We start from the raw sequence: 71839 nt of genomic DNA on the forward strand, positions 1-71839 counted from the left end.
GAACGGGTTGCAGGAGACACTTTTTCTCTGCTTTCTCAGTCTGTTTCCTAGTGCCGGTTTGATGTTCCTGCAGTTTTCACTGTAAAACCGAGTTGGAGCTAGTACCTCCCCATATATATGTATGGAATGGAGTTTGCAACTGAATAGAAACTTTGTGTTCCCAACAAGCTAGCTGAAGGACGGCTTTCACACACAATTATCTCTCTAGAACTGAGCAAGTGGAGAGACGTTCGTTCATCTAGCACCAAGGGAACGGGTTGCAGGAGACACTTTTTCTCTGCTTTCTCAGTCTGTTTCCTAGTGCCGGTTTGAAGTTCCTGCAGTTTTCACTGTAAAACCGAGTTGGAGCTAGTACCTCCCCATATATATGTATGGAATGGAGTTTGCAACTGAAAAGAAACTTTGTGTTCCCAACAAGCTAGGTGAAGGACGGCTTTCACACACACTTATCTCTCAGAACTGAGCAAGTGGAGAGACGTTCGTTCATCTAGCACCTAGGGAATGGGTTGCAGGAGACACTTATTCTCTGCTTTCTCAGTCTGTTTCCTAGTGCCGGTATGAAGTTCCTGCAGTTTTCAGTGTAAAACCGAGTTGGAGCTAGTACCTCCCCATATATATGTATGGAATGGAGTTTGCAACTGAAAAGAAACTTTGTGTTCCCAACAAGCTAAGTGAAGGACGGCTTTCACACACACTTATCTCTCAGAACAGAGCAAGTGGAGAGACGTTCCTTCATCTAGCACCAAGGGAACGGGTTGCAGGAGACACTTTTTCTCTGGTTTCTCAGTCTGTTTCCTAGTGCCGGTTTGAAGTTCCTGCAGTTTTCTCTGTCAAACCGAGTTGGAGCTAGTACCTCCCCATATATATGTATGGAATGGAGTTTGCAACTGAAAAGAAACTTTGTGTTCCCAACAAGCTATTTGAAGGACGGCTTTCACACACACTAATCTCTCAGAAATGAGCAAGTGGAGAGACGTTCGTTCATCTAGCACCAAGGGAACGGGTTGCAGGAGACAGTTTTTCTCTGCTTTCTCAGTCTGTTTCCTAGTGCCGGTTTGAAGTTCCTGCAGTTTTCACTGTAAAACCGAGTTGGAGTTTGTACCTCCCCATATATATGCATGCAATGGAGTTTGCAAATGAAAAGAAACTTTGTGTTCCCAACAAGCTAGGTGAAGGACGGCTTTCACACACAATTATCTCTCAGAACTGAGCAAGTGGAGAGACGTTCGTTCATCTAGCACCGGGGGAACGGGTTGCAGGAGACAATTTTTCTCTGCTTTCTCAGTCTGTTTCCTAGTGCCGGTTTGAAGTTCCTGCAGTTTTCACTGTAAAACAGAGTTGGAGCTTGTACCTCCCCATATATATGTATGGAATGGAGTTTGCAACTGAAAAGAAACTTTGTGTTCCCAACAAGCTAGGTGAAGGACGGCTTTCACACACACTTATCTCTCAGATCTGAGCAAGTGGAGAGACGTTCGTTCACCTAGCACCAAGGGAACGGGTTGCAGGAGACACTTTTTCTCTGCTTTCTCAGTCTGTTTCCTAGTGCCGGTTTGAAGTTCCTGCAGTTTTCACTGTAAAACCGAGTTGGAGCTAGTACCTCCACATATATATGTATGGAATGGAGTTTGCAACTGAATAGAAACTTTGTGTTCCCAACAAGCTAGGTGAAGGACGGCTTTCACACACAATTATCTCTCTAGAACTGAGCAAGTGGAGAGACGTTCGTTCATCTAGCACCAAGGGAACGGGTTGCAGGAGACACTTTTTCTCTGCTTTCTCAGTCTGTTTCCTAGTGCCGGTTTGAAGTTCCTGCAGTTTTCACTGTAAAACCGGGTTGGAGCTTGTACCTCCCCATATATATTTATGGAATGGAGTTTGCAATTGAAAAGAAACTTTGTGTTCCCAACAAGCTAGGTGAAGGACGGCTTTCACTCACACTTATTTCTCAGAACTGAGCAAGTGGAGAGACGTTCGTTCATCTAGCACCAAGGGAACGGGTTGCAGGAGACACTTTTTCTCTGCTTTCTCAGTCTGTTTCCTAGTGCCGGTTTGAAGTTCCTGCAGTTTTCACTGTAAAACCGAGTTGGAGCTAGTACCTCCCCATATATATGTATGGAATGGAGTTTGCAACTGAATAGAAACTTTGTGTTCCCAACAAGCTAGCTGAAGGACGGCTTTCACACACAATTATCTCTCTAGAACTGAGCAAGTGGAGAGACGTTCGTTCATCTAGCACCAAGGGAACGGGTTGCAGGAGACACTTTTTCTCTGCTTTCTCAGTCTGTTTCCTAGTGCCGGTTTGAAGTTCCTGCAGTTTTCACTGTAAAACCGAGTTGGAGCTAGTACCTCCCCATATATATTTATGGAATGGAATTTGCAACTGAAAAGAAACTTTGTGTTCCCAACAAGCTAGGTGAAGGACGGCTTTCACACACACTTATCTCTCAGAACAGAGCAAGTGGAGAGACGTTCCTTCATCTAGCACCAAGGGAACGGGTTGCAGGAGACACTTTTTCTCGGCTTTCTCAGTCTGTTTCCTAGTGCCGGTTTGAAGTTCCTGCAGTTTTCTCTGTCAAACCGAGTTTGAGCTAGTACCTCCCCATATATATGTATGGAATGGAGTTTGCAACTGAAAAGAATCTTTGTGTTCCCAACAAGCTATTTGAAGGACGGCTTTCACACACACTAATCTCTCAGAAATGAGCAAGTGGAGAGACGTTCGTTCATCTAGCACCAAGGGAACGGGTTGCAGGAGACAGTTTTTCTCTGCTTTCTCAGTCTGTTTCCTAGTGCCGGTTTGAAGTTCCTGCAGTTTTCACTGTAAAACCGAGTTGGAGTTTGTACCTCCCCATATATATGCATGGAATGGAGTTTGCAACTGAAAAGAAACTTTGTGTTCCCAACAAGCTAGGTGAAGGACGGCTTTCACACACAAATATCTCTCAGAACTGAGCAAGTGGAGAGACGTTCGTTCATCTAGCACCGGGGGAACGGGTTGCAGGAGACACTTTTTCTCTGCTTTCTCAGTCTGTTTCCTAGTGCCGGTTTGAAGTTCCTGCAGTTTTCACTGTAAAACAGAGTTGGAGCTTGTACCTCCCCATATATATGTATGGAATGGAGTTTGCAACTGAAAAGAAACTTTGTGTTCCCAACAAGCTAGGTGAAGGACGGCTTTCACACACACTTATCTCTCAGAACTGAGCAAGTGGAGAGACGTTCGTTCACCTAGCACCAAGGGAACGGGTTGCAGGAGACACTTTTTCTCTGCTTTCTCAGTCTGTTTCCTAGTGCCGGTTTGAAGTTCCTGCAGTTTTCACTGTAAAACCGAGTTGGAGCTAGTACCTCCCCATATATATGTATGGAATGGAGTTTGCAACTGAATAGAAACTTTGTGTTCCCAACAAGCTAGGTGAAGGACGGCTTTCACACACAATTATCTCTCTAGAACTGAGCAAGTGGAGAGACGTTCGTTCACCTAGCACCAAGGGAACGGGTTGCAGGAGACACTTTTTCTCTGCTTTCTCAGTCTGTTTCCTAGTGCCGGTTTGAAGTTCCTGCAGTTTTCACTGTAAAACCGGGTTGGAGCTTGTACCTCCCCATATATATGTATGGAATGGAGTTTGCAACTGAAAAGAAACTTTGTGTTCCCAACAAGCTAGGTGAAGGACGGCTTTCACACACACTTATCTCTCAGAACTGAGCAAGTGGAGAGACGTTCGTTCATCTAGCACCTAGGGAATGGGTTGCAGGAGACACTTATTCTCTGCTTTCTCAGTCTGTTTCCTAGTGCCGGTATGAAGTTCCTGCAGTTTTCAGTGTAAAACCGAGTTGGAGCTAGTACCTCCCCATATATATGTATGGAATGGAGTTTGCAACTGAAAAGAAACTTTGTGTTCCCAACAAGCTAAGTGAAGGACGGCTTTCACACACACTTATCTCTCAGAACAGAGCAAGTGGAGAGACGTTCCTTCATCTAGCACCAAGGGAACGGGTTGCAGGAGACACTTTTTCTCTGCTTTCTCAGTCTGTTTCCTAGTGCCGGTTTGAAGTTCCTGCAGTTTTCTCTGTCAAACCGAGTTTGAGCTAGTACCTCCCCATATATATGTATGGAATGGAGTTTGCAACTGAAAAGAAACTTTGTGTTCCCAACAAGCTATTTGAAGGACGGCTTTCACACACACTAATCTCTCAGAAATGAGCAAGTGGAGAGACGTTCGTTCATCTAGCACCAAGGGAACGGGTTGCAGGAGACAGTTTTTCTCTGCTTTCTCAGTCTGTTTCCTAGTGCCGGTTTGAAGTTCCTGCAGTTTTCACTGTAAAACCGAGTTGGAGTTTGTACCTCCCCATATATATGCATGGAATGGAGTTTGCAACTGAAAAGAAACTTTGTGTTCCCAACAAGCTAGGTGAAGGACGGCTTTCACACACAATTATCTCTCAGAACTGAGCAAGTGGAGAGACGTTCGTTCATCTAGCACCGGGGGAACGGGTTGCAGGAGACACTTTTTCTCTGCTTTCTCAGTCTGTTTCCTAGTGCCGGTTTGAAGTTCCTGCAGTTTTCACTGTAAAACCGAGTTGGAGCTTGTACCTCCCCATATATATGTATGGAATGGAATTTGCAACTGAAAAGAAACTTTGTGTTCCCAACAAGCTAGGTGAAGGACGGCTTTCACACACACTTATCTCTCAGAACAGAGCAAGTGGAGAGACGTTCCTTCATCTAGCACCAAGGGAACGGGTTGCAGGAGACACTTTTTCTCGGCTTTCTCAGTCTGTTTCCTAGTGCCGGTTTGAAGTTCCTGCAGTTTTCTCTGTCAAACCGAGTTTGAGCTAGTACCTCCCCATATATATGTATGGAATGGAGTTTGCAACTGAAAAGAATCTTTGTGTTCCCAACAAGCTATTTGAAGGACGGCTTTCACACACACTAATCTCTCAGAAATGAGCAAGTGGAGAGACGTTCGTTCATCTAGCACCAAGGGAACGGGTTGCAGGAGACAGTTTTTCTCTGCTTTCTCAGTCTGTTTCCTAGTGCCGGTTTGAAGTTCCTGCAGTTTTCACTGTAAAACCGAGTTGGAGTTTGTACCTCCCCATATATATGCATGGAATGGAGTTTGCAACTGAAAAGAAACTTTGTGTTCCCAACAAGCTAGGTGAAGGACGGCTTTCACACACAATTATCTCTCAGAACTGAGCAAGTGGAGAGACGTTCGTTCATCTAGCACCGGGGGAACGGGTTGCAGGAGACACTTTTTCTCTGCTTTCTCAGTCTGTTTCCTAGTGCCGGTTTGAAGTTCCTGCAGTTTTCACTGTAAAACCGAGTTGGAGCTTGTACCTCCCCATATATATGTATGGAATGGAATTTGCAACTGAAAAGAAACTTTGTGTTCCCAACAAGCTAGGTGAAGGACGGCTTTCACACACACTTATCTCTCAGAACAGAGCAAGTGGAGAGACGTTCCTTCATCTAGCACCAAGGGAACGGGTTGCAGGAGACACTTTTTCTCGGCTTTCTCAGTCTGTTTCCTAGTGCCGGTTTGAAGTTCCTGCAGTTTTCTCTGTCAAACCGAGTTTGAGCTAGTACCTCCCCATATATATGTATGGAATGGAGTTTGCAACTGAAAAGAATCTTTGTGTTCCCAACAAGCTATTTGAAGGACGGCTTTCACACACACTAATCTCTCAGAAATGAGCAAGTGGAGAGACGTTCGTTCATCTAGCACCAAGGGAACGGGTTGCAGGAGACAGTTTTTCTCTGCTTTCTCAGTCTGTTTCCTAGTGCCGGTTTGAAGTTCCTGCAGTTTTCACTGTAAAACCGAGTTGGAGTTTGTACCTCCCCATATATATGCATGGAATGGAGTTTGCAACTGAAAAGAAACTTTGTGTTCCCAACAAGCTAAGTGAAGGACGGCTTTCACACACACTTATCTCTCAGAACAGAGCAAGTGGAGAGACGTTCCTTCATCTAGCACCAAGGGAACGGGTTGCAGGAGACACTTTTTCTCTGGTTTCTCAGTCTGTTTCCTAGTGCCGGTTTGAAGTTCCTGCAGTTTTCTCTGTCAAACCGAGTTGGAGCTAGTACCTCCCCATATATATATATGGAATGGAGTTTGCAACTGAAAAGAAACTTTGTGTTCCCAACAAGCTATTTGAAGGACGGCTTTCACACACACTAATCTCTCAGAAATGAGCAAGTGGAGAGACGTTCGTTCATCTAGCACCAAGGGAACGGGTTGCAGGAGACAGTTTTTCTCTGCTTTCTCAGTCTGTTTCCTAGTGCCGGTTTGAAGTTCCTGCAGTTTTCACTGTAAAACCGAGTTGGAGTTTGTACCTCCCCATATATATGCATGGAATGGAGTTTGCAAATGAAAAGAAACTTTGTGTTCCCAACAAGCTAGGTGAAGGACGGCTTTCACACACAATTATCTCTCAGAACTGAGCAAGTGGAGAGACGTTCGTTCATCTAGCACCGGGGGAACGGGTTGCAGGAGACAATTTTTCTCTGCTTTCTCAGTCTGTTTCCTAGTGCCGGTTTGAAGTTCCTGCAGTTTTCACTGTAAAACAGAGTTGGAGCTTGTACCTCCCCATATATATGTATGGAATGGAGTTTGCAACTGAAAAGAAACTTTGTGTTCCCAACAAGCTAGGTGAAGGACGGCTTTCACACACACTTATCTCTCAGATCTGAGCAAGTGGAGAGACGTTCGTTCACCTAGCACCAAGGGAACGGGTTGCAGGAGACACTTTTTCTCTGCTTTCTCAGTCTGTTTCCTAGTGCCGGTTTGAAGTTCCTGCAGTTTTCACTGTAAAACCGAGTTGGAGCTAGTACCTCCACATATATATGTATGGAATGGAGTTTGCAACTGAATAGAAACTTTGTGTTCCCAACAAGCTAGGTGAAGGACGGCTTTCACACACAATTATCTCTCTAGAACTGAGCAAGTGGAGAGACGTTCGTTCATCTAGCACCAAGGGAACGGGTTGCAGGAGACACTTTTTCTCTGCTTTCTCAGTCTGTTTCCTAGTGCCGGTTTGAAGTTCCTGCAGTTTTCACTGTAAAACCGGGTTGGAGCTTGTACCTCCCCATATATATTTATGGAATGGAGTTTGCAATTGAAAAGAAACTTTGTGTTCCCAACAAGCTAGGTGAAGGACGGCTTTCACTCACACTTATTTCTCAGAACTGAGCAAGTGGAGAGACGTTCGTTCATCTAGCACCAAGGGAACGGGTTGCAGGAGACACTTTTTCTCTGCTTTCTCAGTCTGTTTCCTAGTGCCGGTTTGAAGTTCCTGCAGTTTTCACTGTAAAACCGAGTTGGAGCTAGTACCTCCCCATATATATGTATGGAATGGAGTTTGCAACTGAATAGAAACTTTGTGTTCCCAACAAGCTAGCTGAAGGACGGCTTTCACACACAATTATCTCTCTAGAACTGAGCAAGTGGAGAGACGTTCGTTCATCTAGCACCAAGGGAACGGGTTGCAGGAGACACTTTTTCTCTGCTTTCTCAGTCTGTTTCCTAGTGCCGGTTTGAAGTTCCTGCAGTTTTCACTGTAAAACCGAGTTGGAGCTAGTACCTCCCCATATATATGTATGGAATGGAATTTGCAACTGAAAAGAAACTTTGTGTTCCCAACAAGCTAGGTGAAGGACGGCTTTCACACACACTTATCTCTCAGAACAGAGCAAGTGGAGAGACGTTCCTTCATCTAGCACCAAGGGAACGGGTTGCAGGAGACACTTTTTCTCGGCTTTCTCAGTCTGTTTCCTAGTGCCGGTTTGAAGTTCCTGCAGTTTTCTCTGTCAAACCGAGTTTGAGCTAGTACCTCCCCATATATATGTATGGAATGGAGTTTGCAACTGAAAAGAATCTTAGTGTTCCCAACAAGCAATTTGAAGGACGGCTTTCACACACACTAATCTCTCAGAAATGAGCAAGTGGAGAGACGTTCGTTCATCTAGCACCAAGGGAACGGGTTGCAGGAGACAGTTTTTCTCTGCTTTCTCAGTCTGTTTCCTAGTGCCGGTTTGAAGTTCCTGCAGTTTTCACTGTAAAACCGAGTTGGAGTTTGTACCTCCCCATATATATGCATGGAATGGAGTTTGCAACTGAAAAGAAACTTTGTGTTCCCAACAAGCTAGGTGAAGGACGGCTTTCACACACAAATATCTCTCAGAACTGAGCAAGTGGAGAGACGTTCGTTCATCTAGCACCGGGGGAACGGGTTGCAGGAGACACTTTTTCTCTGCTTTCTCAGTCTGTTTCCTAGTGCCGGTTTGAAGTTCCTGCAGTTTTCACTGTAAAACAGAGTTGGAGCTTGTACCTCCCCATATATATGTATGGAATGGAGTTTGCAACTGAAAAGAAACTTTGTGTTCCCAACAAGCTAGGTGAAGGACGGCTTTCACACACACTTATCTCTCAGAACTGAGCAAGTGGAGAGACGTTCGTTCACCTAGCACCAAGGGAACGGGTTGCAGGAGACACTTTTTCTCTGCTTTCTCAGTCTGTTTCCTAGTGCCGGTTTGAAGTTCCTGCAGTTTTCACTGTAAAACCGAGTTGGAGCTAGTACCTCCCCATATATATGTATGGAATGGAGTTTGCAACTGAAAAGAAACTTTGTGTTCCCAACAAGCTAGGTGAAGGACGGCTTTCACACACAATTATCTCTCTAGAACTGAGCAAGTGGAGAGACGTTCGTTCACCTAGCACCAAGGGAACGGGTTGCAGGAGACACTTTTTCTCTGCTTTCTCAGTCTGTTTCCTAGTGCCGGTTTGAAGTTCCTGCAGTTTTCACTGTAAAACCGGGTTGGAGCTTGTACCTCCCCATATATATGTATGGAATGGAGTTTGCAACTGAAAAGAAACTTTGTGTTCCCAACAAGCTAGGTGAAGGACGGCTTTCACACACACTTATCTCTCAGAACTGAGCAAGTGGAGAGACGTTCGTTCATCTAGCACCTAGGGAATGGGTTGCAGGAGACACTTATTCTCTGCTTTCTCAGTCTGTTTCCTAGTGCCGGTATGAAGTTCCTGCAGTTTTCAGTGTAAAACCGAGTTGGAGCTAGTACCTCCCCATATATATGTATGGAATGGAGTTTGCAACTGAAAAGAAACTTTGTGTTCCCAACAAGCTAAGTGAAGGACGGCTTTCACACACACTTATCTCTCAGAACAGAGCAAGTGGAGAGACGTTCCTTCATCTAGCACCAAGGGAACGGGTTGCAGGAGACACTTTTTCTCTGCTTTCTCAGTCTGTTTCCTAGTGCCGGTTTGAAGTTCCTGCAGTTTTCTCTGTCAAACCGAGTTTGAGCTAGTACCTCCCCATATATATGTATGGAATGGAGTTTGCAACTGAAAAGAAACTTTGTGTTCCCAACAAGCTATTTGAAGGACGGCTTTCACACACACTAATCTCTCAGAAATGAGCAAGTGGAGAGACGTTCGTTCATCTAGCACCAAGGGAACGGGTTGCAGGAGACAGTTTTTCTCTGCTTTCTCAGTCTGTTTCCTAGTGCCGGTTTGAAGTTCCTGCAGTTTTCACTGTAAAACCGAGTTGGAGTTTGTACCTCCCCATATATATGCATGGAATGGAGTTTGCAACTGAAAAGAAACTTTGTGTTCCCAACAAGCTAGGTGAAGGACGGCTTTCACACACAATTATCTCTCAGAACTGAGCAAGTGGAGAGACGTTCGTTCATCTAGCACCGGGGGAACGGGTTGCAGGAGACACTTTTTCTCTGCTTTCTCAGTCTGTTTCCTAGTGCCGGTTTGAAGTTCCTGCAGTTTTCACTGTAAAACCGAGTTGGAGCTTGTACCTCCCCATATATATGTATGGAATGGAATTTGCAACTGAAAAGAAACTTTGTGTTCCCAACAAGCTAGGTGAAGGACGGCTTTCACACACACTTATCTCTCAGAACAGAGCAAGTGGAGAGACGTTCCTTCATCTAGCACCAAGGGAACGGGTTGCAGGAGACACTTTTTCTCGGCTTTCTCAGTCTGTTTCCTAGTGCCGGTTTGAAGTTCCTGCAGTTTTCTCTGTCAAACCGAGTTTGAGCTAGTACCTCCCCATATATATGTATGGAATGGAGTTTGCAACTGAAAAGAATCTTTGTGTTCCCAACAAGCTATTTGAAGGACGGCTTTCACACACACTAATCTCTCAGAAATGAGCAAGTGGAGAGACGTTCGTTCATCTAGCACCAAGGGAACGGGTTGCAGGAGACAGTTTTTCTCTGCTTTCTCAGTCTGTTTCCTAGTGCCGGTTTGAAGTTCCTGCAGTTTTCACTGTAAAACCGAGTTGGAGTTTGTACCTCCCCATATATATGCATGGAATGGAGTTTGCAACTGAAAAGAAACTTTGTGTTCCCAACAAGCTAGGTGAAGGACGGCTTTCACACACAATTATCTCTCAGAACTGAGCAAGTGGAGAGACGTTCGTTCATCTAGCACCGGGGGAACGGGTTGCAGGAGACACTTTTTCTCTGCTTTCTCAGTCTGTTTCCTAGTGCCGGTTTGAAGTTCCTGCAGTTTTCACTGTAAAACCGAGTTGGAGCTTGTACCTCCCCATATATATGTATGGAATGGAATTTGCAACTGAAAAGAAACTTTGTGTTCCCAACAAGCTAGGTGAAGGACGGCTTTCACACACACTTATCTCTCAGAACAGAGCAAGTGGAGAGACGTTCCTTCATCTAGCACCAAGGGAACGGGTTGCAGGAGACACTTTTTCTCGGCTTTCTCAGTCTGTTTCCTAGTGCCGGTTTGAAGTTCCTGCAGTTTTCTCTGTCAAACCGAGTTTGAGCTAGTACCTCCCCATATATATGTATGGAATGGAGTTTGCAACTGAAAAGAATCTTTGTGTTCCCAACAAGCTATTTGAAGGACGGCTTTCACACACACTAATCTCTCAGAAATGAGCAAGTGGAGAGACGTTCGTTCATCTAGCACCAAGGGAACGGGTTGCAGGAGACAGTTTTTCTCTGCTTTCTCAGTCTGTTTCCTAGTGCCGGTTTGAAGTTCCTGCAGTTTTCACTGTAAAACCGAGTTGGAGTTTGTACCTCCCCATATATATGCATGGAATGGAGTTTGCAACTGAAAAGAAACTTTGTGTTCCCAACAAGCTAGGTGAAGGACGGCTTTCACACACAAATATCTCTCAGAACTGAGCAAGTGGAGAGACGTTCGTTCATCTAGCACCGGGGGAACGGGTTGCAGGAGACACTTTTTCTCTGCTTTCTCAGTCTGTTTCCTAGTGCCGGTTTGAAGTTCCTGCAGTTTTCACTGTAAAACAGAGTTGGAGCTTGTACCTCCCCATATATATGTATGGAATGGAGTTTGCAACTGAAAAGAAACTTTGTGTTCCCAACAAGCTAGGTGAAGGACGGCTTTCACACACACATATCTCTCAGAACTGAGCAAGTGGAGAGACGTTCGTTCACCTAGCACCAAGGGAACGGGTTGCAGGAGACACTTTTTCTCTGCTTTCTCAGTCTGTTTCCTAGTGCCGGTTTGAAGTTCCTGCAGTTTTCACTGTAAAACCGAGTTGGAGCTAGTACCTCCCCATATATATGTATGGAATGGAGTTTGCAACTGAATAGAAACTTTGTGTTCCCAACAAGCTAGGTGAAGGACGGCTTTCACACACAATTATCTCTCTAGAACTGAGCAAGTGGAGAGACGTTCGTTCACCTAGCACCAAGGGAACGGGTTGCAGGAGACACTTTTTCTCTGCTTTCTCAGTCTGTTTCCTAGTGCCGGTTTGAAGTTCCTGCAGTTTTCACTGTAAAACCGGGTTGGAGCTTGTACCTCCCCATATATATGTATGGAATGGAGTTTGCAACTGAAAAGAAACTTTGTGTTCCCAACAAGCTAGGTGAAGGACGGCTTTCACACACACTTATCTCTCAGAACTGAGCAAGTGGAGAGACGTTCGTTCATCTAGCACCTAGGGAATGGGTTGCAGGAGACACTTATTCTCTGCTTTCTCAGTCTGTTTCCTAGTGCCGGTATGAAGTTCCTGCAGTTTTCAGTGTAAAACCGAGTTGGAGCTAGTACCTCCCCATATATATGTATGGAATGGAGTTTGCAACTGAAAAGAAACTTTGTGTTCCCAACAAGCTAAGTGAAGGACGGCTTTCACACACACTTATCTCTCAGAACAGAGCGAGTGGAGAGACGTTCCTTCATCTAGCACCAAGGGAACGGGTTGCAGGAGACACTTTTTCTCTGCTTTCTCAGTCTGTTTCCTAGTGCCGGTTTGAAGTTCCTGCAGTTTTCTCTGTCAAACCGAGTTTGAGCTAGTACCTCCCCATATATATGTATGGAATGGAGTTTGCAACTGAAAAGAAACTTTGTGTTCCCAACAAGCTATTTGAAGGACGGCTTTCACACACACTAATCTCTCAGAAATGAGCAAGTGGAGAGACGTTCGTTCATCTAGCACCAAGGGAACGGGTTGCAGGAGACAGTTTTTCTCTGCTTTCTCAGTCTGTTTCCTAGTGCCGGTTTGAAGTTCCTGCAGTTTTCACTGTAAAACCGAGTTGGAGTTTGTACCTCCCCATATATATGCATGGAATGGAGTTTGCAACTGAAAAGAAACTTTGTGTTCCCAACAAGCTAGGTGAAGGAAGGCTTTCACACACAATTATCTCTCAGAACTGAGCAAGTGGAGAGACGTTCGTTCATCTAGCACCGGGGGAACGGGTTGCAGGAGACACTTTTTCTCTGCTTTCTCAGTCTGTTTCCTAGTGCCGGTTTGAAGTTCCTGCAGTTTTCACTGTAAAACAGAGTTGGAGCTTGTACCTCCCCATATATATGTATGGAATGGAGTTTGCAACTGAAAAGAAACTTTGTGTTCCCAACAAGCTAGGTGAAGGACGGCTTTCACACACACTTATCTCTCAGAACTGAGCAAGTGGAGAGACGTTCGTTCACCTAGCACCAAGGGAACGGGTTGCAGGAGACACTTTTTCTCTGCTTTCTCAGTCTGTTTCCTAGTGCCGGTTTGAAGTTCCTGCAGTTTTCACTGTAAAACCGAGTTGGAGTTTGTACCTCCCCATATATATGCATGGAATGGAGTTTGCAACTGAAAAGAAACTTTGTGTTCCCAACAAGCTAGGTGAAGGACGGCTTTCACACACAATTATCTCTCAGAACTGAGCAAGTGGAGAGACGTTCGTTCATCTAGCACCGGGGGAACGGGTTGCAGGAGACACTTTTTCTCTGCTTTCTCAGTCTGTTTCCTAGTGCCGGTTTGAAGTTCCTGCAGTTTTCACTGTAAAACAGAGTTGGAGCTTGTACCTCCCCATATATATGTATGGAATGGAGTTTGCAACTGAAAAGAAACTTTGTGTTCCCAACAAGCTAGGTGAAGGACGGCTTTCACACACACTTATCTCTCAGAACTGAGCAAGTGGAGAGACGTTCGTTCACCTAGCACCAAGGGAACGGGTTGCAGGAGACACTTTTTCTCTGCATTCTCAGTCTGTTTCCTAGTGCCGGTTTGAAGTTCCTGCAGTTTTCACTGTAAAACCGAGTTGGAGCTAGTACCTCCCCATATATATGTATGGAATGGAGTTTGCAACTGAATAGAAACTTTGTGTTCCCAACAAGCTAGGTGAAGGACGGCTTTCACACACAATTATCTCTCTACAACTGAGCAAGTGGAGAGACGTTCGTTCATCTAGCACCAAGGGAACGGGTTGCAGGAGACACTTTTTCTCTGCTTTCTCAGTCTGTTTCCTAGTGCCGGTTTGAAGTTCCTGCAGTTTTCACTGTAAAACCGGGTTGGAGCTTGTACCTCCCCATATATATTTATGGAATGGAGTTTGCAATTGAAAAGAAACTTTGTGTTCCCAACAAGCTAGGTGAAGGACGGCTTTCACTCACACTTATTTCTCAGAACTGAGCAAGTGGAGAGACGTTCGTTCATCTAGCACCAAGGGAACGGGTTGCAGGAGACACTTTTTCTCTGCTTTCTCAGTCTGTTTCCTAGTGCCGGTTTGAAGTTCCTGCAGTTTTCACTGTAAAACCGAGTTGGAGCTAGTACCTCCCCATATATATGTATGGAATGGAGTTTGCAACTGAATAGAAACTTTGTGTTCCCAACAAGCTAGCTGAAGGACGGCTTTCACACACAATTATCTCTCTAGAACTGAGCAAGTGGAGAGACGTTCGTTCATCTAGCACCAAGGGAACGGGTTGCAGGAGACACTTTTTCTCTGCTTTCTCAGTCTGTTTCCTAGTGCCGGTTTGAAGTTCCTGCAGTTTTCACTGTAAAACCGAGTTGGAGCTAGTACCTCCCCATATATATGTATGGAATGGAGTTTGCAACTGAAAAGAAACTTTGTGTTCCCAACAAGCTAGGTGAAGGACGGCTTTCACACACACTTATCTCTCAGAACTGAGCAAGTGGAGAGACGTTCGTTCATCTAGCACCTAGGGAATGGGTTGCAGGAGACACTTATTCTCTGCTTTATCAGTCTGTTTCCTAGTGCCGGTATGAAGTTCCTGCAGTTTTCAGTGTAAAACCGAGTTGGAGCTAGTACCTCCCCATATATATGTATGGAATGGAGTTTGCAACTGAAAAGAAACTTTGTGTTCCCAACAAGCTAAGTGAAGGACGGCTTTCACACACACTTATCTCTCAGAACAGAGCAAGTGGAGAGACGTTCCTTCATCTAGCACCAAGGGAACGGGTTGCAGGAGACACTTTTTCTCTGCTTTCTCAGTCTGTTTCCTAGTGCCGGTTTGAAGTTCCTGCAGTTTTCTCTGTCAAACCGAGTTGGAGCTAGTACCTCCCCATATATATGTATGGAATGGAGTTTGCAACTGAAAAGAAACTTTGTGTTCCCAACAAGCTATTTGAAGGACGGCTTTCACACACACTAATCTCTCAGAAATGAGCAAGTGGAGAGACGTTCGTTCATCTAGCACCAAGGGAACGGGTTGCAGGAGACACTTTTTCTCTGCTTTCTCAGTCTGTTTCCTAGTGCCGGTTTGAAGTTCCTGCAGTTTTCACTGTAAAACCGTGTTGGAGCTTGTACCTCCCCATATATATGTATGGAATGGAGTTTGCATCTGAAAAGAAACTTTGTGTTCCCAACAAGCTAGGTGAAGGACGGCTTTCACACACACTTATCTCTCAGAACTGAGCAAGTGGAGAGACGTTCGTTCATCTAGCACCAAGGGAACGGGTTGCAGGAGACACTTTTTCTCTGCTTTCTCAGTCTGTTTCCTAGTGCCGGTTTGAAGTTCCTGCAGTTTTCTCTGTCAAACCGAGTTGGAGCTAGTACCTCCCCATATATATGTATGGAATGGAGTTTGCAACTGAAAAGAAACTTTGTGTTCCCAACAAGCTAGCTGAAGGACGGCTTTCACACACACTTATCTCTCAGAACTGAGCAAGTGGAGAGACGTTCGTTCACCTAGCACCAAGGGAACGGGTTGCAGGAGACACTTTTTCTCTGCTTTCTCAGTCTGTTTCCTAGTGCCGGTTTGAAGTTCCTGCAGGTTTCACTGTAAAACCGGGTTGGAGCTTGTACCTCCCCATATATATTTATGGAATGGAGTTTGCAATTGAAAAGAAAATTTGTGTTCCCAACAAGCTAGGTGAAGGACGGCTTTCACTCACACTTATTTCTCAGAACTGAGCAAGTGGAGAGACGTTCGTTCATCTAGCACCAAGGGAACGGGTTGCAGGAGACACTTTTTCTCTGCTTTCTCAGTCTGTTTCCTAGTGCCGGTTTGAAGTTCCTGCAGTTTTCACTGTCAAACCGTGTTGGAGCTTGTACCTCCCCATATATATTTATGGAATGGAGTTTGCAATTGAAAAGAAAATTTGTGTTCCCAACAAGCTAGGTGAAGGACGGCTTTCACTCACACTTATTTCTCAGAACTGAGCAAGTGGAGAGACGTTCGTTCATCTAGCACCAAGGGAACGGGTTGCAGGAGACACTTTTTCTCTGCTTTCTCAGTCTGTTTCCTAGTGCCGGTTTGAAGTTCCTGCAGTTTTCACTGTAAAACCGAGTTGGAGCTAGTACCTCCCCATATATATGTATGGAATGGAGTTTGCAACTGAATAGAAACTTTGTGTTCCCAAAAAGCTAGCTGAAGGACGGCTTTCACACACAATTACCTCTCTAGAACTGAGCAAGTGGAGAGACGTTCGTTCATCTAGCACCAAGGGAACGGGTTGCAGGAGACACTTTTTCTCTGCTTTCTCAGTCTGTTTCCTAGTGCCGGTTTGAAGTTCCTGCAGTTTTCACTGTAAAACCGAGTTGGAGCTAGTACCTCCCCATATATATGTATGGAATGGAGTTTGCAACTGAAAAGAAACTTTGTGTTCCCAACAAGCTAGGTGAAGGACGGCTTTCACACACACTTATCTCTCAGAACTGAGCAAGTGGAGAGACGTTCGTTCATCTAGCACCTAGGGAATGGGTTGCAGTAGACAATTATTCTCTGCTTTCTCAGTCTGTTTCCTAGTGCCGGTATGAAGTTCCTGCAGTTTTCAGTGTAAAACCGAGTTGGAGCTAGTACCTCCCCATATATATGTATGGAATGGAGTTTGCAACTGAAAAGAAACTTTGTGTTCCCAACAAGCTAAGTGAAGGACGGCTTTCACACACACTTATCTCTCAGAACAGAGCAAGTGGAGAGACGTTCCTTCATCTAGCACCAAGGGAACGTGTTGCAGGAGACACTTTTTCTCTGCTTTCTCAGTCTGTTTCCTATTGCCGGTTTGAAGTTCCTGCAGTTTTCTCTGTCAAACCGAGTTGGAGCTAGTACCTCCCCATATATATGTATGGAATGGAGTTTGCAACTGAAAAGAAACTTTGTGTTCCCAACAAGCTATTTGAAGGACGGCTTTCACACACACTAATCTCTCAGAAATGAGCAAGTGGAGAGACGTTCGTTCATCTAGCACCAAGGGAACGGGTTGCAGGAGACACTTTTTCTCTGCTTTCTCAGTCTGTTTCCTAGTGCCGGTTTGAAGTTCCTGCAGTTTTCACTGTAAAACCGTGTTGGAGCTTGTACCTCCCCATATATATGTATGGAATGGAGTTTGCATCTGAAAAGAAACTTTGTGTTCCCAACAAGCTAGGTGAAGGACGGCTTTCACACACACTTATCTCTCAGAACTGAGCAAGTGGAGAGACGTTCGTTCATCTAGCACCAAGGGAACGGGTTGCAGGAGACACTTTTTCTCTGCTTTCTCAGTCTATTTCCTAGTGCCGGTTTGAAGTTCCTGCAGTTTTCTCTGTCAAACCGAGTTGGAGCTAGTACCTCCCCATATATATGTATGGAATGGAGTTTGCAACTGAAAAGAAACTTTGTGTTCCCAACAAGCTATTTGAAGGACGGCTTTCACACACACTAATCTCTCAGAAATGAGCAAGTGGAGAGACGTTCGTTCATCTAGCACCAAGGGAACGGGTTGCAGGAGACAGTTTTTCTCTGCTTTCTCAGTCTGTTTCCTAGTGCCGGTTTGAAGTTCCTGCAGTTTTCACTGTAAAACCGAGTTGGAGTTTGTACCTCCCCATATATATGCATGGAATGGAGTTTGCAACTGAAAAGAAACTTTGTGTTCCCAACAAGCTAGGTGAAGGACGGCTTTCACACACAATTATCTCTCAGAACTGAGCAAGTGGAGAGACGTTCGTTCATCTAGCACCGGGGGAACGGGTTGCAGGAGACACTTTTTCTCTGCTTTCTCAGTCTGTTTCCTAGTGCCGGTTTGAAGTTCCTGCAGTTTTCACTGTAAAACAGAGTTGGAGCTTGTACCTCCCCATATATATGTATGGAATGGAGTTTGCAACTGAAAAGAAACTTTGTGTTCCCAACAAGCTAGGTGAAGGACGGCTTTCACACACACTTATCTCTCAGAACTGAGCAAGTGGAGAGACGTTCGTTCACCTAGCACCAAGGGAACGGGTTGCAGGAGACACTTTTTCTCTGCTTTCTCAGTCTGTTTCCTAGTGCCGGTTTGAAGTTCCTGCAGTTTTCACTGTAAAACCGAGTTGGAGCTAGTACCTCCCCATATATATGTATGGAATGGAGTTTGCAACTGAATAGAAACTTTGTGTTCCCAACAAGCTAGGTGAAGGACGGCTTTCACACACAATTATCTCTCTAGAACTGAGCAAGTGGAGAGACGTTCGTTCATCTAGCACCAAGGGAACGGGTTGCAGGAGACACTTTTTCTCTGCTTTCTCAGTCTGTTTCCTAGTGCCGGTTTGAAGTTCCTGCAGTTTTCACTGTAAAACCGTGTTGGAGCTTGTACCTCCCCATATATATGTATGGAATGGAGTTTGCCTCTGAAAAGAAACTTTGTGTTCCCAACAAGCTAGGTGAAGGACGGCTTTCACACACACTTATCTCTCAGAACTGAGCAAGTGGAGAGACGTTCGTTCATCTAGCACCAAGGGAACGGGTTGCAGGAGACACTTTTTCTCTGCTTTCTCAGTCTATTTCCTAGTGCCGGTTTGAAGTTCCTGCAGTTTTCTCTGTCAAACCGAGTTGGAGCTAGTACCTCCCCATATATATGTATGGAATGGAGTTTGCAACTGAAAAGAAACTTTGTGTTCCCAACAAGCTATTTGAAGGACGGCTTTCACACACACTAATCTCTCAGAAATGAGCAAGTGGAGAGACGTTCGTTCATCTAGCACCAAGGGAACGGGTTGCAGGAGACAGTTTTTCTCTGCTTTCTCAGTCTGTTTCCTAGTGCCGGTTTGAAGTTCCTGCAGTTTTCACTGTAAAACAGAGTTGGAGTTTGTACCTCCCCATATATATGCATGGAATGGAGTTTGCAACTGAAAAGAAACTTTGTGTTCCCAACAAGCTAGGTGAAGGACGGCTTTCACTCACACTTATCTCTCAGAACTGAGCAAATGGACAGACGTTCGTTCATCTAGCACCAAGGGAACGGGTTGCAGGAGACACTTTTTCTCTGCTTTCTCAGTCTGTTTCCTAGTGCCGGTTTGAAGTTCCTGCAGTTTTCACTGTAAAACCGAGTTGGAGCTAGTACCTCCCCATATATATGTATGGAATGGAGTTTGCAACTGAATAGAAACTTTGTGTTCCCAACAAGCTAGGTGAAGGACGGCTTTCACACACAATTATCTCTCTAGAACTGAGCAAGTGGAGAGACGTTCGTTCATCTAGCACCAAGGGAACGGGTTGCAGGAGAAACTTTTTCTCTGCTTTCTCAGTCTGTTTCCTAGTGCCGGTTTGAAGTTCCTGCAGTTTTCACTGTAAAACCGAGTTGGAGCTAGTACCTCCCCATATATATGTATGGAATGGAGTTTGCAACTGAAAAGAAACTTTGTGTTCCCAACAAGCTAGCTGAAGGACGGCTTTCACACACACTTATCTCTCAGAACTGAGCAAGTGGAGAGACGTTCGTTCACCTAGCACCAAGGGAACGGGTTGCAGGAGACACTTTTTCTCTGCTTTCTCAGTCTGTTTCCTAGTGCCGGTTTGAAGTTCCTGCAGTTTTCACTGTAAAACCGGGTTGGAGCTTGTACCTCCCCATATATATTTATGGAATGGAGTTTGCAATTGAAAAGAAACTTTGTGTTCCCAACAAGCTAGGTGAAGGACGGCTTTCACTCACACTTATTTCTCAGAACTGAGCAAGTGGAGAGACGTTCGTTCATCTAGCACCAAGGGAACGGGTTGCAGGAGACACTTTTTCTCTGCTTTCTCAGTCTGTTTCCTAGTGCCGGTTTGAAGTTCCTGCAGTTTTCACTGTAAAACCGAGTTGGAGCTAGTACCTCCCCATATATATGTATGGAATGGAGTTTGCAACTGAATAGAAACTTTGTGTTCCCAACAAGCTAGCTGAAGGACGGCTTTCACACACAATTATCTCTCTAGAACTGAGCAAGTGGAGAGACGTTCGTTCATCTAGCACCAAGGGAACGGGTTGCAGTAGACACTTTTTCTCTGCTTTCTCAGTCTGTTTCCTAGTGCCGGTTTGAAGTTCCTGCAGTTTTCACTGTAAAACCGAGTTGGAGCTAGTACCTCCCCATATATATGTATGGAATGGAGTTTGCAACTGAAAAGAAACTTTGTGTTCCCAACAAGCTAGGTGAAGGACGGCTTTCACACACACTTATCTCTCAGAACTGAGCAAGTGGAGAGACGTTCGTTCATCTAGCACCAAGGGAACGGGTTGCAGGAGACAATTTTTCTCTGCTTTCTCAGTCTGTTTCCTAGTGCCGTTTTGAAGTTCCTGCAGTTTTCACTGTAAAACCGAGTTGGAGCTTTTACCTCCCCATATATATGTATGGAATGGAGTTTGCAACTGAAAAGAAACTTTGTGTTCCCAACAAGCTAGGTGAAGGACGGCTTTCACACACAATTATCTCTCAGAACTGAGCAAGTGGAGAGACGTTCGTTCATCTAGCACCGGGGGAACGGGTTGCAGGAGACACATTTTCTCTGCTTTCTCAGTCTGTTTCCTAGTGCCGGTTTGAAGTTCCTGCAGTTTTCACTGTAAAACAGAGTTGGAGCTTGTACCTCCCCAAATATATGTATGGAATGGAGTTTGCAACTGAAAAGAAACTTTGTGTTCCCAACAAGCTAGGTGAAGGACGGCTTTCACACACACTTGTCTCTCAGAACTGAGCAAGTGGAGAGACGTTCGTTCATCTAGCACAAAGGGAACAGGTTGCAGGAGACACTTTTTCTCTGCTTTCTCAGTCTGTTTCCTTGTGCCGGTTTGAAGTTCCTGCAGTTTTCACTGTCAAAACGAGTTGGAGCTAGTACCTCCCCATATATATGTATGGAATGGAATTTGCAACTGAAAAGAATCTTTGTGTTCCCAACAAGCTAGCTGAAGGACGGCTTTCACACACACTTATCTCTCAGAACTGAGCAAGTGGAGAGACGTTCGTTCACCTAGCACCAAGGGAACGGGTTGCAGGAGACACTATTTCTCTGCTTTCTCAGTCTGTTTCCTAGTGCCGGTTTGAAGTTCCTGCAGTTTTCACTGTAAAACCGGGTTGGAGCTTGTACATCCCCATATATATTTATGGAATGGAGTTTGCAATTGAAAAGAAACTTTGTGTTCCCAACAAGCTAGGTGAAGGACGACTTTCACTCACACTTATCTCTCAGAACTGAGCAAATGGAGAGACGTTCGTTCATCTAGCACCAAGGGAACGGGTTGCAGGAGACACTTTTTCTCTGCTTTCTCAGTCTGTTTCCTAGTGCCGGTTTGAAGTTCCTGCAGTTTTCACTGTAAAACCGAGTTGTAGCTAGTACCTCCCCATATATATTTATGGAATGGAGTTTGCAACTGAAAAGAAACTTTGTGTTCCCAACAAGCTAGCTGAAGGACGGCTTTCACACACACTTATCTCTCAGAACTGAGCAAGTGGACAGACGTTCGTTCACCTAGCACCAAGGGAACGGGTTGCAGGAGACACTTTTTCTCTGCTTTCTCAGTCTGTTTCCTAGTGCCGGTTTGAAGTTCCTGCAGTTTTCACTGTAAAACCGGGTTGGAGCTTTTACCTCCCCATATATATTTATGGAATGGAGTTTGCAATTGAAAAGAAACTTTGTGTTCCCAACAAGCTAGGTGAAGGACGGCTTTCACTCACACTTATTTCTCAGAACTGAGCAAGTGGAGAGACGTTCGTTCATCTAGCACCAAGGGAACGGGTTGCAGGAGACACTTTTTCTCTGCTTTCTCAGTCTGTTTCCTAGTGCCGGTTTGAAGTTCCTGCAGTTTTCACTGTAAAACCGAGTTGGAGCTAGTACCTCCCCATATATATGTATGGAATGGAGTTTGCAACTGAATAGAAACTTTGTGTTCCCAACAAGCTAGCTGAAGGACGGCTTTCACACACAATTATCTCTCTAGAACTGAGCAAGTGGAGAGACGTTCGTTCATCTAGCACCAAGGGAACGGATTGCAGGAGACACTTTTTCTCTGCTTTCTCAGTCTGTTTCCTAGTGCCGGTTTGAAGTTCCTGCAGTTTTCACTGTAAAACCGAGTTGGAGCTAGTACCTCCCCATATATATGTATGGAATGGAGTTTGCAACTGAAAAGAAACTTTGTGTTCCCAACAAGCTAGGTGAAGGACGGCTTTCACACACACTTATCTCTCAGAACTGAGCAAGTGGAGAGACGTTCGTTCATCTAGCACCTAGGGAATGGGTTGCAGGAGACACTTATTCTCTGCTTTCTCAGTCTGTTTCCTAGTGCCGGTATGAAGTTCCTGCAGTTTTCAGTGTAAAACCGAGTTGGAGCTAGTACCTCCCCATATATATGTATGGAATGGAGTTTGCAACTGAAAAGAAACTTTGTGTACCCAACAAGCTAAGTGAAGGACGGCTTTCACACACACTTATCTCTCAGAGATGAGCAAGTGGAGAGACGTTCGTTCATCTAGCACCAAGGGAACGGGTTGCAGGAGACACTTTTTCTCTGCTTTCTCAGTCTGTTTCCTAGTGCCGGTTTGAAGTTCCTGCAGTTTTCTCTGTCAAACCGAGTTGGAGCTAGTACCTCCCCATATATATGTATGGAATGGAGTTTGCAACTGAAAAGAAACTTTGTGTTCCCAACAAGCTATTTGAAGGACGGCTTTCACACACACTAATCTCTCAGAAATGAGCAAGTGGAGAGACGTTCGTTCATCTAGCACCAAGGGAACGGGTTGCAGGAGAAAGTTTTTCTCTGCTTTCTCAGTCTGTTTCCTAGTGCCGGTTTGAAGTTCCTGCAGTTTTCACTTAAAACCGAGTTGGAGCTTATACCTCCCCAAATATATGCATGGAATGGAGTTTGCAACTGAAAAGAAACTTTGTGTTCCCAACAAGCTAGGTGAAGGACGGCTTTCACACACAATTATCTCTCAGAACTGAGCAAGTGGAGAGACGTTCGTTCATCTAGCACCGGGGGAACGGGATGCAGGAGACACTTTTTCTCTGCTTTCTCAGTCTGTTTCCTAGTGCCGGTTTGAAGTTCCTGCAGTTTTCACTGTAAAACAGAGTTGGAGTTTGTACCTCCCCATATATATGTATGGAATGGAGTTTGCAACTGAAAAGAAACTTTGTGTTCCCAACAAGCTAGGTGAAGGACGGCTTTCACACACACTTATCTCTCAGAACTGAGCAAGTGGAGAGACGTTCGTTCACCTAGCACCAAGGGAACGGGTTGCAGGAGACACTTTTTCTCTGCTTTCTCAGTCTGTTTCCTAGTGCCGGTTTGAAGTTCCTGAAGTTTTCACTGTAAAACCGGGTTGGAGCTTGTACCTCCCCATATATATTTATGGAATGGAGTTTGCAATTGAAAAGAAACTTTGTGTTCCCAACAAGCTAGGTGAAGTACGACTTTCACTCACACTTAACTCTCAGAACTGAGCAAATGGAGAGACGTTCGTTCATCTAGCACCAAGGGAACGGGTGGCAGGAGACACTTTTTCTCTGCTTTCTCAGTCTGTTTCCTAGTGCCGGTTTGAAGTTCCTGCAGTTTTCACTGTAAAACCGAGTTGGAGCTAGTACCTCCCCATATATATGTATGGAATGGAGTTTGAAACTGAAAAGAAACTTTGTGTTCCCAACAAGCTAGCTGAAGGACGGCTTTCACACACACTTATCTCTCAGAACTGAGCAAGTGGAGAGACGTTCGTTCACCTAGCACCAATGGAACGGGTTGCTGGAGACACTTTTTCTCTGCTTTCTCAGTCTGTTTCCTAGTGCCGGTTTGAAGTTCCTGCAGTTTTCACTGTAAAACCGGGTTGGAGCTTGTACCTCCCCATATATATTTATGGAATGGAGTTTGCAATTGAAAAGAAACTTTGTGTTCCCAACAAGCTAGGTGAAGGACGACTTTCACTCACACTTATCTCTCAGAACTGAGCAAATGGAGAGACGTTCGTTCATCTAGCACCAAGGGAACGGGTTGCAGGAGACACTTTTTCTCTGCTTTCTCAGTCTGTTTCCTAGTGCCGGTTTGAAGTTCCTGCAGTTTTCACTGTAAAACCGAGTTGGAGCTAGTACCTCCCCATATATATGTATGGAATGGAGTTTGCAACTGAAAAGAAACTTTGTGTTCCCAACAAGCTAGCTGAAGGACGGCTTTCACACACACTTATCTCTCAGAACTGAGCAAGTGGAGAGACGTTCGTTCACCTAGCACCAAGGGAACGGGTTGCAGGAGACACTTTTTCTCTGCTTTCTCAGTCTGTTTCCTAGTGCCGGTTTGAAGTTCCTGCAGTTTTCACTGTAAAACCGGGTTGGAGCTTGTACCTCCCCATATATATTTATGGAATGGAGTTTGCAATTGAAAAGAAACTTTGTGTTCCCAACAAGCTAGGTGAAGGACGACTTTCACTCACACTTATCTCTCAGAACTGAGCAAGTGGAGAGACGTTCGTTCATCTAGCACCGGGGGAACGGGTTGCAGGAGACACTTTTTCTCTGCTTTCTCAGTCTGTTTCCTAGTGCCGGTTTGAAGTTCCTGCAGTTTTCACTGTAAAACAGAGTTGGAGCTTGTACCTCCCCATATATATGTATGGAATGGAGTTTGCAACTGAAAAGAAACTTTGTGTTCCCAACAAGCTAGGTGAAGGACGGCTTTCACACACACTTATCTCTCAGAACTGAGCAAGTGGAGAGACGTTCGTTCACCTAGCACCAAGGGAACGGGTTGCAGGAGACACTTTTTCTCTGCTTTCTCAGTCTGTTTCCTAGTGCCGGTTTGAAGTTCCTGCAGTTTTCACTGTAAAACCGGGTTGGAGCTTGTACCTCCCCATATATATTTATGGAATGGAGTTTGCAATTGAAAAGAAACTTTGTGTTCCCAACAAGCTAGGTGAAGGACGACTTTCACTAACACTTATCTCTCAGAACTGAGCAAATGGAGAGACGTTCGTTCATCTAGAACCAAGGGAACGGGTTGCAGGAGACACATTTTCTCTGCTTTCTCAGTCTGTTTCCTAGTGCCGGTTTGAAGTTCCTGCAGTTTTCACTGTAAAACCGAGTTGGAGCTAGTACCTCCCCATATATATGTATGGAATGGAGTTTGCAACTGAATAGAAACTTTGTGTTCCCAACAAGCTAGGTGAAGGACGGCTTTCACACACAATAATTTCTCTAGAACTGAGCAAGTGGAGAGACGTTCGTTCATCTAGCACCAAGGGAACGGGTTGCAGGAGACACTTTTTCTCTGCTTTCTCAGTCTGTTTCCTAGTGCCGGTTTGAAGTTCCTGCAGTTTTCACTGTAAAACCGAGTTGGAGCTAGTACCTCCCCATATATATGTATGGAATGGAGTTTGCAACTGAAAAGAAACTTTGTGTTCCCAACAAGCTAGCTGAAGGACGGCTTTCACACACACTTATCTCTCAGAACTGAGCAAGTGGAGAGACGTTCGTTCATCTAGCACCAAGGGAACGGGTTGCAGGAGACACTTTTTCTCTGCTTTCTCAGTCTGCTTCCTAGTGCCGGTTTTAAGTTCCTGCAGTTTTCACTGTCAAACCGAGTTGGGGCTAGTACCTCCCCATATATATGTATGGAATGGAGTTTGCAACTGAAAAGAAACTTTGTGTTCCCAACAAGCTAGGTGAAGGACGGCTTTCACTCACACTTATTTCTCAGAACTGAGCAAGTGGAGAGACGTTCGTTCATCTAGCACCAAGGGAACGGGTTGCAGGAGACACTTTTTCTCTGCTTTCTCAGTCTGTTTCCTAGTGCCGGTTTGAAGTTCCTGCAGTTTTCACTGTAAAACCGAGTTGGAGCTAGTACCTCCCCATATATATGTATGGAATGGAGTTTGCAACTGAATAGAAACTTTGTGTTCCCAACAAGCTAGCTGAAGGACGGCTTTCACACACACTTATCTCTCAGAACTGAGCAAGTGGAGAGACGTTCGTTCACCTAGCACCAAGGGAACGGGTTGCAGGAGACACTATTTCTCTGCTTTCTCAGTCTGTTTCCTAGTGCCGGTTTGAAGTTCCTGCAGTTTTCACTGTAAAACCGAGTTGGAGCTAGTACCTCCCCATATATATGTATGGAATGGAGTTTGCAACTGAATAGAAACTTTGTGTTCCCAACAAGCTAGCTGAAGTTCGGCTTTCACACACACTTATCTCTCAGAACTGAGCAAGTGGAGAGACGTTCGTTCATCTAGCACCAAGGGAACGGGTTGCAGGAGACACTTTTTCTCTGCTTTCTCAGTCTGTTTCCTAGTGCCGTTTTGAAGTTCCTGCAGTTTTCACTGTGAAACCGAGTTGGGGTTGTACCTCCCCATATATATGTATGGAATGGAGTTTGCTACTGAAAAGAAACTTTGTGTTCCCAACAAGCTAGGTGAAGGACGGCTTTCACACACAATTATCTCTCAGAACTGAGGAAGTGGAGAGACGTTCGTTCATCTAGCACCAAGGGAACGGGTTGCAGGAGACACTTTTTCTCTGCTTTCTCTGTCTGTTTCCTAGTGCCGGTTTGAAGTTCCTGCAGTTTTCACTGTAAAACCGAGTTGGAGCTAGTACCTTCCCATATATATGTATGGAATGGAGTTTGCAACTGAAAAGAAACTTTGTGTTCCCAACAAGCTAGGTGAAGGACGGCTTTCACACACACTTATCTCTCAGAACTGAGGAAGTGGAGAGACATTCGTTCATCTAGCACCAAGGGAACGGGTTGGAGGAGACACTTATTCTCTGCTTTCTCAGTCTGTTTCCTACTGCCGGTTTGAAGTTCCTGCAGTTTTCACTGTAAAACCGAGTTGGAGCTTGTACCTCCCATATATATGTATGGAAAGGAGTTTGCAACTGAAAAGAAACTTTGTGTTCCCAACACGCTAGGTGAAGGACGGCTTTCACACACACTTATCTCTCAGAACTGAGCAAGTGGAGAGACGTTCGTTCATCTAGCACCAAGGGAACGGGTTGCAGGAGACACTATTTCTCTGCTTTCTCAGTCTGTTTCCTAGTGCCGGTTTGAAGTTCCTGCAGTTTTCACTGTAAAACCGGGTTGGAGCTTGTACCTCCCCATATATATTTATGGAATGGAGTTTGCAATTGAAAAGAAACTTTGTGTTCCCAACAAGCTAGGTGAAGTACGACTTTCACTCACACTTATCTCTCAGAACTGAGCAAATGGAGAGACGTTCGTTCATCTAGCACCAAGGGAACGGGTTGCAGGAGACACTTTTTCTCTGCTTTCTCAGTCTGTTTCCTAGTGCCGGTTTGAAGTTCCTGCATTTTTCACTGTAAAACCGAGTTGGAGCTTGTACCTCCCCATATATATGTATGGAATGGAGTTTGCAACTGAAAAGAAACTTTGTGTTCCCAACAAGCTAGCTGAAGGACGGCTTTCACACACACTTATCTCTCAGAACTGAGCAATTGGAGAGACGTTCGTTCACCTAGCACCAAGGGAACGGGTTGCAGGAGACACTTTTTCTCTGCTTTCTCAGTCTGTTTCCTAGTGCCGGTTTGAAGTTCCTGCAGTTTTCACTGTAAAACCGGGTTGGAGCTTGTACCTCCCCATATATATTTATGGAATGGAGTTTGCAATTGAAAAGAAACTTTGTGTTCCCAACAAGCTAGGTGAAGGACGACTTTCACTCACACTTATCTCTCAGAACTGAGCAAATGGAGAGACGTTCGTTCATCTAGCACCAAGGGAACGGGTTGCAGGAGACACTTTTTCTCTGCTTTCTCAGTCTGTTTCCTAGTGCCGGTTTGAAGTTCCTGCAGTTTTCACTGTAAAACCGAGTTGGAGCTAGTACCTCCCCATATATATGTATGGAATGGAGTTTGCAACTGAAAAGAAACTTTGTGTTCCCAACAAGCTAGCTGAAGGACGGCTTTCACACACACTTATCTCTCAGAACTGAGCAAGTGGAGAGACGTTCGTTCACCTAGCACCAAGGGAACGGGTTGCAGGAGACACTTTTTCTCTGCTTTCTCAGTCTGTTTCCTAGTGCCGGTTTGAAGTTCCTGCAGTTTTCACTGTAAAACCGGGTTGGAGCTTGTACCTCCCCATATATATTTATGGAATGGAGTTTGCAATTGAAAAGAAACTTTGTGTTCCCAACAAGCTAGGTGAAGGACGACTTTCACTCACACTTATCTCTCAGAACTGAGCAAATGGAGAGACGTTCGTTCATCTAGCACCAAGGGAACGGGTTGCAGGAGACACTTTTTCTCTGCTTTCTCATTCTGTTTCCTAGTGCCGGTTTGAAGTTCCTGCAGTTTTCACTGTAAAACCGAGTTGGAGCTAGTACCTCCCCATATATATGTATGGAATGGAGTTTGCAACTGAAAAGAAACTTTGTGTTCCCAACAAGCTAGCTGAAGGACGGCTTTCACACACACTTATCTCTCAGAACTGAGCAAGTGGAGAGACGTTCGTTCACCTAGCACCAAGGGAACGGGTTGCAGGAGACACTTTTTCTCTGCTTTCTCAGTCTGTTTCCTAGTGCCGGTTTGAAGTTCCTGCAGTTTTCACTGTAAAACCGGGTTGGAGCTTGTACCTCCCCATATATATTTATGGAATGGAGTTTGCAATTGAAAAGAAACTTTGTGTTCCCAACAAGCTAGGTGAAGGACGGCTTTCACACACACTTATCTCTCAGAACTGAGCAAGTGGAGAGACGTTCGTTCATCTAGCACCTAGGGAATGGGTTGCAGGAGACACTTATTCTCTGCTTTCTCACACTGTTTCCTAGTGCCGGTATGAAGTTCCTGCAGTTTTCTGTGTAAAACCGAGTTGGAGCTAGTACCTCCCCATATATATGTATGGAATGGAGTTTGCAATTGAAAAGAAACTTTGTGTTCCCAACAAGCTAAGTGAAGGACGGCTTTCACACACACTTATCTCTCAGAGATGAGCAAGTGGAGAGACGTTCGTTCATCTAGCACCAAGGGAACGGGTTGCAGGAGACACTTTTTCTCTGCTTTCTCAGTCTGTTTCCTAGTGCCGGTTTGAAGTTCCTGCAGTTTTCTCTGTCAAACCGAGTTGGAGCTAGTACCTCCCCATATATATGTATGGAATGGAGTTTGCAACTGAAAAGAAACTTTGTGTTCCCAACAAGCTATTTGAAGGACGGCTTTCACACACACTAATCTCTCAGAAATGAGCAAGTGGAGAGACGTTCGTTCATCTAGCACCAAGGGAACGGGTTGCAGGAGACAGTTTTTCTCTTCTTTCTCAGTCTGTTTCCTAGTGCCGGTTTGAAGTTCCTGCAGTTTTCACTGTAAAACCGAGTTGGAGCTTGTACCTCCCCATATATATGCATGGAATGGAGTTTGCAACTGAAAAGAAACTTTGTGTTCCCAACAAGCTAGGTGAAGGACGGCTTTCACACACAATTATCTCTCAGAACTGAGCAAGTGGAGAGACGTTCGTTCATCTAGCACCGGGGGAACGGGTTGCAGGAGACACTTTTTCTCTGCTTTCTCAGTCTGTTTCCTAGTGCCGGTTTGAAGTTCCTGCAGTTTTCACTGTAAAACCGGGTTGGAGCTTGTACCTCCCCATATATATTTATGGAATGGAGTTTGCAATTGAAAAGAAACTTTGTGTTCCCAACAAGCTAGGTGAAGGACGACTTTCACTAACACTTATCTCTCAGAACTGAGCAAATGGAGAGACGTTCGTTCATCTAGAACCAAGGGAACGGTTTGCAGGAGACACATTTTCTCTGCTTTCTCAGTCTGTTTCCTAGTGCCGGTTTGAAGTTCCTGCAGTTTTCACTGTAAAACCGAGTTGGAGCGAGTACCTCCCCATATATATGTATGGAATGGAGTTTGCAACTGAATAGAAACTTTGTGATCCCAACAAGCTAGGTGAAGGACGGCTTTCACACACAATAATCTCTCTAGAACTGAGCAAGTGGAGAGACGTTCGTTCATCTAGCACCAAGGGAACGGGTTGCAGGAGACACTTTTTCTCTGCTTTCTCAGTCTGTTTCCTAGTGCCGGTTTGAAGTTCCTGCAGTTTTCACTGTAAAACCGAGTTGGAGCTAGTACCTCCCCATATATATGTATGGAATGGAGTTTGCAACTGAAAAGAAACTTTGTGTTCCCAACAAGCTAGCTGAAGGACGGCTTTCACACACACTTATCTCTCAGAACTGAGCAAGTGGAGAGACGTTCGTTCATCTAGCACCAAGGGAACGGGTTGCAGGAGACACTTTTTCTCTGCTTTCTCAGTCTGCTTCCTAGTGCCGGTTTTAAGTTCCTGCAGTTTTCACTGTCAAACCGAGTTGGGGCTAGTACCTCCCCATATATATGTATGGAATGGAGTTTGCAACTGAAAAGAAACTTTGTGTTCCCAACAAGCTAGGTGAAGGACGGCTTTCACTCACACTTATTTCTCAGAACTGAGCAAGTGGAGAGACGTTCGTTCATCTAGCACCAAGGGAACGGGTTGCAGGAGACACTTTTTCTCTGCTTTCTCAGTCTGTTTCCTAGTGCAGGTTTGAAGTTCCTGCAGTTTTCACTGTAAAACCGAGTTGGAGCTAGTACCTCCCCATATATATGTATGGAATGGAGTTTGCAACTGAATAGAAACTTTGTGTTCCCAACAAGCTAGCTGAAGGACGGCTTTCACACACACTTATCTCTCAGAACTGAGCAAGTGGAGAGACGTTCGTTCACCTAGCACCAAGGGAACGGGTTGCAGGAGACACTTTTTCTCTGCTTTCTCAGTCTGTTTCCTAGTGCCGGTTTGAAGTTCCTGCAGTTTTCACTGTAAAACCGAGTTGGAGCTAGTACCTCCCCATATATATGTATGGAATGGAGTTTGCAACTGAATAGAAACTTTGTGTTCCCAACAATCTAGCTGAAGGACGGCTTTCACACACACTTATCTCTCAGAACTGAGCAAGTGGAGAGACGTTCGTTCATCTAGCACCAAGGGAACGGGTTGCAGGAGACACTTTTTCTCTGCTTTCTCAGTCTGTTTCCTAGTGCCGTTTTGAAGTTCCTGCAGTTTTCACTGTGAAACCGAGTTGGGGTTGTACCTCCCCATATATATGTATGGAATGGAGTTTGCTACTGAAAAGAAACTTTGTGTTCCCAACAAGCTAGGTGAAGGACGGCTTTCACACACACTTATCTCTCAGAACTGAGGAAGTGGAGAGACGTTCGTTCATCTAGCACCAAGGGAACGGGTTGCAGGAGACACTTTTTCTCTGCTTTCTCTGTCTGTTTCCTAGTGCCGGTTTGAAGTTCCTGCAGTTTTCACTGTAAAACCGAGTTGGAGCTAGTACCTCCCCATATATATGTATGGAATGGAGTTTGCAACTGAAAAGAAACTTTGTGTTCCCAACAAGCTAGGTGAAGGACGGCTTTCACACACACTTATCTCTCAGAACTGAGGAAGTGGAGAGACATTCGTTCATCTAGCACCAAGGGAACGGGTTGGAGGAGACACTTATTCTCTGCTTTCTCAGTCTGTTTCCTACTGCCGGTTTGAAGTTCCTGCAGTTTTCACTGTAAAACCGATTTGGAGCTTGTACCTCCCATATATATGTATGGAAAGGAGTTTGCAACTGAAAAGAAACTTTGTGTTCCCAACACGCTAGGTGAAGGACGGCTTTCACACACACTTATCTCTCAGAACTGAGCAAGTGGAGAGACGTTCGTTCATCTAGCACCAAGGGAACGGTTTGCAGGAGACACTATTTCTCTGCTTTCTCAGTCTGTTTCCTAGTGCCGGTTTGAAGTTCCTGCAGTTTTCACTGTAAAACCGAGTTGGAGTTTGTACCTCCCCATATATATGTATGGAATGGAGTTTGCAACTGAAAAGAAACTTTGTGTTCCCAACAAGCTAGGTGAAGGACGGCTTTCACACACACTTACCTCTCAGAACTGAGCAAGTGGAGAGACGTTCGTTCATCTAGCACCAAGGGAACGGGTTGCAGGAGACACTTTTTCTCTGCTTTCTCAGTCTGTTTCTTAGTGCCGGTTTGAAGTTCCTGCAGTTTTCACTGTAAAACCGAGTTGGAGCTTGTACCTCCCCCTATATATGTATGGAATGGAGTTTGCAACTGAAAAGAAACTTTGTGTTCCCAACAAGCTAGGTGAAGGACGGCATTCACACACACTTATCTCTCAGAACTGAGCAAGTGGAGAGACGTTCGTTCATCTAACACCAAGGGAACGGGTTGCAGGAGACACTTTTTCTCTGCTTTCTCAGTCTGTTTCCTAGTGCCGGTTTGAAGTTCCTGCAGTTTTCACTGTAAAACCGAGTTGGAGTTTGTACCTCCTCATATATATGTATGGAATGGAGTTTGCAAGTGAAAAGAAACTTTGTGTTCCCAACAAGCTAGGTGAAGGACGGCTTTCACACACACTTATCTCTCAGAACTGAGCAAGTGGAGAGACGTTCGTTCATCTAGCACCAAGGGAACGGGTTGCAGGAGACACTTTTTCTCTGCTTTCTCAGTCTGCTTCCTTGTATCGGTTTGAAGTTCCTGCAGTTTTCTCTGCCAAACCGAGTTCTGGCTAGTACCTCCCCATATATATGTATGGAATGGAGTTTGCAACTGAAAAGGAACTTTGTGTTCACAACAAGCTAGGTGAAGTACGGCATTCACACACAATTATCTCTCAGAACTGAGCAAGTGGAGAGACGTTCGTTCATCTAGCACCAAGGGAACGGGTTGCAGGAGACACTTTTTCTCTGCTTTCTCAGTCTGTTTCCTAGTGCCGGTTTGAAGTTCCTGCAGTTTTCACTGTAAAACCGAGTTGGAGCTTGTACCTCCCCATATATATGCATGGAATGGAGTTTGCAACTGAAAAGAAACTTTGTGTTCCCAACAAGCTAGGTGAAGGACGGCTTTCACACACAATTATCTCTCAGAACTGAGCAAGTGGAGAGACGTTCGTTCATCTAGCACCGGGGGAACGGGTTGCAGGAGACACTTTTTCTCTGCTTTCTCAGTCTGTTTCCTAGTGCCGGTTTGAAGTTCCTGCAGTTTTCACTGTAAAACCGGGTTGGAGCTTGTACCTCCCCATATATATTTATGGAATGGAGTTTGTAATTGAAAAGAAACTTTGTGTTCCCAACAAGCTAGGTGAAGGACGACTTTCACTAACACTTATCTCTCAGAACTGAGCAAATGGAGAGACGTTCGTTCATCTAGAACCAAGGGAACGGTTTGCAGGAGACACATTTTCTCTGCTTTCTCAGTCTGTTTCCTAGTGCCGGTTTGAAGTTCCTGCAGTTTTCACTGTAAAACCGAGTTGGAGCTAGTACCTCCCCATATATATGTATGGAATGGAGTTTGCAACTGAATAGAAACTTTGTGTTCCCAACAAGCTAGGTGAAGGACGGCTTTCACACACAATAATCTCTCTAGAACTGAGCAAGTGGAGAGACGTTCGTTCATCTAGCACCAAGGGAACGGGTTGCAGGAGACACTTTTTCTCTGCTTTCTCAGTCTGTTTCCTAGTGCCGGTTTGAAGTTCCTGCAGTTTTCACTGTAAAACCGAGTTGGAGCTAGTACCTCCCCATATATATGTATGGAATGGAGTTTGCAACTGAAAAGAAACTTTGTGTTCCCAACAAGCTAGCTGAAGGACGGCTTTCACACACACTTATCTCTCAGAACTGAGCAAGTGGAGAGACGTTCGTTCATCTAGCACCAAGGGAACGGGTTGCAGGAGACACTTTTTCTCTGCTTTCTCAGTCTGCTTCCTAGTGCCGGTTTTAAGTTCCTGCAGTTTTCACTGTCAAACCGAGTTGGGGCTAGTACCTCCCCATATATATGTATGGAATGGAGTTTGCAACTGAAAAGAAACTTTGTGTTCCCAACAAGCTAGGTGAAGGACGGCTTTCACACACACTTATCTCTCAGAACTGAGCAAGTGGAGAGACGTTCGTTCACCTAGCACCAAGGGAACGGGTTGCAGGAGACACTTTTTCTCTGCTTTCTCAGTCTGTTTCCTAGTGCCGGTTTGAAGTTCCTGCAGTTTTCACTGTAAAACCGAGTTGGAGCTAGTACCTCCCCATATATATGTATGGAATGGAGTTTGCAACTGAATAGAAACTTTGTGTTCCCAACAAGCTAGCTGAAGGACGGCTTTCACACACACTTATCTCTCAGAACTGAGCAAGTGGAGAGACGTTCGTTCACCTAGCACCAAGGGAACGGGTTGCAGGAGACACTTTTTCTCTGCTTTCTCAGTCTGTTTCCTAGTGCCGGTTTGAAGTTCCTGCAGTTTTCACTGTAAAACCGAGTTGGAGCTAGTACCTCCCCATATATATGTATGGAATGGAGTTTGCAACTGAATAGAAACTTTGTGTTCCCAACAAGCTAGCTGAAGGACGGCTTTCACACACACTTATCTCTCAGAACTGAGCAAGTGGAGAGACGTTCGTTCATCTAGCACCAAGGGAACGGGTTGCAGGAGACACTTTTTCTCTGCTTTCTCAGTCTGTTTCCTAGTGCCGTTTTGAAGTTCCTGCAGTTTTCACTGTGAAACCGAGTTGGGGTTGTACCTCCCCATATATATGTATGGAATGGAGTTTGCTACTGAAAAGAAACTTTGTGTTCCCAACAAGCTAGGTGAAGGACGGCTTTCACACACACTTATCTCTCAGAACTGAGGAAGTGGAGAGACGTTCGTTCATCTAGCACCAAGGGAACGGGTTGCAGGACACACTTTTTCTCTGCTTTCTCTGTCTGTTTCCTAGTGCCGGTTTGAAGTTCCTGCAGTTTTCACTGTAAAACCGAGTTGGAGCTAGTACCTCCCCATATATATGTATGGAATGGAGTTTGCAACTGAAAAGAAACTTTGTGTTCCCAACAAGCTAGGTGAAGGACGGCTTTCACACACACTTATCTCTCAGAACTGAGGAAGTGGAGAGACATTCGTTCATCTAGCACCAAGGGAACGGGTTGGAGGAGACACTTATTCTCTGCTTTCTCAGTCTGTTTCCTACTGCCGGTTTGAAGTTCCTGCAGTTTTCACTGTAAAACCGAGTTGGAGCTTGTACCTCCCATATATATGTATGGAAAGGAGTTTGCAACTGAAAAGAAACTTTGTGTTCCCAACACGCTAGGTGAAGGACGGCTTTCACACACACTTATCTCTCAGAACTGAGCAAGTGGAGAGACGTTCGTTCATCTAGCACCAAGGGAACGGGTTGCAGGAGACACTTTTTCTCAGCTTTCTCTGTCTGTATCCTAGTGCCGGTTTGAAGTTCCTGCAGTTTTCACTGTAAAACCGAGTTGGAGCTTGTACCTCCCCATATATATGTATGGAATGGAGTTTGCAACTGAAAAGAAACTTTGAGTTCCCAACACGCTAGGTGAAGGACGGCTTTCACACACACTTATCTCTCAGAACTGAGGAAGTGGAGAGACGTTCGTTCATCTAGCACCAAGGGAACGGGTTGCAGGAGACACTTTTTCTCTGCTTTCTCAGTCTGTTTCCGAGTGCCGGTTTGAAGTTCCTGCAGTTTTCACTGTAAAACAGAGTTGGAGCTTGTACCTCCCCATACATATGTATGGAATGGAGTTTGCAACTGAAAAGAAACTTTGTGTTCACAACAAGCTAAGTGAAGGACGGCATTCACACACAATTATCTCTCAGAACTGAGCAAGTGGAGAGACGTTCGTTCATCTAGCACCAAGGGAACGGGTTGCAGGAGACACTTTTTCTCTGCTTTCTCAGTCTGTTTCTTAGTGCCGGTTTGAAGTTCCTGCAGTTTTCACTGTAAAACCGAGTTGGAGCTTGTACCTCCCCCTATATATGTATGGAATGGAGTTTGCAACTGAAAAGAAACTTTGTGTTCCCAACAAGCTAGGTGAAGGACGGCATTCACACACACTTATCTCTCAGAACTGAGCAAGTGGAGAGACGTTCGTTCATCTAACACAAAGGGAACGGGTTGCAGGAGACACTTTTTCTCTGCTTTCTCAGTCTGTTTCCTAGTGCCGGTTTGAAGTTCCTGCAGTTTTCACTGTAAAACCGAGTTGGAGTTTGTACCTCCCCATATATATGTATGGAATGGAGTTTGCAAGTGAAAAGAAACTTTGTGTTCCCAACAAGCTAGGTGAAGGACGGCTTTCACACACACTTATCTCTCAGAACTGAGCAAGTGGAGAGACGTTCGTTCATCTAGCACCAAGGGAACGGGTTGCAGGAGACACTTTTTCTCTGCTTTCTCAGTCTGCTTCCTTGTATCGGTTTGAAGTTCCTGCAGTTTTCTCTGCCAAACCGAGTTCTGGCTAGTACCTCCCCATATATATGTATGGAATGGAGTTTGCAACTGAAAAGGAACTTTGTGTTCACAACAAGCTAGGTGAAGTACGGCATTCACACACAATTATCTCTCAGAACTGAGCAAGTGGAGAGACGTTCGTTCATCTAGCACCAAGGGAACGGGTTGCAGGAGACACTTTTTCTCTGCTTTCTCAGTCTGTTTCCTAGTGCCGGTTTGAAGTTCCTGCAGTTTTCACTGTAAAACCGAGTTGGAGTTTGTACCTCCCCATATATATGTATGGAATGGAGTTTGCAACTGAAAAGAAACTTTGTGTTCCCAACAAGCTAGGTGAAGGACGGCTTTCACACACACTTATCTCTCAGAACTGAGCAAGTGGAGAGACGTTCGTTCATCTAGCACCAAGGGAACGGGTTGCAGCAGACAATTTTTCTCTGATTTCTCAGTCTGTTTCCTAGTGCCGGTTTGAAGTTCCTGCAATTTTCACTGTAAAACCGAGTTGGAGTTTGTACCTCCCCATATATATGTATGGAATGGAGTTTGCAACTGAAAAGAAACTTTGTGTTCCCAACAAGCTAGGTGAAGGACGGCTTTCACACACACTTATCTCTCAGAACTGAGCAAGTGGAGAGACGTTCGTTCATCTAGCACCAAGGGATCGGGTTGCAGGAGACACTTTTTCTCTGCTTTCTCAGTCTGCTTCCTAGTGCCGGTTTCAAGTTCCTGCAGTTTTCACTGTCAAACCGAGTTGGGGCTAGTACCTCCCCATATATATGTATGGAATGGAGTTTGCAACTGAAAAGAAACTTTGTGTTCACAACAAGCTAGGTGAAGGACGGCATTCACACACAATTATCTCTCAGAACTGAGCAAGTGGAGAGACGTTCGTTCATCTAGCACCAAGGGAACGGGTTGCAGGAGACACTTTTTCTCTGCTTTCTCAGTCTGTTTCCTAGTGCCGGTTTGAAGTTCCTGCAGTTTTCACTGTAAAACCGAGTTGGAGTTTGTACCTCCCCATATATATGTATGGAATGGAGTTTGCAACTGAAAAGAAACTTTGTGTTCCCAACAAGCTAGGTGAAGGACGGCTTTCACACACACTTATCTCTCAGAACTGAGCAAGTGGAGAGACGTTCGTTCATCTAGCACCAAGGGAACGGGTTGCAGGAGACACTTTTTCTCTGCTTTCTCAGTCTGTTTCCTAGTGCCGGTTTGAAGTTCCTGCAGTTTTCACTGTAAAACCGAGTTGGAGCTTGTACCTCCCCATATATATGTATGGAATGGAGTTTGCAACTGAAAAGAAACTTTATGTTCCCAACAAGCAAGGTGAAGGACGGCATTCACACACACTTATCTCTCAGAAATGAGCAAGTGGAGAGACGTTCGTTCATCTAGCACCAAGGGAACGGGTTGCAGGAGACACTTTTTCTCTGCTTTCTCATTCTGTTTCCTAGTGCCGGTATGAAGTTCCTGCAGTTTTCACTGTGAAACCGAGTTGGAGTTTGTACCTCCCCATATATATGTATGGAATGGAGTTTGCTACTGAAAAGAAACTTTGTGTTCCCAACAAGCTAGGTGAAGGACGGCTTTCACTCACACTTATCTCTCAGAACTGAGCAAGTGGAGAGACGTTCGTTCATCTAGCACCAAGGGAACGGGTTGCAGGAGACACATTTTCTCTGCTTTCTCTGTCTGTTTCCTAGTGCCGGTTTGAAGTTCCTGCAGTTTTCACTGTAACACCGAGTTGGAGCTAGTACCTCCCCATATATATGTATGGAATGGAGTTTGCTACTGAAAAGAAACTTTGTGTTCCCAACAAGCTAGGTGAAGGACGGCTTTCACTCACACTTATCTCTCAGAACTGAGCAAGTGGAGAGACGTTCGTTCATCTAGCACCAAGGGAACGGGTTGCAGGAGACACTTTTTCTCTGCTTTCTCTGTCTGTTTCCTAGTGCCGGTTTGAAGTTCCTGCAGTTTTCACTGTAAATCCGAGTTGGAGCTAGTACCTCCCATATATATGTATGGAATGGAGTTTGCAACTGAAAAGAAACTTTGTGTTCCCAACACGCTAGGTGAAGGACGGCTTTCACACACACTTATCTCTCAGAACTGAGGAAGTGGAGAGACGTTCGTTCATCTAGCACCAAGGGAACGGGTTGCAGGAGACACTTTTTCTCTGATTTCTCAGTCAGTTTCCTAGTGCCGGTTTGAAGTTCCTGCAGTTTTCACTGTAAAACCGAGTTGGAGTTTGTACCTCCCCATATATATGTATGGAATGGAGTTTGCAACTGAAAAGAAACTTTGTGTTCCCAACAAGCTAGGTGAAGGACCGCTTTCACACACACTTATCTCTCAGAACTGAGCAAGTGGAGAGACGTTCGTTCATCTAGCACCAAGGGAACGGGTTGCAGGAGACACTTTTTCTCTGCTTTCTCAGTCTGTTTCCTAGTGCCTGTTTGAAATTCCTGCAGTTTTCACTGTGAAAACGAGTTGGAGTTTGTACCTCCCCATATATATGTATGGAATGGAGTTTGCTACTGAAAAGAAACTTTGTGTTCCCAACAAGCTAGGTGAAGGACGGCTTTCACACACACTTATCTCTCAGAACTGAGCAAGTGGAGAGACGTTCGTTCATCTAGCACCAAGGGAACGGGTTGGAGTAGACACTTTTCTCTGCTTTCTCAGTCTGTTTCCTAGTGCCGGTTTGAAGTTCCTGCAGTTTTCACTGTAAAACCGAGTTGGAGCTTGTACCTCCCATATATATGTATGGAATGGAGTTTGCAACTGAAAAGAAAGTTTGTGTTCCCAACACGCTAGGTGAAGGACGGCTTTCACACACACTTATCTCTCAGAACTGAGCAAGTGGAGAGACGTTCGTTCATCTAGCACCAAGGGAACGGGTTGCAGGAGACACTATTTCTCTGCTTTCTCAGTCTGTTTCCTAGTGCCGGTTTGAAGTTCCTGCAGTTTTCACTGTAAAACCGAGTTGGAGTTTGTACCTCCCCATATATATGTATGGAATGGAGTTTGCAACTGAAAAGAAACTTTGTGTTCCCAACAAGCTAGGTGAAGGACGGCTTTCACACCCACATATCTCTCAGAACTGAGCAAGTGGAGAGACGTTCGTTCATCTAGCACCAAGGGAACGGGTTGCAGGAGACACTTTTTCTCTGCTTTCTCAGTCTGTTTCTTAGTGCCGGTTTGAAGTTCCTGCAGTTTTCACTGTCAAAACGAGTTGGAGCTTGTACCTCCCCATATATATGTATGGAATGGAGTTTGCAACTGAAAAGAAACTTTGTGTTCCCAACAAGCTAGGTGAAGGACGGCTTTCACACACACTTATCTCTCAGAACTGAGCAAGTGGAGAGACGTTCGTTCATCTAGCACCAAGGGAACGGATTGCAGGAGACACTTTTTCTCTGCTTTCTCAGTCTGTTTCTTAGTGCCGGTTTGAAGTTCCTGCAGTTTTCACTGTCAAAACGAGTTGGAGCTTGTACCTCCCCATATATATGTATGGAATGGAGTTTGCAACTGAAAAGAAACTTTGTGTTCCCAACAAGCTCGGTGAAGGACGGCATTCACACACACTTATCTCTCAGAACTGAGCAAGTGGAGAGACGTTCGTTCATCTAGCACCAAGGGAACGGGTTGCAGGAGACACTTTTTCTCTGCTTTCTCAGTCTGTTTCCTAGTGCCGGTTTGAAGTTCCTGCAGTTTCACTGTAAAACCGAGTTGGAGCTAGTACCTCCCCAAATATATGTATGGAATGGAGTTTGCAAATGAAAAGAAACTTTGTGTTCCCAACAAGCTAGCTGAAGGACGGCTTTCACACACACTTATCTCTCAGAACTGAGCAAGTGGAGAGACGTTCGTTCATCTAGCACCGGGGGAATGGGTTGCAGGAGACACTTTTTCTGTGCTTTCTCAGTCTGTTTCTTAGTGCCGGTTTGAAGTGCCTGCAGTTTTCACTGTAAAACCGATTTGGAGCTTGTACCTCCCCATATATATGTATGGAATGGAGTTTGCAACTGAAAAGAAACTTTGTGTTCCCAACAAGCAAGGTGAAGGACGGCTTTCACACACACTTATCTCTCAGAACTGAGCAAGTGGAGAGACTTTCGTTCATCTAGCACCAAGGGAACGGGTTGCAGGAGACACTATTTCTCTGCTTTCTCTGTCTGTTTCCTAGTGCCGGTTTGAAGTTCCTGCAGTTTTCACTGTAAAACCGAGTTGGAGCTAGTACCTCCCCATATATATGTATGGAATGGAGTTTGCAACTGAAAAGAAACTTTGTGTTCCCAACAATCTAGGTGAAGGACGGCTTTCACACACACTTATCTCTCAGAACTGAGCAAGTGGAGAGACGTTCGTTCATCTAGCACCAAGGGAACGGGATGGAGGAGACACTTTTCTCTGCTTTCTCAGTCTGTTTCCTAGTGCCGGTTTGAAGTTCCTGCAGTTTTCACTGTAAATCCGAGTTGGAGCTTGTACCTCCCATATATATGTATGGAATGGAGTTTGCAACTGAAAAGAAACTTTGTGTTCCCAACACGCTAGTTGAAGGACGGCTTTCACACACTCTTATCTCTCAGAACTGAGCAAGTGGAGAGACGTTCGTTCATCTAGCACCAAGGTAACGGGTTGCAGGAGACACTTTTTCTCTGACTTCTCAGTCTGTTTCCTAGTGCCGGTTTGAAGTTCCTGCAGTTTTCACTGTAAAACCGAGTTGGAGTTTGTACCTCCCCATATATATGTATGGAATGGAGTTTGCAACTGAAAAGAAACTTTGTGTTCCCAACAAGCTAGGTGAAGGACGGCTTTCACACCCACTTATCTCTCAGAACTGAGCAAGTGGAGAGACGTTCGTTCATCTAGCACCAAGGGAACGGGTTGCAGGAGACACTTTTTCTCTGCTTTCTCAGTCTGTTTCCTAGTGCCGGTTTGAAGTTCCTGCAGTTTTCACTGTGAAACCGAGTTGGAGTTTGTACCTCCCCATATATATTTATGGAATGGAGTTTGCTACTGAAAAGAAACTTTGTGTTCCCAACAAGCTAGGTGAAGGACGGCTTTCACACACACTTATCTCTCAGAACTGAGCAAGTGGAGAGACGTTCGTTCATCTAGCACCAAGGGAACGGGTTGCAGGAGACACTTTTTCTCTGCTTTCTCTGTGTGTTTCCTACTGCCGGTTTGAAGTTCCTGCAGTTTTCACTGTAAAACCGAGTTGGAGCTAGTACCTCCCCATATATATGTATGGAATGGAGTTTGCAACTGAAAAGAAACTTTGTGTTCCCAACAAGCTAGGTGAAGGACGGCATTCACACACACTTATCTCTCAGAACTGAGGAAGTGGAGAGACGTTCGTTCATCTAGCACCAAGGGAACGGATTGGAGGAGACACTTTTCTCTGCTTTCTCAGTCTGTTTCCTAGTGCCGGTTTGAAGTTCCTGCAGTTTTCACTGTAAAACCGAGTTGGAGCTTGTACCTCCCATATATATGTATGGAATGGAGTTTGCAACTGAAAAGAAACTTTGTGTTCCCAACACGCTAGGTGAAGGACGGCTTTCACACACACTTATCTCTCAGAACTGAGCAAGTGGAGAGACGTTCGTTCATCTAGCACCAAGGGAACGGGTTGCAGGAGACACTATTTCTCTGCTTTCTCAGTCTGTTTCCTAGTGCCGGTTTGAAGTTCCTGCAGTTTTCACTGTAAAACAGAGTTGGAGTTTGTACCTCCCCATATATATGTATGGAATGGAGTTTGCAACTGAAAAGAAACTTTGTGTTCCCAACAAGATAGGTGAAGGACGGCTTTCACACCCACATATCTCTCAGAACTGAGCAAGTGGAGAGACGTTCGTTCGTCTAGCACCAAGGGAACGGGTTGCAGGAGACACTTTTTCTCTGCTTTCTCAGTCTGTTTCTTAGTGCCGGTTTGAAGTTCCTGCAGTTTTCACTGTCAAACCGAGTTGGAGCTTGTACCTCCCCATATATATGTATGGAATGGACTTTGCAACTGAAAAGAAACTTTGTGTTCCCAACAAGCTAGGTGAAGGACGGCATTCACACACACTTATCTCTCAGAACTGAGCAAGTGGAGAGACGTTCGTTCATCTAGCACCAAGGGAACGGGTTGCAGGAGACACTTTTTCTCTGCTTTCTCAGTCTGTTTCCTAGTGCCGGTTTGAAGTGCCTGCAGTTTTCACTGTAAAACCGAGTTGGAGCTTGTACCTCCCCATATATATGTATGGAATGGAGTTTGCAACTGAAAAGAAACTTTGTGTTCCCAACAAGCTAGGTGAAGGACGGCTTTCACACACAATTATCTCTCAGAACTGAGCAAGTGGAGAGACGTTCGTTCATCTAGCACCGGGGGAACGGGTTGCAGGAGACACTTTTTCTCTGCTTTTTCAGTCTGTTTCCTAGTGCCGGTTTGAAGTTCCTGCAGTTTTCACTGTAAAACCGAGTTGGAGCTTGTAACTCCCCATATATATGTATGGAATGGAGTTTGCAACTGAAAAGAAACTTTGTGTTCCCAACAAGCTAAGTGAAGGACGGCTTTCACACACACTTATCTCTCAGAACTGAGCAAGTGGAGAGACGTTCGTTCATCTAGCACCAAGGGAACGGGTTGCAGGAGACACTTTTTCTCTGCTTTCTCAGTCTGTTTCCTAGTGCCGGTTTGAAGTTCCTGCAGTTTTCCCTGTCAAACCGAGTTGGAGCTAGTACCTCCCCATATATATGTATGGAATGGAGTTTGCAACTGAAAAGAAACTTTGTGTTCCCAACAACCTAGCTGAAGGACGGCTTTCACACACACTTATCTCTCAGAACTGAGCAAGTGGAGAGACGTTCGTTCATCTAGCACCAAGGGAACGGGTTGCAGGAGACACTTTTTCTCTGCTTTCTCAGTCTGTTTCCTAGTGCCGGTTTGAAGTTCCAGCAGTTTTCACTGTAAAACCGGGTTGGAGCTTTTACCTCCCCATATATATTTATGGAATGGAGTTTGCAACTGAAAAGAAACTTTGTGTTCCCAACAAGCTAGGTGAAGGACGGCTTTCACTCACAATTATCTCTCAGAACTGAGCAAGTGGAGAGACGTTCGTTCATCTAGCACCAAGGGAACGGGTTGCAGGAGACACTTTTTCTCTGCTTTCTCAGTCTGTTTCCTAGTGCCGGTTTGAAGTTCCTGCAGTTTTCACTGTAAAACCGGGTTGGAGCTTTTACCTCCCCATATATATTTATGGAATGGAGTTTGCAACTGAAAAGAAACTTTGTGTTCCCAACAAGCTATATGAAGGACGGCTTTCACTCACACTTATCTCTCAGAACTGAGCAAGTGGAGAGACGTTCGTTCATCTAGCACCAAGGGAACGTGTTGCAGGAGACACTTTTTCTCTGCTTTCTCAGTCTGTTTCCTAGTGCCGGTTTGAAGTTCCTGCAGGTTTCACTGTAAAACCGAGTTGGAGCTAGTACCTCCCCATACATATGTATGGAATGGAGTTTGCAACTGAAAAGAAACTTTGTGTTCCCAACAAGCTAGCTGAAGTACGGCTTTCACACACACTTATCTCTCAGAACTGAGCAAGTGGAGAGACGTTCGTTCATCTAGCACCAAGGGAACGGGTTGCAGGAGACACTTTTTCTCTGCTTTCTCAGTCTGTTTCCTAGTGCCGGTTTGAAGTTCCTGCAGGTTTCACTGTAAAACCGAGTTGGAGCTAGTACCTCCCCATACATATGTATGGAATGGAGTTTGCAACTGAAAAGAAACTTTGTGTTCCCAACAAGCTAGCTGAAGGACGGCTTTCACACACACTTATCTCTCAGAACTGAGGAAGTGGAGAGACGTTCGTTCATCTAGCACCAAGGGAACGGATTGGAGGAGACACTTTTCTCTGATTTCTCAGTCTGTTTCCTAGTGCCGGTTTGAAGTTCCTGCAGTTTTCACTGTAAAACCGAGTTGGAGCTTGTACCTCCCATATATATGTATGGAATGGAGTTTGCAACTGAAAAGAAACTTTGTGTTCCCAACACGCTAGGTGAAGGACGGCTTTCACACACACTTATCTCTCAGAACTGAGCAAGTGGAGAGACGTTCGTTCATCTAGCACCAAGGGAACGGGTTGCAGGAGACACTATTTCTCTGCTTTCTCAGTCTGTTTCCTAGTGCCGGTTTGAAGTTCCTGCAGTTTTCACTGTAAAACAGAGTTGGAGTTTGTACCTCCCCATATATATGTATGGAATGGAGTTTGCAACTGAAAAGAAACTTTGTGTTCCCAACAAGATAGGTGAAGGACGGCTTTCACACCCACATATCTCTCAGAACTGAGCAAGTGGAGAGACGTTCGTTCATCTAGCACCAAGGGAACGGGTTGCAGGAGACACTTTTTCTCTGCTTTCTCAGTCTGTTTCTTAGTGCCGGTTTGAAGTTCCTGCAGTTTTCACTGTCAAACCGAGTTGGAGCTTGTACCTCCCCATATATATGTATGGAATGGACTTTGCAACTGAAAAGAAACTTTGTGTTCCCAACAAGCTAGGTGAAGGACGGCATTCACACACACTTATCTCTCAGAACTGAGCAAGTGGAGAGACGTTCGTTCATCTAGCACCAAGGGAACGGGTTGCAGGAGACACTTTTTCTCTGCTTTCTCAGTCTGTTTCCTAGTGCCGGTTTGAAGTGCCTGCAGTTTTCACTGTAAAACCGAGTTGGAGCTTGTACCTCCCCATATATATGTATGGAATGGAGTTTGCAACTGAAAAGAAACTTTGTGTTCCCAACAAGCTAGGTGAAGGACGGCTTTCACACACAATTATCTCTCAGAACTGAGCAAGTGGAGAGACGTTCGTTCATCTAGCACCGGGGGAACGGGTTGCAGGAGACACTTTTTCTCTGCTTTTTCAGTCTGTTTCCTAGTGCCGGTTTGAAGTTCCTGCAGTTTTCACTGTAAAACCGAGTTGGAGCTTGTACCTCCCCATATATATGTATGGAATGGAGTTTGCAACTGAAAAGAAACTTTGTGTTCCCAACAAGCTAAGTGAAGGACGGCTTTCACACACACATATCTCTCAGAACTGAGCAAGTGGAGAGACGTTCGTTCATCTAGCACCAAGGGAACGGGTTGCAGGAGACACTTTTTCTCTGCTTTCTCAGTCTGTTTCCTAGTGCCGGTTTGAAGTTCCTGCAGTTTTCCCTGTCAAACCGAGTTGGAGCTAGTACCTCCCCATATATATGTATGGAATGGAGTTTGCAACTGAAAAGAAACTTTGTGTTCCCAACAACCTAGCTGAAGGACGGCTTTCACACACACTTATCTCTCAGAACTGAGCAAGTGGAGAGACGTTCGTTCATCTAGCACCAAGGGAACGGGTTGCAGGAGACACTTTTTCTCTGCTTTCTCAGTCTGTTTCCTAGTGCCGGTTTGAAGTTCCAGCAGTTTTCACTGTAAAACCGGGTTGGAGCTTTTACCTCCCCATATATATTTATGGAATGGAGTTTGCAACTGAAAAGAAACTTTGTGTTCCCAACAAGCTAGGTGAAGGACGGCTTTCACTCACAATTATCTCTCAGAACTGAGCAAGTGGAGAGACGTTCGTTCATCTAGCACCAAGGGAACGGGTTGCAGGAGACACTTTTTCTCTGCTTTCTCAGTCTGTTTCCTAGTGCCGGTTTGAAGTTCCTGCAGTTTTCACTGTAAAACCGGGTTGGAGCTTTTACCTCCCCATATATATTTATGGAATGGAGTTTGCAACTGAAAAGAAACTTTGTGTTCCCAACAAGCTATATGAAGGACGGCTTTCACTCACACTTATCTCTCAGAACTGAGCAAGTGGAGAGACGTTCGTTCATCTAGCACCAAGGGAACGGGTTGCAGGAGACACTTTTTCTCTGCTTTCTCAGTCTGTTTCCTAGTGCCGGTTTGAAGTTCCTGCAGGTTTCACTGTAAAACCGAGTTGGAGCTAGTACCTCCCCATACATATGTATGGAATGGAGTTTGCAACTGAAAAGAAACTTTGTGTTCCCAACAAGCTAGCTGAAGGACGGCTTTCACACACACTTATCTCTCAGAACTGAGCAAGTGGAGAGACGTTCGTTCATCTAGCACCGGGGGAATGGGTTGCAGGAGACACTTTTTCTCTGCTTTCTCAGTCTGTTTCCTAGTGCCGGTTTGAAGTTCCTGCAGTTTTCACTGTAAAACCGAGTTGGAGCTTTTACCTCCCCATATATATGTATGGAATGGAGTTTGCAACTGAAAAGAAACTTTGTGTTCCCAACAAGCTAGGTGAAGGACGGCTTTCACACACAATTATCTCTCAGAACTGAGCAAGTGGAGAGACGTTCGTTCATCTAGCACCAAGGGAACGGGTTGCAGGAGACACATTTTCTCTGCTTTCTCAGTCTGTTTCCTAGTGCCGGTTTGAAGTTCCTGCAGTTTTCACTGTAAAACAGAGTTGGAGCTTGAACCTCCCCAAATATATGTATGGAATGGAGTCTGCAACTGAAAAGAAACTTTGTGTTCCCAACAAGCTAGGTGAAGGACGGCTTTCACACACACTTATCTCTCAGAACTGAGCAAGTGGAGAGACGTTCGTTCATCTAGCACCAAGGGAACGGGTTGCAGGAGACACTTTTTCTCTGCTTTCTCTGTCTGTTTCCTACTGCCGGTTTGAAGTTCCTGCAGTTTTCACTGTAAAACCGAGTTGGAGCTAGTACCTCCCCATATATATGTATGGAATGGAGTTTGCAACTGAAAAGAAACTTTGTGTTCCCAACAAGCTAGGTGAAGGACGGCTTTCACACACACTTACCTCTCAGAACTGAGCAAGTGGAGAGACGTTCGTTCATCTAGCACCAAGGGAACGGGTTGCAGGAGACACTTTTTCTCTGCTTTCTCTGTGTGTTTCCTACTGCCGGTTTGAAGTTCCTGCAGTTTTCACTGTAAAACCGAGTTGGAGCTAGTACCTCCCCATATATATGTATGGAATGGAGTTTGCAACTGAAAAGAAACTTTGTGTTCCCAACAAGCTAGGTGAAGGACGGCTTTCACACACACTTATCTCTCAGAACTGAGGAAGTGGAGAGACGTTCGTTCATCTAGCACCAAGGGAACGGATTGGAGGAGACGCTTTTCTCTGCTTTCTCAGTCTGTTTCCTAGTGCCGGTTTGAAGTTCCTGCAGTTTTCACTGTAAAACCGAGTTGGAGCTTGTACCTCCCATATATATGTATGGAATGGAGTTTGCAACTGAAAAGAAACTTTGTGTTCCCAACACGCTAGGTGAAGGACGGCTTTCACACACACTTATCTCTCAGAACTGAGCAAGTGGAGAGACGTTCGTTCATCTAGCACCAAGGGAACGGGTTGCAGGAGACACTATTTCTCTGCTTTCTCAGTCTGTTTCCTAGTGCCGGTTTGAAGTTCCTGCAGTTTTCAGTGTAAAACAGAGTTGGAGTTTGAACCTCCCCATATATATGTATGGAATGGAGTTTGCAACTGAAAAGAAACTTTGTGTTCCCAACAAGGTAGGTGAAGGACGGCTTTCACACCCACATATCTCTCAGAACTGAGCAAGTGGAGAGACGTTCGTTCATCTAGCACCAAGGGAACGGGTTGCAGGGGACACTTTTTCTCTGCTTTCTCAGTCTGTTTCTTAGTGCCGGTTTGAAGTTCCTGCAGTTTTCACTGTCAAACCGAGTTGGAGCTTGTACCTCCCCATATATATGTATGGAATGGAGTTTGCAACTGAAAAGAAACTTTGTGTTCCCAACAAGCTAGGTGAAGGACGGCATTCACACACACTTATCTCTCAGAACTGAGCAAGTGGAGAGACGTTCGTTCATCTAGCACCAAGGGAACGGGTTGCAGGAGACACTTTTTCTCTGCTTTCACAGTCTGTTTCCTAGTGCCGGTTTGAAAATCCTGCAGTTTTCACTGTAAAACCGAGTTGGAGCTAGTACCTCCCCATATATATGTATGGAATGGAGTTTGCAACTGAAAAGAAACTTTGTGTTCCCAACAAGCTAGCTGAAGGACGGCTTTCACACACACTTATCTCTCAGAACTGAGCAAGTGGAGAGACGTTCGTTCATCTAGCACCGGGGGAATGGGTTGCAGGAGACACTTTTTCTCTGCTTTCTCAGTCTATTTCATAGTGCCGGTTTGAAGTGCCTGCAGTTTTCACTGTAAAACCGAGTTGGAGCTTGTACCTCCCCATATATATGTATGGAATGGAGTTTGCAACTGAAAAGAAACTTTGTGTTCCCAACAAGCTAGGTGAAGGACGGCTTTCACACACAATTATCTCTCAGAACTGAGCAAGTGGAGAGACGTTCGTTCATCTAGCACCGGGGGAACGGGTTGCAGGAGACACATTTTCTCTGCTTTCTCAGTCTGTTTCCTAGTGCCGGTTTGAAGTTCCTGCAGTTTTCACTGTAAAACAGAGTTGGAGCTTGTACCTCCCCAAATATATGTATGGAATGGAGTCTGCAACTGAAAAGAAACTTTGTGTTCCCAACAAGGTAGGTGAAGGACGGCTTTCACACACACTTATCTCTCAGAACTGAGCAAGTGGAGAGACGTTCGTTCATCTAGCACCAAGGGAACGGGTTGCAGGAGACACTTTTTCTCTGCTTTCGCTGTCTGTTTCCTACTGCCGGTTTGAAGTTCCTGCAGTTTTCACTGTAAAACCGAGTTGGAGCTAGTACCTCCCCATATATATGTATGGAATGGAGTTTGCAACTGAAAAGAAACTTTGTGTTCCCAACAAGCTAGGTGAAGGACGGCTTTCACACACACTTACCTCTCAGAACTGAGCAAGTGGAGAGACGTTCTTTCATCTAGCACCAAGGGAACGGGTTGCAGGAGACACTTTTTCTCTGCTTTCTCTGTGTGTTTCCTACTGCCGGTTTGAAGTTCCTGCAGTTTTCACTGTAAAACCGAGTTGGAGCTAGTACCTCCCCATATATATGTATGGAATGGAGTTTGCAACTGAAAAGAAACTTTGTGTTCCCAACAAGCTAGTTGAAGGACGGCTTTCACACACACTTATCTCTCAGAACTGAGGAAGTGGAGAGACGTTCGTTCATCTAGCACCAAGGGAACGGATTGGAGGAGACGCTTTTCTCTGCTTTCTCAGTCTGTTTCCTAGTGCCGGTTTGAAGTTCCTGCAGTTTTCACTGTAAAACCGAGTTGGAGCTTGTACCTCCCATATATATGTATGGAATGGAGTTTGCAACTGAAAAGAAACTTTGTGTTCCCAACACGCTAGGTGAAGGACGGCTTTCACACACACTTATCTCTCAGAACTGAGCAAGTGGAGAGACGTTCGTTCATCTAGCACCAAGGGAACGGGTTGCAGGAGACACTATTTCTCTGCTTTCTCAGTCTGTTTCCTAGTGCCGGTTTGAAGTTCCTGCAGTTTTCACTGTAAAACAGAGTTGGAGTTTGTACCTCCCCACATATATGTATGGAATGGAGTTTGCAACTGAAAAGAAACTTTGTGTTCCCAACAAGCTAGGTGAAGGACGGCATTCACACACACTTATCTCTCAGAACTGAGCAAGTGGAGAGACGTTCGTTCATCTAGCACCAAGGGAACGGGTTGCAGGAGACACTTTTTCTCTGCTTTCTCAGTCTGTTTCCTAGTGCCGGTTTGAAAATCCTGCAGTTTTCACTGTAAAACCGAGTTGGAGCTAGTACCTCCCCATATATATGTATGGAATGGAGTTTGCAACTGAAAAGAAACTTTGTGTTCCCAACAAGCTAGCTGAAGGACGGCTTTAACACACACTTATCTCTCAGAACTGAGCAAGTGGAGAGACGTTCGTTCATCTAGCACCGGGGGAATGGGTTGCAGGAGACACTTTTTCTCTGCTTTCTCAGTCTGTTTTATAGTGCCGGTTTGAAGTGCCTGCAGTTTTCACTGTAAAACCGAGTTGGAGCTTGTACCTCCCCATATATATGTATGGAATGGAGTTTGCAACTGAAAAGAAACTTTGTGTTCCCAACAAGCTAGGTGAAGGACGGCTTTCACACACAATTATCTCTCAGAACTGAGCAAGAGGAGAGACGTTCGTTCATCTAGCACCGGGGGAACGGGTTGCAGGAGACACTTTTCTCTGCTCTTTCAGTCTGTTTCCTAGTGCCGGTTTGAAGTTCCTGCAGTTTTCTCTGTCAAACCGAGTTGGAGCTTGTACCTCCCATATATATGTATGGAATGGAGTTTGCAACTGAAAAGAAAGTTTGTGTTCCCAACACGCTAGGTGAAGGACGGCTTTCACACACACTTATCTCTCAGAACTGAGCAAGTGGAGAGACGTTCGTTCATCTAGCACCAAGGGAACGGGTTGCAGGAGACACTATTTCTCTGCTTTCTCAGTCTGTTTCCTAGTGCCGGTTTGAAGTTCCTGCAGTTTTCACTGTAAAACCGAGTTGGAGTTTGTACCTCCCCATATATATGTATGGAATGGAGTTTGCAACTGAAAAGAAACTTTGTGTTCCCAACAAGCTAGGTGAAGGACGGCTTTCACACCCACATATCTCTCAGAACTGAGCAAGAGGAGAGACGTTCGTTCATCTAGTACCAAGGGAACGGGATGCAGGAGACACTTTTTCTCTGCTTTCTCAGTCTGTTTCTTAGTGCCGGTTTGAAGTTCCTGCAGTTTTCACTGTCAAACCGAGTTGGAGCTTGTACCTCCCCATATATATGTATGGAATGGAGTTTGCAACTGAAAAGAAACTTTGTGTTCCCAACAAGCTAGGTGAAGGACGGCATTCACACACTCTTATCTCTCAGAACTGAGCAAGTGGAGAGACGTTCGTTCATCTAGCACCAAGGGAACGGGTTGCAGGAGACACTTTTTCTCTGCTTTCTCAGTCTGTTTCCTAGTGCCGGTTTGAAGTTCCTGCAGTTTCACTGTAAAACCGAGTTGGAGCTAGTACCTCCCCATATATATGTATGGAATGGAGTTTGCAAATGAAAACAAACTTTGTGTTCCCAACAAGCTAGCTGAAGGACGGCTTTCACACACACTTATCTCTCAGAACTGAGCAAGTGGAGAGACGTTCGTTCATCTAGCACCGGGGGAATGGTTTGCAGGAGACACTTTTTCTGTGCTTTCTCAGTCTGTTTCCTAGTGCCGGTTTGAAGTGCCTGCAGTTTTCACTGTAAAACCGATTTGGAGCTTGTACCTCCCCATATATATGTATGGAATGGAGTTTGCAACTGAAAAGAAACTTTGTGTTCCCAACAAGCAAGGTGAAGGACGGCTTTCACACACACTTATCTCTCAGAACTGAGCAATTGGAGAGACTTTCGTTCATATAGCACCAAGGGAACGGGTTGCAGGAGACACTATTTCTCTGCTTTCTCTGTCTGTTTCCTAGTGCCGGTTTGAAGTTCCTGCAGTTTTCACTGTAAAACCGAGTTGGAGCTAGTACCTCCCCATATATATGTATGGAATGGAGTTTGCAACTGAAAAGAAACTTTGTGTTCCCAACAAGCTAGGTGAAGGACGGCTTTCACACACACTTATCTCTCAGAACTGAGGAAGTGGAGAGACGTTCGTTCATCTAGCACCAATGAACGGGTTGCAGGAGACACTTTTTCTCTGCTTTCTCAGTCTGTTTCCTAGTGCCGGTTTGAAGTTCCTGCAGTTTTCACTGTAAAACCGAGTTGGAGTTTGTACCTCCCCATATATATGTATGGAATGGAGTTTGCAACTGAAAAGAAACTTTGTGTTCCCAACAAGCTAGGTGAAGGACGGCTTTCACACCCACTTATCTCTCAGAACTGAGCAAGTGGAGAGACGTTCGTTCATCTAGCACCGGGGGAACGGGTTGCAGGAGACACTTTTTCTCTGCTTTTTCAGTCTGTTTCCTAGTGCCGGTTTGAAGTTCCTGCAGTTTTCACTGTAAAACCGAGTTGGAGCTTGTACCTCCCCATATATATGTATGGAATGGAGTTTGCAACTGAAAAGAAACTTTGTGTTCCCAACAAGATAAGTGAAGGACGGCTTTCACACACACTTATCTCTCAGAACTGAGCAAGTGGAGAGACGTTCGTTCATATAGCACCAAGGGAACGGGTTGCAGGAGACACTTTTTCTCTGCTTTCTCAGTCTGTTTCCTAGTGCCGGTTTGAAGTTCCTGCAGTTTTCCCTGTCAAACCGAGTTGGAGCTAGTACCTCCCCATATATATGTATGGAATGGAGTTTGCAACTGAAAAGAAACTTTGTGTTCCCAACAACCTAGCTGAAGGACGGCTTTCACACACACTTATCTCTCAGAACTGAGCAAGTGGAGAGACGTTCGTTCATCTAGCACCGGGGGAACGGGTTGCAGGAGACACTTTTTCTCTGCTTTTTCAGTCTGTTTCCTAGTGCCGGTTTGAAGTTCCTGCAATTTTCACTGTAAAACCGTGTTGGAGCTTGTACCTCCCCATATATATGTATGGAATGGAGTTTGCAACTGAAAAGAAACTTTGTGTTCCCAACAAGCTAAGTGAAGGACGGCTTTCACACACACTTATCTCTCAGAACTGAGCAAGTGGAGAGACGTTCGTTCATCTAGCACCAAGGGAACGGGTTGCAGGAGACACTTTTTCTCTGCTTTCTCAGTCTGTTTCCTAGTGCCGGTTTGAAGTTCCTGCAGTTTTCCCTGTCAAACCGAGTTGGAGCTAGTACCTCCCCATATATATGTATGGAATGGAGTTTGCAACTGAAAAGAAACTTTGTGTTCCCAACAACCTAGCTGAAGGACGGCTTTCACACACACTTATCTCTCAGAACTGAGCAAGTGGAGAGACGTTCGTTCATCTAGCACCAAGGGAACGGGTTGCAGGAGGCACTTTTTCTCTGCTTTCTCAGTCTGTTTCCTAGTGCCGGTTTGAAGTTCCTGCAGTTTTCACTGTAAAACCGAGTTGGAGCTTGTACCTCCCATATATATGTATGGAATGGAGTTTGCAACTGAAAAGAAACTTTGTGTTCCCAACACGCTAGGTGAAGGACGGCTTTCACTCACACTTATCTCTCAGAACTGAGCAAGTGGAGAGACGTTCGTTCATCTAGCACCAAGGGAACGGGTTGCAGGAGACACTTTTTCTCTGCTTTCTCAGTCTGTTTCTTAGTGCCGGTTTGAAGTTCCTGCAGTTTTCACTGTAAAACCGAGTTGGAGCTTGTACCTCCCCATATATATGTATGGAATGGAGTTTGCAACTGAAAAGAAACTTTGTGTTCCCAACAAGCTAGGTGAAGGACGGCATTCACACACACTTATCTCTCAGAACTGAGCAAGTGGAGAGACGTTCGTTCATCTAGCACCAAGGGAACGGGTTGCAGGAGACACTTTTTCTCTGCTTTCTCAGTCTGTTTCCTAGTGCCGGTTTGAAAATCCTGCAGTTTTCACTGTAAAACCGAGTTGGAGCTAGTACCTCCCCATATATATGTATGGAATGGAGTTTGCAACTGAAAAGAAACTTTGTGTTCCCAACAAGCTAGCTGAAGGACGGCTTTCACACACACTTATCTCTCAGAACTGAGCAAGTGGAGAGACGTTCGTTCATCTAGCACCGGGGGAATGGGTTGCAGGAGACACTTTTTCTCTGCTTTCTCAGTCTGTTTCCTAGTGCCGGTTTGAAGTGCCTGCAGTTTTCACTGTAAAACCGAGTTGGAGCTTGTACCTCCCCAAATATATGTATGGAATGGAGTTTGCAACTGAAAAGAAACTTTGTGTTCCCAACAAGCTAGGTGAAGGACGGCTTTCACACACAATTATCTCTCAGAACTGAGCAAGTGGAGAGACGTTCGTTCATCTAGCACCGGGGGAACGGGTTGCAGGAGACACTTTTTCTCTGCTTTTTCAGTCTGTTTCCTAGTGCCGGTTTGAAGTTCCTGCAGTTTTCACTGTAAAACCGAGTTGGAGCTTGTACCTCCCCATATATATGTATGGAATGGAGTTTGCAACTGAAAAGAAACTTTGTGTTCCCAACAAGCTAAGTGAAGGACGGCTTTCACACACACATATCTCTCAGAACTGAGCAAGTGGAGAGACGTTCGTTCATATAGCACCAAGGGAACGGGTTGCAGGAGACACTTTTTCTCTGCTTTCTCAGTCTGTTTCCTAGTGCCGGTTTGAAGTTCCTGCAGTTTTCCCTGTCAAACCGAGTTGGAGCTAGTACCTCCCCATATATATGTATGGAATGGAGTTTGCAACTGAAAAGAAACTTTGTGTTCCCAACAAGCTAGGTGAAGGACGGCTTTCACACACACTTATCTCTCAGAACTGAGCAAGTGGAGAGACGTTCGTTCATCTAGCACCAAGGGAACGGGTTGCAGGAGACACTTTTTCTCTGCTTTCTCTGTGTGTTTCCTACTGCCGGTTTGAAGTTCCTGCAGTTTTCACTGTAAAACCGAGTTGGAGCTAGTACCTCCCCATATATATGTATGGAATGGAGTTTGCAACTGAAAAGAAACTTTGTGTTCCCAACAAGCTAGGTGAAGGACGGCTTTCACACACACTTATCTCTCAGAACTGAGGAAGTGGAGAGACGTTCGTTCATCTAGCACCAAGGGAACGGATTGGAGGAGACGCTTTTCTCTGCTTTCTCAGTCTGTTTCCTAGTGCCGGTTTGAAGTTCCTGCAGTTTTCACTGTAAAACCGAGTTGGAGCTTGTACCTCCCATATATATGTATGGAATGGAGTTTGCAACTGAAAAGAAACTTTGTGTTCCCAACACGCTAGGTGAAGGACGGCTTTCACACACACTTATCTCTCAGAACTGAGCAAGTGGAGAGACGTTCGTTCATCTAGCACCAAGGGAACGGGTTGCAGGAGACACTATTTCTCTGCATTCTCAGTCTGTTTCCTAGTGCCGGTTTGAAGTTCCTGCAGTTTTCACTGTCAAACCGAGTTGGAGCTTGTACCTCCCCATATATATGTATGGAATGGAGTTTGCAACTGAAAAGAAACTTTGTGTTCCCAACAAGCTAGGTGAAGGACGGCATTCACACACACTTATCTCTCAGAACTGAGCAAGTGGAGAGACGTTCGTTCATCTAGCACCAAGGGAACGGGTTGCAGGAGACACTTTTTCTCTGCTTTCTCAGTCTGTTTCCTAGTGCCGGTTTGAAAATCCTGCAGTTTTCACTGTAAAACCGAGTTGGAGCTAGTACCTCCCCATATATATGTATGGAATGGAGTTTGCAACTGAAAAGAAACTTTGTGTTCCCAACAAGCTAGCTGAAGGACGGCTTTCACACACACTTATCTCTCAGAACTGAGCAAGTGGAGAGACGTTCGTTCATCTAGCACCGGGGGAACGGGTTGCAGGAGACACTTTTTCTCTGCTTTTTCAGTCTGTTTCCTAGTGCCGGTTTGAAGTTCCTGCAGTTTTCACTGTAAAACCGAGTTGGAGCTTGTACCTCCCCATATATATGTATGGAATGGAGTTTGCAACTGAAAAGAAACTTTGTGTTCCCAACAAGCTAGGTGAAGGACGGCTTTCACACACACTTATCTCTCAGAACTGAGCAAGTGGAGAGACGTTCGTTCATCTAGCACCAAGGGAACGGGTTGCATTAGACACTTTTTCTCTGCTTTCTCAGTCTGTTTCCTAGTGCCGGTTTGAAGTTCCTGCAGTTTTCCCTGTCAAACCAAGTTGGAGCTAGTACCTCCCCATATATATGTATGGAATGGAGTTTGCAACTGAAAAGAAACTTTGTGTTCTCAACAACCTAGCTGAAGGACGGCTTTCACACACACTTATCTCTCAGAACTGAGCAAGTGGAGAGACGTTCGTTCATCTAGCACCGGGGGAACGGGTTGCAGGAGACACATTTTCTCTGCTTCCTCAGTCTGTTTCCTAGTGCCGGTTTGAAGTTCCTGCAGTTTTCACTGTAAAACAGAGCTGGAGCTTGTACCTCCCCAAATATATGTATGGAATGGAGTTTGCAACTGAAAAGAAACTTTGTGTTCCCAACAAGCTAGGTGAAGGACGGCTTTCACACACACTTGTCTCTCAGAAATGAGCAAATGGAGAGACGTTCGTTCATCTAGCACCAAGGGAACAGGTTGCAGGAGGCACTTTTTCTCTGCTTTCTCAGTCTGTTTCCTTGTGCCGGTTTGAAGTTCCTGCAGTTTTCACTGTCAAAACGAGTTGGAGCTAGTACCTCCCCATATATATGTATGGAATGGAATTTGCAACTGAAAAGAAACTTTGTGTTCCCAACAAGCTAGCTGAAGGACGGCTTTCACACACACTTATCTCTCAGAACTGAGCAAGTGGAGAGACGTTCGTTCACCTAGCACCAAGGGAACGGGTTGCAGGAGACACTTTTTCTCTACTTTCTCAGTCTGTTTCCTAGTGCCGGTTTGAAGTTCCTGCAGTTTTCACTGTAAAACCGGGTTGGAGCTTGTACCTCCCCATATATATTTATGGAATGGAGTTTGCAATTGAAAAGAAACTTTGTGTTCCCAACAAGCTAGGTGAAGGACGACTTTCACTCACACTTATCTCTCAGAACTGAGCAAATGGAGAGACGTTCGTTCATCTAACACCAAGGGAACGGGTTGCAGGAGACACTTTTTCTCTGCTTTCTCAGTCTGTTTCCTAGTGCCGGTTTGAAGTTCCTGCAGTTTTCACTGTAAAACCGAGTTGGAGCTAGTACCTCCCCATATATATGTATGGAATGGAGTTTGCAACTGAATAGAAACTTTGTGTTCCCAACAAGCTAGGTGAAGGACGGCTTTCACACACAATTATCTCTCTAGAACTGAGCAAGTGGAGAGACGTTCGTTCATCTAGCACCAAGGGAACGGGATGCAGGAGACACTTTTTCTCTGCTTTCTCAGTCTGTTTCCTAGTGCCGGTTTGAAGTTCCTGCAGTTTTCACTGTAAAACCGGGTTGGAGCTTGTACCTCCCCATATATATTTATGGAATGGAGTTTGCAATTGAAAAGAAACTTTGTGTTCCCAACAAGCTAGGTGAAGGACGGCTTTCACACACACTTATCTCTCAGAACTGAGCAAGTGGAGAGACGTTCGTTCATCTAGCACCAAGGGAACGGGTTGCAGGAGACACTTTTCTCTGCTTTCTCAGTCTGTTTCCTAGTGCCGGTTTGAAGTTCCTGCAGTTTTCACTGTAAAACCGAGTTGGAGCTAGTACCTCCCCATATATATGTATGGAATGGAGTTTGCAACTGAATAGAAACTTTGTGTTCCCAACAAGCTAGCTGAAGGACGGCTTTCACACACAATTATCTCTCTAGAACTGAGCAAGTGGAGAGACGTTCGTTCATCTAGCACCAAGGGAACGGGTTGCAGGAGACACTTTTTCTCTGCTTTCTCAGTCTGTTTCCTAGTGCCGGTTTGAAGTTCCTGCAGTTTTCACTGTAAAACCGAGTTGGAGCTAGTACCTCCCCATATATATGTATGGAATGGAGTTTGCAACTGAAAAGAAACTTTGTGTTCCCAACAAGCTAGGTGAAGGACGGCTTTCACACACACTTATCTCTCAGAACTGAGCAAGTGGAGAGACGTTCGTTCATCTAGCACCTAGGGAATGGGTTGCAGGAGACACTTATTCTCTGCTTTCTCAGTCTGTTTCCTAGTGCCGGTATGAAGTTCCTGCAGTTTTCAGTGTAAAACCGAGTTGGAGCTAGTACCTCCCCATATATATGTATGGAATGGAGTTTGCAACTGAAAAGAAACTTTGTGTTCCCAACAAGCTAAGTGAAGGACGGCTTTCACACACACTTATCTCTCAGAACTGTGCAAGTGGAGAGACGTTCGTTCATCTAGCACCAAGGGAACGGGTTGCAGGAGACACTTTTTCTCTGCTTTCTCAGTCTATTTCCTAGTGCCGGTTTGAAGTTCCTGCAGTTTTCTCTGTCAAACCGAGTTGGAGCTAGTACCTCCCCATATATATGTATGGAATGGAGTTTGCAACTGAAAAGAAACTTTGTGTTCCCAACAAGCTATTTGAAGGACGGCTTTCACACACACTAATCTCTCAGAAATGAGCAAGTGGAGAGACGTTCGTTCATCTAGCACCAAGGGAACGGGTTGCAGGAGACAGTTTTTCTCTGCTTTCTCAGTCTGTTTCCTAGTGCCGGTTTGAAGTTCCTGCAGTTTTCACTGTAAAACCGAGTTGGAGTTTGTACCTCCCCATATATATGCATGGAATGGAGTTTGCAACTGAAAAGAAACTTTGTGTTCCCAACAAGCTAGGTGAAGGACGGCTTTCACACACAATTATCTCTCAGAACTGAGCAAGTGGAGAGACGTTCGTTCATCTAGCACCGGGGGAACGGGTTGCAGGAGACACTTTTTCTCTGCTTTCTCAGTCTGTTTCCTAGTGCCGGTTTGAAGTTCCTGCAGTTTTCACTGTAAAACAGAGTTGGAGCTTGTACCTCCCCATATATATGTATGGAATGGAGTTTGCAACTGAAAAGAAACTTTGTGTTCCCAACAAGCTAGGTGAAGGACGGCTTTCACACACACTTATCTCTCAGAACTGAGCAAGTGGAGAGACGTTCGTTCACCTAGCACCAAGGGAACGGGTTGCAGAAGACACTATTTCTCTGCTTTCTCAGTCTGTTTCCTAGTGCCGGTTTGAAGTTCCTGCAGTTTTCACTGTAAAATCGGGTGGGAGCTTGTACCTCCCCATATATATTTATGGAATGGAGTTTGCAATTGAAAAGAAACTTTGTGTTCCCAACAAGCTAGGTTAAGGACGACTTTCACTCACACTTATCTCTCAGAACTGAGCAAATGGAGAGACGTTCGTTCATCTAGCACCAAGGGAACGGGTTGCAGGAGACACTTTTTCTCTGCTTTCTCAGTCTGTTTCCTAGTGCCGGTTTGAAGTTCCTGCAGTTTTCACTGTAAAACCGAGTTGGAGCTAGTACCTCCCCATATATATGTATGGAATGGAGTTTGCAACTGAATAGAAACTTTGTGTTCCCAACAAGCTAGGTGAAGGACGGCTTTCACACACAATTATCTCTCTAGAACTGAGCAAGTGGAGAGACGTTCGTTCATCTAGCACCAAGCTAACGGGTTGCAGGAGACACTTTTTCTCTGCTTTCTCAGTCTGTTTCCTAGTGCCGGTTTGAAGTTCCTGCAGTTTTCACTGTAAAACCGAGTTGGAGCTAGTACCTCCCCATATATATGTATGGAATGGAGTTTGCAACTGAAAAGAAACTTTGTGTTCCCAACAAGCTAGCTGAAGGACGGCTTTCACACACACTTATCTCTCAGAACTGAGCAAGTGGAGAGACGTTCGTTCACCTAGCACCAAGGGAACGGGTTGCAGGAGACACTTTTTCTCTGCTTTTTCAGTCTGTTTCCTAGTGCCGGTTTGAAGTTCCTGCAGTTTTCACTGTAAAACCGGGTTGGAGCTTGTACCTCCCCATATATATTTATGGAATGGAGTTTGCAATTGAAAAGAAACTTTGTGTTCCAAACAAGCTAGATGAAGGACGGCTTTCACTCACACTTATTTCTCAGAACTGAGCAAGTGGAGAGACGTTCGTTCATCTAGCACCAAGGGAACGGGTTGCAGGAGACACTTTTTCTCTGCTTTCTCAGTCTGTTTCCTAGTGCCGGTTTGAAGTTCCTGCAGTTTTCACTGTAAAACCGAGTTGGAGCTAGTACCTCCCCATATATATGTATGGAATGGAGTTTGCAACTGAATAGAAACTTTGTGTTCCCAACAAGCTAGCTGAAGGTCGGCTTTCACACACAATTATCTCTCTAGAACTGAGCAAGTGGAGAGACGTTCGTTCATCTAGCACCGGGGGAACGGGTTGCCGTAGACACTTTTTCTCTGCTTTCTCAGTCTGTTACCTAGTGCCGGTTTGAAGTTCCTGCAGTTTTCACTGTAAAACCGAGTTGGAGCTAGTACCTCCCCATATATATGTATGGAATGGAGTTTGCAACTGAAAAGAAACTTTGTGTTCCCAACAAGCTAGGTGAAGGACGGCTTTCACACACACTTATCTCTCAGAACTGAGCAAGTGGAGAGACGTTCGTTCATCTAGCACCGGGGGAATGGGTTGCAGGAGACAATTTTTCTCTGCTTTCTCAGTCTGTTTCCTAGTGCCGGTTTGAAGTTCCTGCAGTTTTCACTGTAAAACCGAGTTGGAGCTTTTACCTCCCCATATATATGTATGGAATGGAGTTTGCAACTGAAAAGAAACTTTGTGTTCCCAACAAGCTAGGTGAAGGACGGCTTTCACACACACTTGTCTCTCAGAACTGAGCAAGTTGAGAGACGTTCGTTCATCTAGCACCAAGGGAACACGTTGCAGGAGACACTTTTTCTCTGCTTTCTCAGTCTGTTTCCTTGTGCCGGTTTGAAGTTCCTGCAGTTTTCACTGTCAAAACGAGTTGGAGCTAGTACCTCCCCATATATATGTATGGAATGGAATTTGCAACTGAAAAGAATCTTTGTGTTCCCAACAAGCTAGCTGAAGGACGGCTTTCACACACACTTATCTCTCAGAACTGAGCAAGTGGAGAGACGTTCGTTCACCTAGCACCAAGGGAACGGGTTGCAGGAGACACTTTTTCTCTGCTTTCTCAGTCTGTTTCCTAGTGCCGGTTTGAAGTTCCTGCAGTTTTCACTGTAAAACCGGGTTGGAGCTTGTACCTCCCCATATATATTTATGGAATGGAGTTTGCAATTGAAAAGAAACTTTGTGTTCCCAACAAGCTAGGTGAAGGACGACTTTCACTCACACTTATCTCTCAGAACTGAGCAAATGGAGAGACGTTCGTTCATCTAGCACCAAGGGAACGGGTTGCAGGAGACACTTTTTCTCTGCTTTCTCAGTCTGTTTCCTAGTGCCGGTTTGAAGTTCCTGCAGTTTTCACTGTAAAACCGAGTTGGAGCTAGTACCTCCCCATATATATGTATGGAATGGAGTTTGCAACTGAAAAGAAACTTTGTGTTCCCAACAAGCTATTTGAAGGACGGCTTTCACACACACTAATCTCTCAGAAATGAGCAAGTGGAGAGACGTTCGTTCATCTAGCACCAAGGGAACGGGTTGCAGGAGACACTTTTTCTCTGCTTTCTCAGTCTATTTCCTAGTGCCGGTTTGAAGTTCCTGCAGTTTTCTCTGTCAAACCGAGTTGGAGCTAGTACCTCCCCATATATATGTATGGAATGGAGTTTGCAACTGAAAAGAAACTTTGTGTTCCCAACAAGCTATTTGAAGGACGGCTTTCACACACACTAATCTCTCAGAAATGAGCAAGTGGAGAGACGTTCGTTCATCTAGCACCAAGGGAACGGGTTGCAGGAGACAGTTTTTCTCTGCTTTCTCAGTCTGTTTCCTAGTGCCGGTTTGAAGTTCCTGCAGTTTTCACTGTAAAACAGAGTTGGAGCTTGTACCTCCCCAAATATATGTATGGAATGGAGTTTGCAACTGAAAAGAAACTTTGTGTTCCCAACAAGCTAGGTGAAGGACGGCTTTCACACACACTTGTCTCTCAGAACTGAGCAAGTGGAGAGACGTTCGTTCATCTAGCACCAAGGGAACACGTTGCAGGAGACACTTTTTCTCTGCTTTCTCAGTCTGTTTCCTTGTGCCGGTTTGAAGTTCCTGCAGTTTTCACTGTCAAAACGAGTTGGAGCTAGTACCTCCCCATATATATGTATGGAATGGAATTTGCAACTGAAAAGAATCTTTGTGTTCCCAACAAGCTAGCTGAAGGACGGCTTTCACACACACTTATCTCTCAGAACTGAGCAAGTGGAGAGACGTTCGTTCACCTAGCACCAAGGGAACGGGTTGCAGGAGACACTTTTTCTCTGCTTTCTCAGTCTGTTTCCTAGTGCCGGTTTGAAGTTCCTGCAGTTTTCACTGTAAAACCGGGTTGGAGCTTGTACCTCCCCATATATATTTATGGAATGGAGTTTGCAATTGAAAAGAAACTTTGTGTTCCCAACAAGCTAGGTGAAGGACGACTTTCACTCACACTTATCTCTCAGAACTGAGCAAATGGAGAGACGTTCGTTCATCTAGCACCAAGGGAACGGGTTGCAGGAGACACTTTTTCTCTGCTTTCTCAGTCTGTTTCCTAGTGCCGGCTTGAAGTTCCTGCAGTTTTCACTGTAAAACCGAGTTGGAGCTAGTACCTCCCCATATATATGTATGGAATGGAGTTTGCAACTGAAAAGAAACTTTGTGTTCCCAACAAGCTATTTGAAGGACGGCTTTCACACACACTAATCTCTCAGAAATGAGCAAGTGGAGAGACGTTCGTTCATCTAGCACCAAGGGAACGGGTTGCAGGAGACACTTTTTCTCTGCTTTCTCAGTCTGTTTCCTAGTGCCGGTTTGAAGTTCCTGCAGTTTTCACTGTAAAACCGTGTTGGAGCTAATACCTCCCCATATATATGTATGGAATGGAGTTTGCATCTGAAAAGAAACTTTGTGTTCCCAACAAGCTAGGTGAAGGACGGCTTTCACACACACTTATCTCTCAGAACTGAGCAAGTGGAGAGACGTTCGTTCATCTAGCACCAAGGGAACGGGTTGCAGGAGACACTTTTTCTCTGCTTTCTCAGTCTATTTCCTAGTGCCGGTTTGAAGTTCCTGCAGTTTTCTCTGTCAAACCGAGTTGGAGCTAGTACCTCCCCATATATATGTATGGAATGGAGTTTGCAACTGAAAAGAAACTTTGTGTTCCCAACAAGCTATTTGAAGGACGGCTTTCACACACACTAATCTCTCAGAAATGAGCAAGTGGAGAGACGTTCGTTCATCTAGCACCAAGGGAACGGGTTGCAGGAGACACTTTTTCTCTGCTTTCTCAGTCTGTTTCCTAGTGCCGGTTTGAAGTTCCTGCAGTTTTCACTGTAAAACCGAGTTGGAGCTTGTACCTCCCCATATATATGCATGGAATGGAGTTTGCAACTGAAAAGAAACTTTGTGTTCCCAACAAGCTAGGTGAAGGACGGCTTTCACACACAATTATCTCTCAGAACTGAGCAAGTGGAGAGACGTTCGTTCATCTAGCACCGGGGGAACGGGTTGCAGGAGACACTTTTTCTCTGCTTTCTCAGTCTGTTTCCTAGTGCCGGTTTGAAGTTCCTGCAGTTTTCACTGTAAAACCGAGTTGGAGCTAGTACCTCCCCATATATATGTATGGAATGGAGTTTGCAACTGAAAAGAAACTTTGTGTTCCCAACAAGCTAGCTGAAGGACCGCTTTCACACACACTTATCTCTCAGAACTGAGCAAGTGGAGAGACGTTCGTTCACCTAGCACCAAGGGAACGGGTTGCAGGAGACACTTTTTCTCTGCTTTCTCAGTCTGTTTCCTAGTGCCGGTTTGAAGTTCCTGCAGTTTTCACTGTAAAACAGAGTTGGAGCTTGTACCTCCCCATATATATGTATGGAATGGAGTTTGCAACTGAAAAGAAACTTTGTGTTCCCAACAAGCTAGGTGAAGGACGGCTTTCACTCACACTTATTTCTCAGAACTGAGCAAGTGGAGAGACGTTCGTTCATCTAGCACCTAGGGAATGGGTTGCAGGAGACAGTTTTTCTCTGCTTTCTCAGTCTGTTTCCTAGTGCCGGTTGGAAGTTCCTGCAGTTTTCAGTGTAAAACCGAGTTGGAGCTAGTACCTCCCCATATATATGTATGGAATGGAGTTTGCAACTGAAAAGAAACTTTGTGTTCCCAACAAGCTAGGTGAAGGACGGCTTTCACACACAATTATCTCTCAGAACTGAGCAAGTGGAGAGACGTTCGTTCATCTAGCACCGGGGGAATGGGTTGCAGGATAACTTTTTCTCTGCTTTCTCAGTCTGTTTCCTAGTGCCGGTTTGAAGTTCCTGCAGTTTTCACTGTAAAACAGAGTTGGAGCTTGTACCTCCCCATATATATGTATGGAATGGAGTTTGCAACTGAAAAGAAACTTTGTGTTCCCAACAAGCTAGGTGAAGGACGGCTTTCACACACACTTATCTCTCAGAACTGAGCAAGTGGAGAGACGTTCGTTCACCTAGCACGAAGGGAACGTGTTGCAGGAGACACTTTTTCTCTGCTTTCTCAGTCTGTTTCCTAGTGCCGGTTTGATGTTCCTGCAGTTTTCACTGTAAAACCGGGTTGGAGCTTGTACCTCCCCAAATATATTTATGGAATGGAGTTTGCAATTGAAAAGAAACTTTGTGTTCCCAACAAGCTAGGTGAAGGACGGCTTTCACACACACTTATCTCTCAGAACTGAGCAAGTGGAGAGACGTTCGTTCATCTAGCACCAAGGGAACGGGTTGCAGGAGACACTTTTTCTCTGCTTTCTCAGTCTGTTTCCTAGTGCCCGTTTGAAGTTCCTGCAGTTTTCACTGTCAAACCGAGTTGGAGCTAGTACCTCCCCATATATATTTATGGAATGGAGTTTGCAACTGAAAAGAAACTTTGTGTTCCCAACAAGCTAAGTGAAGGACGGCTTTCACACACACTTATCTCTCAGAACTGAGCAAGTGGAGAGACGTTCGTTCATCTAGCACCAAGGGAACGGGTTGCAGGAGACACTTTTTCTCTGCTTTCTCAGTCTGTTTCCTAGTGCCGGTTAGAAGTTCCTGCAGTTTTCACTGTAAAACCGGGTTGGAGCTTGTACCTACCCATATATATTTATGGAATGGAGTTTGCAACTGAAAAGAAACTTTGTGTTCCCAACAAGATAGGTGAAGGACGGCTTTCACTCACACTTATCTCTCAGAACTGAGCAAGTGGAGAGACGTTCGTTCATCTAGCACCAAGGGAACGGGTTGCAGGAGACACTTTTTCTCTGCTTTCTCAGTCTGTTTCCTAGTGCCGGTTTCAAGTTCCTGCAGTTTTCACTGTAAAACCGAATTGGAGCTAGTACCTCCCCATATATATGTATGGAATGGAGTTTGCAACTGAAAACAAACTTTGTGTTCCCAACAAGCTAGGTGAAGGACGGCTTTCACACACACTTATCTCTCAGAACTGAGCAAGTGGAGAGACGTTCGTTCATCTAGCACCGGGGGAAAGGGTTGCAGGAGACACTTTTTCTCTGCTTTCTCAGTCTGTTTCCTAGTGCCGGTTTGAAGTTCCTTCAGTTTTCACTGTAAAACCGATTTGGAGCTAGTACCTCCCCATAAATATGTATGGAATGGAGTTTGCAACTGAAAAGAAACTTTGTGTTCCCAACAAGCTAGGTGAAGGACGGCTTTCAAACACACTTATCTCTCAGAACTGAGCAAGTGGAGAGACGTTCGTTCATCTAGCACCAAGGGAACGGGTTGCAGGAGACACTTTTTCTCTGCTTTCTCAGTCTGTTTCCTAGTGCCGGTTTGAAGTTCCTGCAGTTTTCACTGTAAAACCGATTTGGAGCTAGTACCTCCCCATAAATATGTATGGAATGGAGTTTGCAACTTAAAAGAAACTTTGTGTTCCCAACAAGCTACGTGAAGGACGGCTTTCACACACACATATCTCTCAGAACTGAGCAAGTGGAGAGACGTTCGTTCATCTAGCACCAAGGGAACGGGTTGCAGGAGACAATTTTTCTCTGCTTTCTCAGTCTGTTTCCTAGTGCCGGTTTGAAGTTCCTGCAGTTTTCACTGTAAAACCGAATTGGAGCTAGTACCTCCACATATATATGTATGGAATGGAGTTTGCAACTGAAAACAAACTTTGTGTTCCCAACAAGCTAGCTGAAGGACGGCTTTCACACACACTTATCTCTCAGAACTGAGCAAGTGGAGAGACGTTCGTTCATCTAGCACCGGGGGAATGGGATGCAGGAGACACTTTTTCTCTGCTTTCTCAGTCTGTTTCCTAGTGCCGGTTTGAAGTTCCTTCAGTTTTCACTGTAAAACCGATTTGGAGCTAGTACCTCCCCATAAATATGTATGGAATGGAGTTTGCAACTGAAAAGAAACTTTGTGTTCCCAACAAGCTAGGTGAAGGACGGCTTTCACACACACTTATCTCTCAGAACTGAGCAAGTGGAGAGACTTTCGTTCATCTAGCACCAAGGGAACGGGTTGCAGGAGACACTTTTTCTCTGCTTTCTCAGTCTGTTTCCTAGTGCCGGTTTGAAGTTCCTGCAGTTTTCACTGTAAAACCGAGTTGGAGCTAGTACCTCCCCATATATATGTATGGAATGGAGTTTGCAACTGAAAAGAAACTTTGTGTTCCCAACAAGCTAGCTGAAGAACGGCTTTCACACACACTTATCTCTCAGAACTGAGCAAGTGGAGAGACGTTCGTTCATCTAGCACCAAGGGAATGGGTTGCAGGAGACACTTTTTCTCTGCTTTCTCAGTCTGTTTCCTAGTGCCGGTTTGAAGTTCCTGCAGTTTTCACTGTCAAACCGAGTTGGAGCTAGTACCTCCCCATATATATTTATGGAATGGAGTTTGCAACTGAAAAGAAACTTTGTGTTCCCAACAAGCTAGCTGAAGGACGGCTTTCACACACACTTATCTCTCAGAACTGAGCAAGTGGAGAGACGTTCGTTCATCTAGCACCAAGGGAACGGGTTGCAGGAGACACTTTTTCTCTGCTTTCTCAGTCTGTTTCCTAGTGCCGGTTAGAAGTTCCTGCAGTTTTCACTGTAAAACCGGGTTGGAGCTTGTACCTCCCCATATATATTTATGGAATGGAGTTTGCAACTGAAAAGAAACTTTGTGTTCCCAACAAGATAGGAGAGGACGGCTTTCACACACACTTATCTCTCAGAACTGAGCAAGTGGAGAGACGTTCGTTCATCTAGCACCAAGGGAACGGGTTGCAGGAGACACTTTTTCTCTGCTTTCTCAGTCTGTTTCCTAGTGCCGGTTTGAAGTTCCTGCAGTTTTCACTGTCAAACCGAGTTGGAGCTAGTACCTCCCCATATATATTTATGGAATGGAGTTTGCAACTGAAAAGAAACTTTGTGTTCCCTACAAGCTAGCTGAAGGACGGCTTTCACACACACTTATCTCTCAGAACTGAGCAAGTGGAGAGACGTTCGTTCATCTAGCACCAAGGGAACGGGTTGCAGGAGACACTTTTTCTCTGCTTTCTCAGTCTGTTTCCTAGTGCCGGTTAGAAGTTCCTGCAGTTTTCACTGTAAAACCGGGTTGGAGCTTGTACCTCCCCATATATATTTATGGAATGGAGTTTGCAACTGAAAAGAAACTTTGTGTTCCCAACAAGCTAGGAGAGGACGGCTTTCACACACACTTATCTCTCAGAACTTAGCAAGTGGAGAGACGTTCGTTCATCTAGCACCAAGGGAACGGGTTGCAGGAGACACTTTTTCTCTGCTTTCTCAGTCTGTTTCCTAGTGCCGGTTTGAAGTTCCTGCAGTTTTCACTTTAAAACCGAATTGGAGCTAGTACCTCCCCATATATATGTATGGAATGGAGTTTGCAACTGAAAAGAAACTTTGTGTTCCCAACAAGCTAGCTGAAGGACGGCTTTCACACACACTTATCTCTCAGAACTGAGCAAGTGGAGAGACGTTCGTTCATCTAGCACCGGGGGAATGGGTTGCAGGAGACACTTTTTCTCTGCTTTCTCAGTCTGTTTCCTAGTGCCGGTTTGAAGTTCCTTCAGTTTTCACTGTAAAACCGATTTGGAGCTAGTACCTCCCCATAAATATGTATGGAATGGAGTTTGCAACTGAAAAGAAACTTTGTGTTCCCATAAACTAGGTGAAGGACGGCTTTCACACACACTTATCTCTCAGAACTGAGCAAGTGGAGAGACGTTCGTTCATCAAGCACCAAGGGAACGGGTGGCAGGAGACACTTTTTCTCTGCTTTCTCAGTCTGTTTCCTAGTGCCCGTTTGAAGTTCCTGCAGTTTTCACAGTCAAACCGAGTTGGAGCTAGTACCTCACCATATATATTTATGGAATGGAGTTTGCAACTGAAAAGAAACTTTGTGTTCCCAACAAGCTAGCTGAAGGACGGCTTTCACACACACTTATCTCTCAGAACTGAGCAAGTGGAGAGACGTTCGTTCATCTAGCACCAAGGGAACGGGTTGCAGGAGACACATTTTCTCTCCTTTCTCAGTCTGTTTCCTAGTGCCGGTTAGAAGTTCCTGCAGTTTTCACTGTAAAACCGGGTTGGAGCTTGTACCTCCCCATATATATTTATGGAATGGAGTTTGCAACTGAAAAGAAACTTTGTGTTCCCAACAAGCTAGGTGAAGGACGGCTTTCACTCACACTTATCTCTCAGAACTGAGCAAGTGGAGAGACGTTCGTTCATCTAGCACCAAGGGAACGGGTTGCAGGAGACACTTTTTCTCTGCTTTCTCAGTCTGTTTCCTAGTGCCGGTTTCAAGTTCCTGCAGTTTTCACTGTAAAACCGAGTTGGAGCTAGTACCACCCCATATATATGTATGGAATGGAGTTTGCAACTGAAAAGAAACTTTGTGTTCCCAACAAGCTAAGTGAAGGACGGCTTTCACACACACTTATCTCTCAGAACTGAGCAAGTGGAGAGACGTTCGTTCATCTAGCACCAAGGGAACGGGTTGCAGGAGACACTTTTTTCTGCTTTCTCAGTCTGTTTTCTAGTGCCGGTTTGAAGTTCCTGCAGTTTTCTCTGTCAAACCGAGTTGGAGCTAGTACCTCCCCATATATATTTATGGAATGGAGTTTGCAACTGAAAAGAAACTTTGTGTTCCCTACAAGCTAGCTGAAGGACGGCTTTCACACACACTTATCTCTCAGAACTGAGCAAGTGGAGAGACGTTCGTTCATCTAGCACCAAGGGAACGGGTTGCAGGAGACACTTTTTCTCTGCTTTCTCAGTCTGTTTCCTAGTGCCGGTTAGAAGTTCCTGCAGTTTTCACTGTAAAACCGGGTTGGAGCTTGTACCTCCCCATATATATTTATGGAATGGAGTTTGCAACTGAAAAGAAACTTTGTGTTCCCAACAAGCTAGGAGAGGACGGCTTTCACACACACTTATCTCTCAGAACTGAGCAAGTGGAGAGACGTTCGTTCATCTAGCACCAAGGGAACGGGTTGCAGGAGACACTTTTTCTCTGCTTTCTCAGTCTGTTTCCTAGTGCCGGTTTGAAGTTCCTGCAGTTTTCACTGTAAAACCGAGTTGGAGCTAGTACCTCCCCATATATATGTATGGAATGGAGTTTGCAACTGAAAAGAAACTTTGTGTTCCCAACAAGCTAGCTGAAGGACGGCTTTCACACACACTTATCTCTCAGAACTGAGCAAGTGGAGAGACGTTCGTTCATCTAGCACCGGGGGAATGGGTTGCAGGAGACACTTTTTCTCTGCTTTCTCAGTCTGTTTCCTAGTGCCGGTTTGAAGTTCCTTCAGTTTTCACTGTAAAACCGATTTGGAGCTAGTACCTCCCCATAAATATGTATGGAATGGAGTTTGCAACTGAAAAGAAACTTTGTGTTCCCATAAACTAGGTGAAGGACGGCTTTCACACACACTTATCTCTCAGAACTGAGCAAGTGGAGAGACGTTCGTTCATCAAGCACCAAGGGAACGGGTGGCAGGAGACACTTTTTCTCTGCTTTCTCAGTCTGTTTCCTAGTGCCCGTTTGAAGTTCCTGCAGTTTTCACAGTCAAACCGAGTTGGAGCTAGTACCTCACCATATATATTTATGGAATGGAGTTTGCAACTTAAAAGAAACTTTGTGTTCCCAACAAGCTAGCTGAAGGACGGCTTTCACACACACTTATCTCTCAGAACTAAGCAAGTGGAGAGACGTTCGTTCATCTAGCACCAAGGGAACGGGTTGCAGGAGACACATTTTCTCTCCTTTCTCAGTCTGTTTCCTAGTGCCGGTTAGAAGTTCCTGCAGTTTTCACTGTAAAACCGGGTTGGAGCTTGTACCTCCCCATATATATTTATGGAATGGAGTTTGCAACTGAAAAGAAACTTTGTGTTCCCAACAAGCTAGGTGAAGGACGGCTTTCACTCACACTTATCTCTCAGAACTGAGCAAGTGGAGAGACGTTCGTTCATCTAGCACCAAGGGAACGGGTTGCAGGAGACACTTTTTCTCTGCTTTCTCAGTCTGTTTCCTAGTGCCGGTTTCAAGTTCCTGCAGTTTTCACTGTAAAACCGAGTTGGAGCTAGTACCACCCCATATATATGTATGGAATGGAGTTTGCAACTGAAAAGAAACTTTGTGTTCCCAACAAGCTAAGTGAAGGACGGCTTTCACACACACTTATCTCTCAGAACTGAGCAAGTGGAGAGACGTTCGTTCATCTAGCACCAAGGGAACGGGTTGCAGGAGACACTTTTTTCTGCTTTCTCAGTCTGTTTTCTAGTGCCGGTTTGAAGTTCCTGCAGTTTTCTCTGTCAAACCGAGTTGGAGCTAGTACCTCCCCATATATATGTATGGAATGGAGTTTGCAACTGAAAAGAAACTTTGTGTTCCCAACAAGCTATTTGAAGGACGGCTTTCACACACACTAATCTCTCAGAAATGAGCAAGTGGAGAGACGTTCGTTCATCTAGCACCAAGGGAACGAGTTGCAGGAGACACTTTTTCTCTGCTTTCTCAGTCTGTTTCCTAGTGCCGGTTTGAAGTTCCTGAAGTTTTCACTGTAAAACCGAGTTGGAGCTTGTACCTCCCCATATATATGTATGGAATGGAGTTTGCAACTGAAAAGAAACTTTGTGTTCCCAACAAGCTAGGTGAAGGACGGCTTTCACACACACTTATCTCTCAGAACTGAGCAAGTGGAGAGACGTTCGTTCATCTAGCACCAAGGGAACGGGTTGCAGGAGACACTATTTCTCTGCTTTCTCAGTCTGTTTCCTAGTGCCCGTTTGAAGTTCCTGCAGTTTTCACTGTCAAACCGAGTTGGAGCTAGTACCTCCCCATATATATTTATGGAATGGAGTTTGCAACTGAAAAGAAACTTTGTGTTCCCAACAAGCTAGCTGAAGGACGGCTTTCACTCACACTTATCTCTCAGAACTGAGCAAGTGGAGAGACGTTCGTTCATCTAGCACCAAGGGAACGGGTTGCAGGAGACACTTTTTCTCTGCTTTCTCAGTCTGTTTCCTAGTGCCGGTTTCAAGTTCCTGCAGTTTTCACTGTAAAACCGAATTGGAGCTAGTACCTCCCCATATATATGTATGGAATGGAGTTTGCCACTGAAAAGAAACTTTGTGTTCCCAACAAGCTATTTGAAGGACGGCTTTCACACACACTAATCTCTCAGAAATGAGCAAGTGGAGAGACGTTCGTTCATCTAGCACCAAGGGAACGAGTTGCAGGAGACACTTTTTCTCTGCTTTCTCAGTCTGTTTCCTAGTGCCGGTTTGAAGTTCCTGCAGTTTTCACTGTAAAACCGAGTTGGAGCTTGTACCTCCCCATATATATTTATGGAATGGAGTTTGCAACTGAAAAGAAACTTTGTGTTCCCAACAAGCTAAGTGAAGGACGGCTTTCACACACACTTATCTCTCAGAACTGAGCAAGTGGAGAGACGTTCGTTCATCTAGCACCAAGGGAACGGGTTGCAGGAGACACTTTTTCTCTGCTTTCTCAGTCTGTTTCCTAGTGCCGGTTAGAAGTTCCTGCAGTTTTCACTGTAAAACCGGGTTGGAGCTTGTACCTCCCCATATATATTTATGGAATGGAGTTTGCAACTG

The sequence above is a fragment of the Camelus bactrianus genome, chromosome 7, assembly GCF_048773025.1.
Source record: "Camelus bactrianus isolate YW-2024 breed Bactrian camel chromosome 7, ASM4877302v1, whole genome shotgun sequence".
NCBI classification, from domain to species: Eukaryota; Metazoa; Chordata; class Mammalia; order Artiodactyla; family Camelidae; genus Camelus; species Camelus bactrianus.